The 60,948-nt window shown below is 41.7% G+C and overlaps 1 protein-coding gene across 1 annotated transcript; it reads right to left on the bottom strand.

Moving 5' to 3' along the window:
- Positions 1 to 1,313: 1,313 nt before the first annotated feature.
- Positions 1,314 to 56,756, bottom strand: LOC134381996 (ATP-binding cassette sub-family C member 2-like). The gene is made up of 32 exons (XM_063102017.1): positions 56,724 to 56,756; positions 54,996 to 55,169; positions 43,995 to 44,120; positions 42,068 to 42,202; positions 41,753 to 41,860; positions 41,286 to 41,341; positions 39,902 to 40,130; positions 37,777 to 37,940; positions 36,796 to 36,973; positions 33,783 to 34,037; positions 32,993 to 33,058; positions 30,994 to 31,131; positions 30,313 to 30,459; positions 28,629 to 28,713; positions 27,419 to 27,485; positions 25,641 to 25,767; positions 24,006 to 24,182; positions 22,861 to 23,028; positions 20,147 to 20,327; positions 16,940 to 17,066; positions 16,517 to 16,652; positions 15,657 to 15,876; positions 15,351 to 15,505; positions 12,729 to 12,884; positions 10,929 to 11,128; positions 9,415 to 9,541; positions 7,714 to 7,815; positions 7,131 to 7,274; positions 6,006 to 6,164; positions 4,806 to 4,972; positions 2,115 to 2,309; positions 1,314 to 1,443 (listed from the first exon to the last, which is right to left on the bottom strand). The coding sequence occupies exons 1-32, from the start codon at positions 56,754 to 56,756 to the stop codon at positions 1,314 to 1,316; spliced, it is 4,632 nt and encodes a 1,543-aa protein (XP_062958087.1).
- Positions 56,757 to 60,948: the final 4,192 nt, after the last annotated feature.

The raw sequence follows: 60,948 nt of genomic DNA, 5'->3' as shown, positions 1-60,948 counted from the left end.
TTACATTACCACAAAATCCCTTCCCCAACTCCAGGCAGCATAAAGTGGAGAGAGATACCCTCTGGGTGCAAGGAGAAAGAATTGAGCACTAAATCTTGCCTTGGACCCCATCACTGGCTCCCTTGGACCCAGTAGGGCCCAGGCCAGCCCCCCACAGACTCAGGCTCCAGGCATACCACAGTGCCAGCCATCCCCCATGGATTCAGCCTATCCCAGTACCTGGGCAGACCCCACAGACTCAGGCAAGGCTCATCCCAGTACCAGGCCAGCCCCCTGGTGATCCAGGATTCAGGCCAGCCCCCATAGATATAAGCTCTAGGCCTACCCTTGCAGACACATGCTACTGGCTCACCCCCATGGATCAAACCAACAGGTCCACACCAGTGGACCCAATCAATTGGTCTACGCAAGTGGTTCCAGGCTTCAGGCCCAACCCTGCAGACTCAGGAGCCAGGCCTGCCTGCCTGATGACTCAGGCACCACCCCAGCCTCCTCAGGACTCCAACAGCAAGCTTGCCCAGGGACCACACCAGATGGCCTTCCCAGAATCTCTGGATGGGCTGACTTGGTGAAGAGCTTTCCCAGACAAAACCAGCCTGCAAAGACTAGAATAAATCCCTACTTCTTCAAATGAGATGACACCAACCTATGGCCATAAGGGTCCAGAAATCAGGGAAATATGACACCTCCAAAGGGACAATAAAAAGAACCAGTAACCAACCTGAAAAGGATTCAAAATGTTCAAAGCAGTATTGTTCATAATAGAAAAAAAAATAACACCGGAAATAACCATTAATGCTCACCAATAATAAAATGGGTAAACTGTGGTATTTTCACACAATGCCATACTACAGAGCAGTGAAAATTAACTAACCTCACTATTTGCACCAACATGGATGAATCTCAAATATAGCATTGAACAAAAGAACCAAGTCATAGAAGAATACATGCAGTGTGAGTCAGTCCTTTTATATAAGTTGAAAGGTATGCATTGTTTAAGGATACATACGAAGGTGATAAAACTAAAATGAAAGGCAAGGGAATAATTATCATGAAATCCAGGACAGTGGTTGTATCTGGGATGGGTGTGTAGTAGGAGATATGATCAAGGCGGGAGCAATTGAAGGGTTTCTAAGGTACCTGGTAATATTCATTTTCTTAACCCAGGTAGTGGGAACATGGGTGTTCACTTACCACTCTTCCTTAACATGTACAGTTTATTCATATTGTTGTATGTACGATACATTTCACAAAAAATAAAGTTAAATGAGGAATGATCCTTACAGTCTTTCTTTAACCCATGCGACCTGCTGCTAGAGTGCTGTGGTGTTCACATTCTCAATGCCAGCTTCCTTGGCCATAAAATAAAAGGGGCCATGGTTTTGCAGCAGTTCTTCAGGGCTGCCGTACTCTACAATCTTTCCATTGTCTAGGACCATTATTCTGAAAGAAGGAAGAAAGAAATCACAGTCTTAGAAAGTAGCATCTCAAATCTTGGCATTTATAAGAAGAACCAGGATTAAGTTGTGGTGGAGTCACGTGAAGCTACAAAGCACTGAAAATGAATGAATCATGGCTGTGTGAATCAACATGGATGAACTCCACATGTAATATAGACAAAATGAACCAAGTAATAGAGGAGTCCATTTGTGTGAGGGTTCTTTTTAAAAGTACACATTATTTAAGGATGGATTGGTTTAAATAGGGAGCCTATCCTCTCCAAACACTTTCTAAGATTTCTGATCTTTGAATAGAAGTTGCCATAGTTGGAAGGAACAGAAAGCATCTGGTCATTTTAAAGGGACAAGAAGCTGAGGCCAGTATAACTGAGAAGGTCTATGGTCAATATCTGCCACTTGTGACTTGGGCCTCCACCTCCCTACCCTCCATTAATACTTACACATACAATTTCCTATTTTACCCTTAGCCCTATTAGCTTTCATTAGCTTGATGTGTAATTTTGGCCAAATTACTTGAAATCTTTAAGCCTTAGATTCTTCATCAGTAAAATAATGGTGGTTAAGCCTTCTGCTGTAAAATATCTCATAGTTGACACCACAATGTTGACCAAGGGTTAAGCCATGGCTACCAAGTTCTGCCCCCCCTCCACTCACTTGTCACTGTCCATGATGGTATGCAGCCTGTGGGCAATGGTGATAACTGTGCAGTGGGAGAATTCATTTCGGATGGTCGCCTGAATGAGGTGGTCTGTCTCTAGATCCACTGCAGCAGTGGCTTCATCCAGGACCAGAATCTTGGATTTCCGAAGCAGAGCCCTGCCCAGGCACAGCAGCTGCCTCTGTCCTATGCTGCAGCCAATAGAGGAAACCATGCATTAGCCTCGAAGGACCAAGGAAAACGTGGGATGAGGGATAATTTTCATGTTCGAAATCAGACTTTCAAAAGTCCCCCCCACCCAATTCCCCTAGAATGCTTTTACCCTCTTCAACCAGCCATCATTGTTGTAGGCATCATTTTTCAAATTTTCCCAATTAGAAGACTCATCACAGGTACTTAATAAAATATTCTTATTTCTGAACACAATCAGAATGCAGAGGGGACTAGGAATGTGCATTTTCAAGAAGCACCCCAGGCAATTAACAAGTTTGGAAAACAATGGCCCAGGAACACTGCTTTGAATTTGGCTACAGTGTTATCAACAATTCCAAAACAACATGAATGTCACCAAGTTCACTTCAGCAGTGCTTGACCTGACACCATTAATATAGAGTGACACTATACTACAATGCCCCAGTGGCATTTCTCTGGGGCCTTAGCAAATCCATCTGTGTTATCTTAATGTGTAATTCTAGTCTCAAGGCTATTTGTTTAAGGCCTTCATCTTGACTAGAGAAGATGCCATAGAATGCACATGGTGTCTTGGTGTGAGATGCAATGTATGGAGCGTTTGAATATGCTTGTAAAATGCTAATAGCTTTAATTTGCTAAAAGCCTGTAATGAAGGCTGGACCTCTTACATACATAAAGAAGCTTTGGGACATGATGTGAAAGAAATATTTAGGAATTTTCTAATTGCTCTTTCCTGCTTTGGCCATTACGGAACATATTAAACGGGGTGGCTGGACTAAAGTTCTGTAATTCTCTGTAAGAAAATTTCTGCAGGACATGAGAAGTCACCCAAGATGAACTTCAAATTTTTTTGATAGTGTAAGATCAGAGACACTGCAAAACTATTTATTTAGCTTGTACCAAACTCTTGTCTTGGTCAATTGGACTTTATAGTAACAGGCTGTTGCTGAGGCACCACTTTGGCTTCCAGCTACTCTCTCCTAGCTGATTTCTCCATCGTGCCCCAGAGAAATGTAAGAGGTAATCCCTCAAGCCAGGTGTGAAACTCAGGTCTGGAATCAAGGTCTTGGTAATGCCACTTAAGTGTCTCCCAGCATGTACAAGAGAAGGATGGTGTGATTTTTGTTCTTGCAAACCAGAAGTGTCAAGGCCCACATTACATTCTACCATAGTATCCCATGCTTTCCCTCTGCAACATGGACCACACTGTCCTTTACTCACATGGGTCTGTCTTCTCCATTACATTGTAAATGCTACAAAGGCAGGGCCTGTGTCTGCGGCACTTGTCACTGTGTCTCCAGTGCCTAGCTTATAGTAGGTGCTGATATGTTTGTTGACTGGATGCTGGAATTTGGAATGGTCTTTTACACTGGCCTGAAGAACTACTTAAGTCCTGCCGGTTCCTAGGTATGTTGCTGAGAGAAAACAAAACAATGGTGTTCTCTACCAACACTTGCAAGTGTTCCCTGGCACTACGCCCTGAAATCACTTGGGTCTCTGATCCCACTGGTCTGGGTTCAGCATGGGCTTTGGGATTTTTTAAAGATTCCTGGATGATGCTAGTATGCAGCTTAGTTAAGAATAAGTGCTCTCGGAAGCACTTCTTAAGCTGTAAGGTGCATGCAAATCAGCTGGGTATCTTGCTAAAATGCAGATTTTAATTAGTAGGTTTAGGGCCTGAGATTTTGCATTTATAACAAGCTCCCAGGTGAAGCCAGAGCTGCTAGTCTATTAATTAGCTACTGAGCCCTCCCTTCTTTCCTGAGCTTCAATTGCTAGTTGTTCATTCCTTGCCTATCACTACTGAGGCACCCTAGGTAGGAGCAAGAATTGTCTATGAGATGTGGAGAAAATGCAGGTCAACGTATTAATAGAGAGATGAACACACAGGGAAGTCCAGAATTGAAGTGTCAACACATATGAAAACGCTTTGAAAAGGTAAAAAGAAATGTGAAAACCAAGAGAGTCTTTATGTTGATTTAAATGTTTCAGCTGTGCCTAAGGACTTTGCAGACACTACATCCCCAGTCATGCCATCCACACACCCTTTAGATCAGTGGTTCTCTAACTGGGATGCCTTTAACAGACCCATGGGGATTATTGAAAACTCCCTTTGTCCAGTCTATACTTCATGCCAGTTATGTCAGATTCCAGATTTGGACCGGGCATCAGGACTGTTTTAATCCTGACTGTGCACAGCTAAGTTGATAACCTTTGCCTTCTGTGATTCTCCACAACAGTGGGATCTGTAAGCTCACATCGTGTAATGTCACATGAGGGGTACATTTCATAACAAAGGTTTTCAACAGTTTCAAAACACTCTCACATCTATTTTATCATGTGATCTTCACAACAGGTTCAATTTACACATTAGGGATTAGAACTGGATAGTGAAAATTCCACAACGCCAGACATCCCCTAACCCAAGAAACATGAGATGTGGTCCCCTCACATCTTCTCACTGCCTGTGGGAGAAGTAGGTTCTGATACATTACCTCAGATTGCCACCAGCCTCTGTCACATCATGAGACAACCCAAGTTGCAGGCCAGCCACAAAGGATTTAAGGTGAGCCAGCTCCAGGGCCTTCCAGATCTCCTCATCTGAGTAGCTGCCGAAAGGGTCTAGATTCATCCTCAGGCTTCCAGAGAACAGGATGGGGTCCTGCAAATCAAGGAATGAGAGGGCTATTGGGGCTAAGGTCAGAAAAGGACCTAGTAGATCCTAGTGGCTAGGAGAAAGCAGGTAGGACTGGCCTGGGATGGACTTTACTCCTTTGGTAGGAAGCTGGTTCGTGGTTGAGCTTCTGCAAGGTTTCCTCTTTTAAGGCTTGGACTGGCTGCCAGCCAGGGAGCTAAGCAGAGAACTAAGAGGAATCCTTGATGTTTTTGGTTTTTGCTTTTCCATTCTGAGAAAATTAATTTGGTTTTCCAGATTTGCTACAGCATCGCATAGGTGAGAGGAATGTCGCACACTCCCAAATGAAAACTCATGGTTTAGCAGTAGAGGATTCAGGGGAAGGTAGAGGAAGGACAGTGAAGTCCCATGAGATGAGTTTATTATGTTTTTGAAGAGGCTGGATAAGAGTGTATGGAATTGAGCAAACATCACACCAAAACCACCCCCAGAAAAACCTTGCCAAAGTGAGCTGAGGGGGAATGGTTCTAACAAGGAGCCACATGCCACCAGACAGTGGAGAAGCCTCCACGACAACCTTTATTTGGCAGGGTCCAGAGAGAAAGCCAATGAAAGGGAAGTCTCTCTTGCTGATGCACTAAGTGTTCCACTTACTAGCAGAAACCTGCAGCAAATTCCCTACTCTGTGTTTTATCCGTATCAAATAGACAGTATAAAGCTTAATGGCTTTAAGCTTCAGTGGCAAAACTGCCAATGGTGATTGCAGAGGTCTTGCAAAGCATGATGGGCTATAGAAATGCTAAGTAATCATCTGCTCTGTTTCACTTCTGTTGTGTCACTGCCTCCTACTGGTCACATCCTGACAGTCACAAATGCATATTACAAAAAAAATTCATAACTTATTTTAACTCTGGAAACAATGCATCTTAGGGAACTAGCTCAGGTATTCTGAGTAGACTGTAGAAATGACACTGTTAACTGAAGAAACATCAAGAAGATGCACGTTTTCTGCAGAACAAGCTGCCCGCCCCTACATGCCAAAGTAAATTCTAAAGCTCACCTGGGGGATGATGGTCAGTTTCCCTCGAAGGTCATGGAGCCCAATAGAGGCAATATCTACTCCATCGATGGTGATCTGGCCACCTGCAGCCTCTAAGATTCTGAAGAGGCAGTTTGTGAGGGATGACTTCCCAGCTCCTGTCCTGCCCACCACACCAATCTGTGAATATAGTTCCTATGCACGTTAGTTCAACATATAATTCCTGGGGAAAAAATGACTTAGCCTGGGCATTCACAAGCACAAGTGGTAAAAGGTAGTGTCCGGCTACTTTATCTGTAAGATATTGACTTGATTTTGGTTTGGGAGGGGAAAAAAGTGCCCAGATGTCAGAAAAAGACAGATGTCCCATCCTATCTCCTAAATCGTTCCTTGCTGAAAACTCACTGAGTGTTGGATATGGACACACACTCTCAGCAGTTATTATAATTATTGCTGGAAATTATAAATTAAAAAAAAAATCTTGTCCAGCCAGTGGGCTCACTTGGTAAGAGCACTGTGCTGATAACACCAAGGTGAAGGGTTCAGGTCCCAATAACAGCCAGCCACAAAAAAAAGACCAAAAAAATGTTTAGAAACAAGGAGAAGGGAAATATCAGGTCTGCCACTAGCTGAGAGCCAGACTTTGACCTAGACCTCAGTATCCTTACCTAGATTTTTTAGGTCCAACCTCAGATCCCAAGTCCTCAGAGAACAAGAGCACCATAGGAGAGTGCCTGACATTGCAGACCAGAGGAAAACTAGGCCATTGTCTCTTCGGGGACAATCCTCCACACTGCTTTTCTCAACATTTCCTTCCCAAGACCTGGCACTCCCTTGTTTCCTTCCTGATTTTTTCTCTACATGCTATGGCCCCTACAGGAAATGAGCCCTGCTCAGCTGGCAGGGAGGCAGGGAAGAGCTGAGCACAAAGCCCTGCCAGCTGCAGTGTCTGTTTGATCCCTTGCTCATATCCTGCCCTCTCCTGGTGGTGCTGTGTCCCTACACCTCCCCAGGGCAGAGGAAGTGCCCTGACCCTCTGCCGCCATCCAAACGATGAAGGCGCACTGTCCAGCTACTCTCCACTCTGTGCCCAACTGTCCTCTGATCACAAGGCCTCACATCCAGGCCTTCCTTCAGTCCACCTACCTTCTCTGCGCTCCTGATGTCACAAGTGATCCCTTTCAGTACCAGATCCAGCTCAGGCCGGTACCGTACTTGGTAGTTGCTAAAGCGGATCTCACCTTTATTGGGCCAACTTGCTGGAGGCCTCTTATCGTTCACCCAGGGTGCCTGGCATGAGACAGGATGAGAAGTGCTTTATATGGCGAACTCAGCCAAACAGTCCTCATAGGACTCATGTCACAGAACAGGAAGAGGATAGCTGTGTCCCAGCTACCTGAGAGCATCTGCACCAGATAGACTGAACTGGATTTGTACTTCCAGAGGTTACTACCTTATTCGATTAAAGAATTCCTGTTCCATGAGGTTGCTCTGTAGATCTCCAGAATGAAGTTGCCACTTAACTCGGGGCATTCCAAGCCCTGACTTCTCCCAAACCATTTCCTAGTCTAAGTTTGAAGAAATTAGGTCCTTTGAATGAGAGCAAATGAAACTTTTGGAGAACCATTATGAACCCATGTGAAATATCGAGAAACGGTAAAGATGCGCTCTCAAAAGAGTCACAAGTTTTTTGCCTTGTCCCTGGGTTTCTCTAATTCCTCCTCCTTACCTCGTTTTCCACATTTATATACTCATTGATTCGCTCAACAGCCACAATGTTGGTCTCTATTTCTGACGTCATCCTCACTAGCCAGTTCAGGTTTTGTGTGATCTACAGAAAAACCAAACAAATGGAAATCATCTCAGGCTCTGAAACCAACTCACTAGTCAAACCACAACGTCAGTCAGTGCATACTTTGTACCCAGCACTGTGCTGGACTGTATGAGAGAGTAAGGAAAAGGAAGAAAGACAATCCTCACCTCCATGGGGCAGGAAATAAGACCAGTGCATTGAATGGCTGGAGAATGATTAAGTGTTCAACTGTGTGGTGCTGTCATGAAGGGCAACATGAGCTTGGAGTGGTTTGGGGCTAAAGCTGGGGTTGGGGAGGCAGGCAATTGGTAGAATGGGACAAGAGCTAAGGTCTCCTGCCTATAATCTTAGTGCCCTTTGTGCAAGTGGTCATGGATGGCAGTCTTCAAATGGGAAAGAGCAAGAGAAAAGACACAGGGTAGGAAAAGGCCTTCCAAAAAGCTGCCTCCTTCCTCTCTGCTATCACTAAACATCAGGCCTCAAAATGGGGCCATCACATGGACCCTTGTCCTCCTGTACTCCCATAAACTCCAGGTGCCTCCCTGCCAGTACAAAGATACATCTAACCACCAATAAAAGGGTTGTCATGTCCAGACCAGTCTAGAAGCCAGGTAATCTGTGGATTACTCAGATGCAAGCTTCTTTCAGGCAAAGACTCGAGAGTTCGCACATAGGCACAGGGACTTTTTGTTGAGTGAAGGGTGGTTAGAAAAAGGGAGCCACAGACTGCAGAGGACAGGATCACGGGGACTAAGAGTAACCACTTTGTAAAGATTGAACCACATGTAATTGCTGATATTTGAGTGGTTTTGTATTGGTTCAATCTAACACTTCCCTGAACCTCTGTCTTGTCTGTCCTAGGTTAATTAACCTAGAAATGGGGGGATTAAGGAGCAGTGGCACAAGGAACCAAGTGACTACAGTGAATAACAGAGTCCTTCTGGGTGCCCTGGAATGATCGCATTGGGCTTTATTAACTTCTAATGAAGACAGCAGTATATAAAGCTCGCTTGTGGCTATGCAAATCCCCAAAAATTAGTTCCAAAAGATACCCTGAAAGATGGTGAAATGACCCATTTATTGGACAAATATTTATTGAACAGTTACTGTAATGCTGGCCACTGTCTTAATAGCTTGGAAATAATGTCTGACATTTATCTCCTAGTCGTGCTGGGGCTGCTGCAGTCGGAGATATTATATAGTTTTATCAGACTCTATGTCCTTTATTAGAATTATTCTGTGATCCAAGGAAAACATAGGAGGACTAATTTCTTCAAAAGACTTTCTGATTGCTATATTCCAGAGAAAAAACTTATTTATTCTCTCTTTGGACTAAAGACAAACGAAGAGGCAACGAGACAGGGAACCATTAGATTGAAACATATGAAATTCCCTTCTTGAGCCCTAAGGGCAACTACATGTATGTGCATGTTTCCAGATGACACTGGTCCTGCTTAGAAAGAGTAAGGAGCATGTGCATGGGTAAAAGATGGAGCCAGGGTTTGAAACTCAGTCTCCTCTTAGTCCCTCTGGATCTAGAAAGGAACATTGTATGCACCAGACTCAACTTAAGAATAAGTCCATTAACTTAGCCAAACTCCCAACCTTCAGACTTACACTGAGTGCATTGGACAGAACAAAGCCCACAATGTCCCCACTTAGGGTATCTCTGTAAATAACCATCATCGAGGATGAAAAGAAGATGATCAAGTTCCCAATCAGGTCCAGACGAACTGCAAGCCACCTGTGGAGCAACAGAACCAGAGAGAGAGAGGCGTCATTGATCACTTCCTCACCTTTACCAGCAACCCTGGTGCTCACAGAATATTCTCAGAGGGTTTGAGTTGGTAGGGATTCACTCTTAGGATGTGCTACAATTTGAACTCAGGAATACCCATTACTCCTATAAGTCTATTAAATTGTACTGTTTTGTTTTGTTTTGTTTTGTTTTCCTTTGTTAAGCAAATAAATTGCATTTTAACAGTCCTAGAGGAGTTTGCTAAACTGAGGGAAACCTACAGTGCATGTCTCCCAAACTTGCCAAATGGTGAGGATCACCCAGGGCCATTGTTAAAAATACAATGTTACACATTCATGTGAAGATTTCCTGGTCCCATCCCCAGGAGATTCTGATTCAGGGCACCTAGGATAGGGTTCAAGAATCTGCATTTTTAATGAATGCTCCCAGTGATTTCTCTGGATCAGGTCAGAGCAGCAATGCCATTGTGAATCCATATGTAAGGTTAAAAAGTAAGTACCACAGGGAGGTTCAATGAACCCTGTTAGATTTCAGTGTTTTCAAAATGTAGAGAAGCTGAACGTGCAGGGAATTTAGGTGTGAAGTGATGACAAGGAGATACATTGGGGCTTTGTAGAGAACTGAAGAGTACTCATTCACAGACACAGTTTATAAAAATTGGCTTTCCCAAATATAATGTGCTGAAGTAAGAAGTTCCAAATAATGCTGAACATCATTAGTCTGTTCTTAATACCTCAAGACATTTTGAAAGCCACTCAAAAATTTTCCCTTCCTGGAAAAAAAACTTCCTTCTTTATGGACATGCCACTGCTTGCCAGGGTCTAATGATGCTGGAGAATAATGCTTACCCATTCAGGAATTCATCTTACACAATGTGAGCTTCCACTTCTGTCATCAATGGTTTTACCTAAAAATTCCCAGCTCTCTTCTCTTCAACCTCCACTTCTTTCTCCCCCTAAGGAGAGTATCATGCCTATGGAGAATCTCACGTCCATTCTCAAGGAAGCAAACACAGAATGTCCAGTTCACCTAGCATGTGTTGGGTGGGCTACAAAATGTTCACAATTGTCATCTGACTTCCACTGAACACTTTGAGGTCAGTTGTGTTCTAACCATTGTAAAAACAAAGAAACTGAGATTTTCCTTAGAGAAGTCAAAGCAATTCACCCGGTTGAGTAACTGGCAGAGCTAGCAAGGGGACCCAGTCTCTGACTCCAACGCTCTTCCTTTCTTCTGCCTAAGTTCACAGCACAACAGGTGTGTGTGGCCACAGTGAATCCACCCACTGGCCATGCCTGCACTCCCATGGCTAATCTCAAACATTCTGAACCCCAAAGCACACATTTGGGTAAATATCCAGAGAAAGCCTCACCTGTTAGAGGCAATCCAGGGAAATACACATTTCTGGTTGGTATCGATCCCCGTCTCACCGTGTCTTAGAAATCGCTGCTGGTGCTCAAAGGCGCGAATAACAGGCAAACCTGACACAGTCTCGCTGAAGTGAGAGTAGATTGGGGACCTGGTGACAGAGTCCAGACGCCTCAGCTGGCGGGAAGTAGCCACATAAAATATCTGGACACAAAAAGTACCAAGGTGGAGGGTTTGGATCCCCAAACCAGCCAGCCAGCCACCCGCAAAAAACAAACAAACAAACAAAAAAAAAAACTGTGAAGAGTCAGTGAGTGACACAATTGTGTTGCACATGCTGTACCTCCTCCTTCCTGGCCATTACCAACATTCTTCACCTTGTGACCACAGCTCACATCTCAACAGGACAAAAGCCTGCAGCGTGCTCTCTGGCTAAAAGAGCAGTGAGAGGCCCAGAGGAGGACAACAATGGAAGATTGGGTTGGTGGCAACAGAGGAGGGTGAAAGTGAGGAGACTTTATCACACCTTAGAGGTTTGATTTTCCAAACCGCATGAGGAGTTTTGTCAGCTAATCCATATTTCCTCCCAAATCTGCTTATATTGTCCAAATGACAGTTTCTGTACTGGTTAGAGAAATGGTCTCCAAAAGGAGTTTGTAAGGGCTGCTGTGACCTGAGGGGAGGGTAAAGTGGGGATGGGTAGAAAACGGCCAGACAAAGGTCAGCTGAGGTTTGGGTGAAAACTGAAGAACAGTTAAGTATCCAGAACTGTGCCTCAGTGGTGTGTAAACGTAAAGTCAGTTCTGGAGGTGTGCAGAACACTGAGGATATAAGAACTGGAACTGAATGTAACCGAATGCAGGCAGAGTCTCCACTGGCCTAAAGGACAAGGTATGGTAGAATGGGTAAGTGGTGCTACTAGATTCTGTGAGGATGTATTGAAACCTGGGAAGAACTAGGCATTTTAGAGTCAGAATACGAAATGCTATACATGGAAGTTTCCTCAAATCATCCTGCTTTTCATTTGCTGGTTTGTTATTTAGTCAAAAGGTGTTATGTACCTGAGGAACTGCACACAAACACCAGAGTGCCACCTTACCACAGGCCACAAGGCCACAAGACCCTGACTATAGGGTCTGTGGAACTGTTTTCCCCTAGGTGACAGTCCATCACAAGACAACTGGTGGGACAAGAGTTCTGCCCACAGATGCCCTCTCCTCATCAGTTTTTATTATGGGCATGGGGACCTCCTCTTTGTTCCAGTTTTTCTGTGGGGCTAGGCTCTCAAGCTACCTGTTCTCTCAAAGAATACATTGGAATTGAGCCTAAACCATCCACAGATACCCCAGTGAAACTAGAAATGCCCCTAAATGAAACAAAAAGAGATCTAGCTCCTGCTGAGACACATCTTCAAGTAGATACATCTTTTCAAAGCCAACCAAGGAAGCAGCCATGGCACAACTCTTCTAGAAATGACCTACCCATTGGGTTTTTTTATGGAGCTGCAAGACTGTCCAGAGCCAATCTCTAAGTAGCCTTGGATCCAGACATAACTGTCCCACTTAAGCTTCTGGGGGGCAGTAGTTTGAGTAAGGTTTGCTGTGAATCATACCCGAATTGATGCTGACACTTCAGCTTCAGAGAGTGGCCTGTGGGCCCCTCAGTATATCAATACATGACTAAATGGCAAAGATGCTGGGGACTAGTGAGTGGCTAAGCAATAAACAAAAGAGAAGATTCTCAGGAAGGAGACTGGGCTTTTATAAGTAGAGAGGAAGGAACACCTGGCCATTTCCAAACCTACCTGAACAGCCACATAAATAATGCCAAGAGGAATGATGACTATGGTGAAGACAGGGGTGACCATGCAGATCATGACAAGAATGCTGATTATCCCCAGGAAATACGTCACCCAGTTGCGCAAGGACATAGGAAGGGAGTCATCCACCGTGGAAATATCCTAGGAATACAATTAGGAGAGATGGTGCAATGAAGAATTTCTAAGACTTTTTACATCTTCCTGGTTCCAGCAGGGAATCTGTTAGATTCTCTGTAGTCCTTCATCTAATCATTTCATGATATTCGTTTGCAATAGACTGTACTGCTCACCCGAATAAGCAATTTGATTTCAGTAATTTCTTCATTTTTTTCAAAATTCCTCCACATGTATATGGCAGTCATCCTTTACCTTTTCAATAGATTTGGTTTTCACTCTTCTCAGTGAAATTACTATATGTCAAATTTATTAAACCATTCATAATCATTGTAGGCTAGTAGAGCCTTACAGGTAAATTCTTCTCCCGTATCCAAGCCAGTTCAGTTATTCTAACTTTACACAGGTCCTAATTCCTTTGGGTACATAAAACAGAGCCTGACATATAACAGGCATTCAATAAGCATTTGTTTGGAGACTCCAGTCAATAGGTCCTATTGCCCACCCCGACTGAAGGACCATCCTATACCTGGGAATTGTTTCCTCTGTCAAGCATAGAGCTTCAAGGGGATGGGAGGTGGGATTGAATGTGAGCCCTGCCTGGCCAGTGTTCTAACCAAGGAACCCAGAGGTGATGGATGGGTCTCACCCATGTATTGCCTTCTTACCATGTGGAATAAATGAACAAATGAGGAAATTAATGGATACATGGATAGTTTGGAACACACTGAGGAAGCCTGGCTTATATTTTGGGTTGCCCTTACTTAAATTTCTTAGAGGATTATATTGATTCTACAATGAATAATATGTGAGTTCCAAGGTGAGTCCAAATTATCTCTGAAGTTTCCCAAATTAGGTCAGGGATAATGATACTTCCAAAAGAGTCATGAATCATGGATGACTTCTGAGTCTAATCTACCTTTCCCAAAGTCACAACAGAATTCAGATAATTATGTCCAGAGTTGGCAGAAAAAGAGATCCTCACCAGCTGTCAGTTCTAAGCAGATTACTTTTAACCTTATCTGGCACAAATTATCCATCTTTCTTTCCTCTACTCCATCTCCTTTTAGTGACTCAGCCATTGATTCTAGAGGACCCTAAATCAAACTCCCCTTAACAGGCCTGATCCACATCCCGCACAAAACTTACTATATAATTAATGACAGTTTCCTTTTTCATGTAAGAGCAGTCAGCAAAGTACAACTGTTGCCTAAGTAACTCACAGGAAGACCTCTGTGTTCTCTTTTCCAGAAGATTAATTATACACATTGTAACATGGGAAAAGACTATTCAGTCTTTGCAAAATTCCTGTGAGAAGTTTCCCCATCCAAAATTGTGTGCTCTTTTAGGTTCTATTAAAGAAAAGACAGCCCATTGAAGTTGTCTCCAGTTACTTCATGCCCATCATTTCTGCCCCACAGGAAGTTGACAAAACCAGTTACCTGCCCACGTTTGAAGCAGTTACTACCCATAACCTGGCTGTGGGCTGTGAGCTACCCTTTTTGTGTCTGCCCCAAGACCAAACAAATAAGGGTCCAGAGCTGGATCAGACAGTTTTTAAAATGTGCTTTTTCTTCCACAAGCAGAGGACTAAAAACTGTGTTGAAGATTGTTGAATATCATTCAGAATTTCTTGGTCTCTGCGTCTGTTCCTGAAACTTCCATCTCAGATGCATTAAAAATGATGACTTGGGTCTGGCATTGAAGCAAGCCATCTATGATCTTAACATTTATCAAGTGCCTCAGCGCCTTCTACAGTACTTGGCTCACAGAAGGTGCTCAATGAATGCTGTGGAATGAGTGAATGCCAAGGGTTCCAGGATCTGTAGTAGTGGAAACAATGTTGGATAACCTTTTTTAAATCACAGATGGCTCTATTCCATAATCCAGACCTAACTCACTGATTCTTAAAACATCAAAGATGGAAGTTTCAGGAATGGAGGCAGAGACTAACCAAAGGGTTAAACAACTATCCCTTTTATTTACTATCACTGGTAGTGATAGTGCTTTTACTCATGTTTTTCCATCTGCAGAATAAACCTGCTGCTACTGTCCCTCCCCACCCTGCCCCAACCCTTACCACCTCCTGGGCTTACATGTATGACTTAACTCAAGTCTCATCTTTTCTGACATTTCTTACCCTTAGTCACCAAGGCTGAGCTACTAGTACCTCTTTTCTTTGTCATTTGCTCCCAGAATACTTCTGTAATACTGTTTTAGCTGGTTTTACCATATTCCACCATAATCATTCATTTCCTTGGCTGTCTCCTTCACTCGACAGTGAGCTATTGGAACAGCCAGCGCTGTCCATCCCTACTGTATTCCCAGATCCTTGGGACCTCACAGGAGATACTCAAGAAACATCTGCATGCCAAGGAACAAAAGGACTGGAAGTGCACAGTGTTGTCTGGGGGGACATGAGATTCCTCCCTCTGAGAAAGAGAAAGATCTTCAGTGTACAAGCCACCACCTTATAACCCCTGAGGTACTTACGCCAGCAAACCTGTTCACAATTCGCCCTATGGGTGTTGTGTCAAAAAAGCTCATGGGTGCTCGAAGGATATTGTTCAGCAGTTCCTTGTGCAAGATGTTTGATGCGTGAGTGAAACTGTAGGCACTCCAGAGGTTTGCAACAAGCACACATACACCTGTAAGTGGAACCAGTTTTGTCAATACCATGCACAGAGATCCTGAAGACTTGTGCCCAGGACATAATGGCAAAGGTTTTCCTGAGTCCAGGAATACTACAAGGTCCAGACAGATTCTGTAAGAGATGGTGGTTGTAGCTATCAGATGTACCTTGTGCTAATCCCAGAGCTCCATAGACCCCAAGTCTTAGATTCCTCCGAGAGGCTGGATAGTTGGTGCTGTTGAAGATTTCTGAGTCACTGGTCCAAGCACTGAGCCAGAGATTGGATCCAATATAAGATGCAGAATTCATCACGAAGGCAAAGATGATGAAGGATACTGAATACCATCCTATTGCCTGTAGGTATTGCAGGTAGATGGAGAACTTCACCTGCAAAGCCCCCAACTCAATATTAGTAGAATTCCCTAATGGCTTTTGATGAGAAAGTACATAGAACACCAATCACAAGGAGTAGAGTCCCTTGAAAAGTGGGTAGCAGATAGCAAAATTTGGTACTCTCTGGTCACTGGTTCTGCACCATGCCAAGATAATAGATCAATGCTGAAAAACAATGCAGGGTTGATAGCCATCAGATTGTTATTATGAGCTTCTAGAGGCAAAGGGGAATATTTAAAAACAGAGCGGAGCAGATGTGCTTATATTGAAGATCTTGAAGTCTGTCACTTTAAGTTTTATTGATTTGAACTGCGACCTCTGGGTGGGACATAGTAGTGTTCCCTGGCTCCCAGAATGGCATCTTAAATCAGTTTGTTGGTCTCCACACATCAAGGTCGAATCAAACACTCATGAGTGTGGGATGAGGATATTCATAGGAAACATGTCATTTGTTATGAAAATACAATTTGATAGAAAGCCCGCAGCCCCGACTAACATTTTAATAATGAATTTGAAGATGTGCAATGGACATAGGACATATTGCCCCTGCAGAAATGTATTCAAGTTTCATCTAAATTTTTTAGATTCCAAGCCTCATATCACTTCAAATGGTACTTTTTTGTGTGGTGTTCACCTTTCCGGTTTCCATGAATTCCTTCTTAATTAGTTTTTGTCCTTTCGCTGGTTCTTCCTCCTCCTTCAGGGTATTCACATTCCGAATTTTCAAGGAGTTTTTCAGGGACTTTGGATGCCTGCCTTTGGACCTAGAACTGAGAGATTGAGAGAGAGAAGCTTCCCTGAGCATGTAGAAGCTTCCGAGGGTCTTCTTACAAGCTGATGTCACAATCACTCAGCGGGCATCAAAGTGCCTTTCAAAGCAGATGACCATGGGAAACTGATATAACCCCAACCCTTCCCTCACCCATACAAGAAAGCAAAGGAAGAGCTGGCAGTGTCCATGGTGTCCACTCTCTCAGGAAAAGCCCAAGGAGGAAAGGAGAAAGATCAAGTGGAAATGCGGAAGTGATGAGGGCTGCCAGCTGAACAGGTGACCAACCTGCGGCTAAGTGTTCCACGAAGGCTGTTCTCCCTTTTCATGACCAAGCAGACTGCATCCTCAGGGATTTCCTCCACACTGGGTGCCAGCCCATAGTCTTCATCTTCTTCCTCACTGCCATCATAGACTGGAGATACACATTACAGGTTAGAGGAAAACTGCATGGAGCTCTCACAGCGCTATGGACAAGGCTCTCACAGCCCTATAGACAAGGAGAGTTCACAGGTCTGTGGACAATGGGAGAGAATTCTTCTCTGATCTTGCTGGGTTCAGCAAGGGATCCTAGTTGTACACAGGCTGGAACATTTTGCTCCATAAATACTAGTTATTAGTCCATCTTCTTATTGAGAAATACCAGAGTGAAGGACAAATGGGTTAATATTCCACTTGTAGAGTAAATTGTCAAAAAGGAGAAGAAAATTTTCAAAAATATCTAAGTTCCTTTGGAGCAAGAAAGTACTTTTAAGGATTGTGGTAGACCAATAGAAGAGTCACCATTCCCAGAATTAACTAAAGAGCTGATTGCAAATTGAAAATGCTCATCTTGAAGGTTACAAAATTTAATAATCTTGTATTACTTTAAAGCGTTTTTGAAAGTGAAATCAAATGTAAAACATAGTGTGGGATTCAGAGGGAATGGTAGAATAAGGACCTCCAGAAACCTTCTTTTCTATAAAAGGAATGAGAGCCAAAAATTGTCCAAACCAACTTTTTTTACAACTCTGAAATTAATGAAAGGCTTGCAACAATTCGAGGAGCATCTATTTTTTTTAAAAATGGGTAAATCTTGTTAAGAACAGCATGTTTTGTGGTGGTTTACCTTATCCTATTTTATTCCCCTCTTCTCGGCTGCTGTACCTAGAAAACCTACAGCTGTACAATCATAGTAGTCATGAAAACAGCAGCCTAGCAACCACTGAAAGGGGCAGAATGGGTTCAGAACTCCCCCAAAAGTCCCATTCCTGGAGAACTGTCATTATCTCACCTGTCTGGAATTCCCTGAAAACCCTCATTCACACAGCTTGTCTATATTTGACCTAACGTGGAGCTAGCTCAAAAAATCAGCAGCAATTGCTTAACATCTCAGCATCCTGAGGTGGTGATAACACCTGGAGCATACAAGAAGCAGACCAAAAACTTAAAAGGGAAAGCTGGAGAATAAGATGTCCGCAGGAGGCTCTGATATCTCTGATATAGTCCTGTCAATCTAGAATTCCACACACATGTGTAGGGCTGTGTACATTCCCTGAAAAGACTGTAGGAGGTCCTAATCATTCACTACTGGCTAACCCTGTGGCCTTGTCCAAGCAGGAAGTGATGACTGAAGCAGAGAAGTAAATTGCTGGAATGTTGAAGAAATGTCTAAACACACACACACAAAATCTTTCAGCAAAGGCTGAGAGACTTCCTGGTTTCGGTCATTTAAGGATCTCTGTCTAATCATTAGTTAACCACTACTCAAACCAAACAGAGACTTCAGTGACCACACATGGTAAGGAATACAGGAAACTAAAACTAAACAGAAGAAACAACAGCAACAAACATCAAAAACAAAGATAGCCAGCAAACCACCAGAAACTAGGAGAGAGGCCTCAAACAGATCCCTCCCTAGCATCTTAAGAAGGAACTAATCCTGCTGACACCTTGGTCTTGCCCTTCTAGCCTGCAGAAGTGTGAGACAACAAATTTCTGTAGTTTAAGGCATCCAGTTTGTGGTACTATGTTACAGCAGCTAATGAAGAAACTTAATACATGCAGCCAAAGTTGATGCAGCTCATCTTGCCCTCCTTCCCTTCACTTTGTTCCACCAAGTCCTAAGTCCCATAACCAATACAACAGTATGCTAGGCTCTGGGGTTTACAAAACTGCTCAGAAATAGCCTCTCAATGTTCACCAGAACAAGGGCTTACAGGGCTATTTTGCAAACTGTCCTTTATACATAAAAGGATCTTCATGTGGGCCACCTATCCATGGGGGTTTATAACAGAAACCAGAATCTCAGATTCTAGCAAATCAGAAAAAAGTGTTTAGAATCAGCATAGGGAAACTGCCCAGGTCATGGTGACATGGTTGCAAGCAATAACCTAGGGATTTCCAACATTAGACACTGCCCTTTGCTTGGGACCTTCATTTCCCACTCCAGGCAGGTGCTTTTAGTTTTATCCAGGCCAGTGTCTGGAGCATATAAAGGCTGATGAATAGCTCTAACTTGTATTCTGCTGGTTCCTGGCACTCTTGCCCCACTCTCCTGGCCTAGCTTCTGGTCCCTGTCACCCACACCATCCTGTTCTTAGTTCCTACCCTGTTCTTCCAATGTTTACAGACTTCCTGGTTTAGATCATTTTTTCCCCAGAATCCTCTGCTCCCCAAAGTGGTTTTAAACAATCACATGTCCTGAGGTCACAGTCAGAAAATGCTCCCACTTGTAAGTGCTGTAGCTTCTGCCTCATCTGACTGATTTCTGGAATGCCCCTGCATCCTGTAGATCTTGTTTTCTCAGTCCTGATCTCTTGCTGGTGATCACTACCTGAAGCTCATAACCAGGACGATGCACAGAACTATTGCTGGCAGAAGCTTGGGAATGGGCACAGTAAACAGGGCTCCATTGCTGACTGGAGCTAATCCATGAACCCAGTGTTGGTGATATTGGAGGCTACTCCTATGGTATACTACGAAACTGGCTAGTGATGTAATTTTTGATGGTTCAAACATCCTGTGGATTTTGGTGTAGTAATCAAGATCCCTTTGTTAGGTCTTACCAAGAATTTAGCAGCACACTCTTAGTGCCAGGCTATGAAGCCATCCAGTGACTGGTTTTAATGGATTTGATGTACTTGGGGTGGGATGTGTGTGACTTGAATCAATAGGAGCATGGCATGCCCAAAAGAGGGCCCCTTGTGTCATTGGTATTCCTTCCACAAGGGGTACTCATCCATACCTTCAGTCATACGCTTCTCAAGAGTGTCCCATGATTGTATGTTAGAGACCAGGTGACAAGGGTGAGCCACCGGTTTGGCCATGGCACAGAGGTTCAATTTCTGTGTTCCTTACAGAGACACAGAACACAGAAAGAGCAGAGTTTGAATCTCTGGGTAATTCACTTCCAGATCTAGTTCATTGGACACTGAACAGTTCAGGACGTAGATACTAGTTTACCATTCCCACCCCTGCCCGAGGTACTACCCTGTTTCCATCTTCCTTACATACCTGTGGCCTCCCCTTCAGGACCCGTACGTTTTATGAAAGTTTTCAGGTTCTTGGCAAACACTCCTTTCTTGGCCATCAGAGTGCTGTAGGATCCTTTCTCCAAGATGGTGCCGTTCCCCAGAACCACAATCTCATCCACTTGGGGAAGAAAGTGAATGCTATGTGTAACCAAGAGTCGAGTCTGCAAAGATAACATGCAGTTGTGTTGACTACCTTATGTCCACCATCTTCTCTGGCTGACTCTGAAAGGGGAAACCACGTCCATTCACTCTGGGGCTTTGCTTCAAAATTTAGCCCTGACCACTCAGCCTATTTTACTTCCTCTTTCCTTCACTTCATCTTAAGACTTGACCCTATGTGTGAAATGAGACTCCTGTCATCATGGATCTGCTCAGTTATTTTTCTGTAGTAACAACGAGGTTTGCCCTACACACGTTCTCCTGCACGTTCCCGCGTAGTCAAAGGTTGTGCTTAGGAACCTCATGTCAATGAGTATCAGTATAATTGATGCATCCAAAACTAACTAAATAGCTGACTAACTGCCCCTTTCACTTACCAGGTAACCAACTGAACTAACAAGAACCGCTCAGATTTTTCAGCATGTTAGAGACACTGGACGGCAGAAAACTTTATTTTTAGTCCAGGCCCTCCCTGGTGTTGAAGACTTGGCATCCCTTACACTCCTGTCTATCGACTACTGAGATAATAATGCCACTCAAAGAAAGACAAACACTTATGGGTCAGTAATGAGGCTTAGTTAGAAGGAATGGCGTTGAGATGGGCTGTGGAAGAGAAAACCTAAGCCCACTGCCTCTGCTCTCTACTTCACAGCCCACAGAGATTAGGTCCCTCTCATCTGTAACATCGAGGAGAACCTCATCCCTTAAGTCTCATCTCGCAGCCAGCTCTGTGGTGCTTTACCTGAATCCCCAGGGAAAACTTGAGTATTTCTCCAGTATTTCCACTATAGTTTGTACTGATTACCATCAAAACAACTCATGTATTATAATATTATTGTTTGCTTTTGTGTGTCTTCCCATTAGATTTTAAGTTATTGAGAGAGAGGACCACAGCTTTCCATCTATGCATGCCTAGCCTTTGTAACAAAGTTGGCACAGGATGGGTATTTACTTATGACTGAATAAAACCAAGAAGGCCTTAAGGACGGAAGACAGGACCAGGAATAGGAGGGGGAGTGAGTTCCTACTGTCCTATTGATGCAAAACAGAAGCAAAGGGCCTCAGTGCAATAGCAGCCCAGGTCTCAACAACTCCATCTTCCTCTAATGAGCACCATTCAAGAAATCTCGAAGGGACCAGGCCTAATACACCTGGAGTCTCACTGTCCACTGCTAAAGGAAACACCTCCTTTTCCAATTCATCTCACTGTGTCAGGACAAATGTGCCAACTTGCGCATGATAAGAAAAGCCTAGTCTCCACCTGTGACCAGCTCTAGTGTCTTGCTCTGGCCACTTTTCTAGTACTATCTGACAGGGGCATTGTAAGAATCAAATGAGACCATGCAGTTAACATGCTTAGCACAGGCCCAGGACACTGAATACTCAGCAAGTGTTAGGTGTCATTTGTATGCTCAGGTTGAGTGCAGGCATAGCTTTCTCATACCCTGCAAGGCTCCCAGGGAAAGTGCTTTCTTAGAGCTCTAATACCTGCAGGATAACATGTATCCCACCAGCAAGGTTGGGTCCTCTGGGCTGTTTTCTGACACCAACCAATTCTCTCACACCACTTGAGTGTTCAACAATTCAATTCAATTCTTACACTAATTACCTGCAGTTAGCACAGACCCCACGGTGTTAGGACTCAGTCTCATGAGAGTGCCCCCTATTCAGATGCCAGTAACAAGGCCACCAAATTTCTGACCAACTGGCTATAAATTGGGTGTTCTGTCTTCAGGTTCCATAATTTGCTAGAATGGATCACCAATCTCAGGAAAACACTTTAGTTATGCTTATCAGTTTATTATAAAGGATACAGCTCAGGAATAGCCAAATGGAAGAAATGCCCAGGGCAAACTATGGGGTGGAGATGGGGGGTGAAAACTTGGTGCCCTCTCCGTCCACACCACCCTCCCAGCACCGTGATGTGTTCACTAACCTGGAAGTCTCTAAACTCGTTCAAGAGTTTTTATAACCCAATCTCCAGCCCCCCCACCCCCAACTTCCCTACCTGGAAGTCAGCGAGTAGGGCTGAAATTTCCAACCCTCTGTCACTTGATCTTTCTGGTGATCAGCCCCATCTTAGGCTATCTTGGGGCTCTACCCTAAGTCATCTCATTAGCGTAAACTCAAGTGTGATCAAAAGGGGCTCACTATGGATGACAAAAGACACTCCTATCACTCAGGAAATTCCAAGGGTTTTAGGAGCTCTATGCCAGGAACTGGGGACAAAGATCAAATATATTTATTACAACCACAGAACCAAAGGTACTTTTTATCATAATGAATCATCCTAACAGGTTCAATGTCAGAGCCACAGAACAAGTGTCAAATTATCCAGTTGCAGCATAAGTCATGACCTCACAATGGGAGTCTTCATGTGGGAATCTCCATTGACACCAGTCTGACATATACCTCCTCAGGAGCCCAGGGGACAGATAAATACAATCTGCTTTAGGATAACAGCTGTCCCAGGAGATGTGTGGGGTCCCCCTTGCCCCCGCCCTTATATTTTCATCACTTCAAATGATTTCTTACCTTGCCTCTCAACAGGCCGTTTGGGCCCAAGACCTTATTGAAAATGTGTTTTCCCACATGAGCATCCACTGCAGACAAGGGGTCATCTAGAATATAGATGTCTGAATTTTGATAGACAGCTCTGGCCAGGCTGATCCTCTGCTTCTGACCCCCACTGAGATTTATACCCTGAAGAAGAAAATAATTTCTATGAAGCACTACTTCCTAGTCCTACCTTCACAGTGTCAAATAAGGAAAGAATAAAATAAATAAATAAAGGGAAGAAATTGGCCTCGATAAGGTATCAAGGCTTAAAAATCTTACAAGTTCCTTTAAATAAATAAATAACTTTGATTCATAAATAAGTTTAAGCTCAATAATTAACGGTACACCCAATTTATCATTTTCTATCTTATAAATTATGTATTTAATATTTTTGTTACTTCCTTCTCCATGAGAATGTAGAGCTATATTGGAGCAGAGATTTTCTCTATTTTGTTCATGGAAGTAATACCAGCACTTAAAACAGTGTCTGGCACATAGTAGGTGCTCAATAAATATATACTGAATTAATGGACAAATTCACTATAGAGCTGTATGTACACTAGTCTTTTAACATCTCAAGATCCTTGCCCCCAAAAGATAGATACATTAATTTGTAGTAATGGGGAGGGAGGATAAAAACATCCTAAATATATATTATTCACAGATTCCTAAGTACAGTACACTACATCTATATCATAAATACAATAAAGAGATTATAAATCTATTTTTTAATAAGGTATTTAGTAATATGAAAAAATAATTTACAATAAATTTATAAGTATTCAAAGCAGATTTGTAGAACCCTCCTCTGGCCTCACTATATACAGAAGTAGAATCAGGACAATTTTCTAGTGCCACCTCTGTCCCACCACCTGTGAGGTCAAACTTGGGCACTGTTAACTTAGCCTCTCAGGTCCTTTGCCTCATCATCTTTGATCTAGATTACGTAATTTCTATATTTGCTTCCAGGTACGAAGTTTAACAATTCTAAGTTACTTGCACAAACTGTTTGCTTCAAATGTGACTACCAAGGTTAGTCAACCATGTGCTTCTTCACCATCACCCTCACTTTTTTCTTCATTATTTCTTAACCCTTCAGGGTCCCTTGTTGTCCTAAGTACCTTTTCTCCAATCTCAGCTAGGTCTCTTCCAGGCAACATTTCCAAGTCTGGGAGGAGGGCACAGGCCTCCAGAATTTGCTGGTACCTCTTTTCATTCAACTCTGATCCAAAAAGGATGTTGTCTTTTATGGTGCAATTCTGAATCCAGGACTGCTGTGGAACATAGGCAGTAGTGCCCTAGAGGGAAAAGGGTCAGACCACATGACAGTTGTACCTCTATAAATGCAGTGTTGAAGAATGGGGTGGCGGGAGGGCGAAGGAGCAAATGGAGCTTAGATTTGAAGAACTGTGTGTCAGGCTGACTGAGCATCTGATATTTACAATGCATTGTTATTTACTGCACTGACCAGGGAGAAAGATTCAATGTCCTATTCACCATTTAAAGTCCCCTTCTTTGTACTATCATTTTCTAGCCATGATCCTCAAAATCAGAAGATGAATGCACATGCTGATTCTAGAACAGGGTTTTAGTCAAACCCAATGGGTTTACTAGGATCAAGACAGAACTAACACTGACAGGGGAATGGTACAGATAGCACTCTAGGAAGCAAGAACTACGAGGTTGGAATTAGGATGCCAGAGTGGGACATGAAACAGGTCATGTCCAAAGAGAGGCAGAGACTGGCAAATGCCCATCTTTGAGGACGAATTCAGTTATGATCTAGCAAGAAAAAACTTCCCAAAGGAGTAAGGAGACAGTTAAATCTGTAAAGTCTGCTCTGCTATAATACATGTTTTTAAAAATGCAAATTAGCTCATTAGTGATTGGTAAATCAGGGAATGATGTAAGTATACCATAAAAGAAAAAATGGTACTTAAAATTTTTACAAACAGGTCAATATAAAGCGATCAGTTGTAAGCTTTCTCATATTTAAAAAGATCTTTAAAAAGCTGAATAGCTATAAACATGTCTCTGGTGCAAATAGTGGCTACTTTAAAATTCAAAATCTCTCTAATTTCCTGTAAATTAGGCTCTCTGGGGAAGTTTACAGTGCTGATAAAGATGCCATGACAACATTTTCCTCAATGTTAAAAAAATCATAAATGACAAAAGAAGTCAACACTCTACATCATGTTTTTGTATTGGAAGCCAATACTATGAAAGATCTAGCTCACAAAGGAGGAGATGAGAGATCCAAGAATAATCATGGTGTTGGGTGGAAATGTGCTGTTGATTTTACAGTGATACTGGTCTTATTGTTTTTGTTGTTATTGTTACTGTTGGTATTGTTTTTGTTGGTACTTTACTTACAAAGACATAAATTTTTAGTGATCTGCTACAACTATTTTCCCTTACAGTTTTGCAGAATGTGAGGTTTTCAGAAACACATGCATAGACATAGCAGAAAAGCCTATACTTTGAATGAAGACGTCTCTAGTCAACAGTTTCCACACTTTAGTATGCATATGAGAACTGCTTGAATAGCTCATTAAATATATAGATTCTTAGACCCTTTCCCCAGAGTCTAACTATATAAGCCTGGGATGGGTCAGAGAATCTGCAGTTCACAAATCTACCAGATGTCATCAAGGCCCCACCTACAAGGCCTCAGTGCATTCTCCCAAATGAGGAAACAGCACTAAGTGGCCCATATTTGAGGGTCAGAAGTCTTCTCCAGTGGCATTCCCTCTCACCTTGATGATGATGTGCCCGTGGACATTTTCCATTTCTCCCAGCATGGCTGATATCAAGGAGGATTTCCCAGAGCCCACAGGGCCCACCACAGCCACCAATTGGCCTGGCATAACATCCAGGTTCACACTGAAAAAGAAAAGTGTCTTTTAAGGAAATGGGGGTTGGGGGGTGATATTCAAGAGTAGTTCAAACGATTTCTCTGAATTTCCATGAATTCTGGCATTAGTAGATTTTCTCTCAAAATTGGAAATTTTAGTGATTTTTATTTCAATCTCTAAAAGACTACAGAATGAGCCCTCACTTCTCCAACTCATCTTTAAATTGTTTGTGCCAAATGTGGGTTTCCAATGGAAAAATTCTCCTAGAACCCACGTGGTACCATGGAACAAGACCCTAGTGGGAGCCTGGAGACCTGGCTTGGTTCAAATCCCAACTCTGCCACTGCCAGGCTGTGTTATCTTGGAAGGTCACTTCTTCTGGACTGAAGACCCATGTTTCTAAACCAATGGGGTTGGACTAGATCAGCGTTTCCCAAATTTGCTATTCAATGAGTCACCTGCAGCACTTGGTGAACCAGATGCCCTGGCCCCTCCCCTGAAGGTTGGGCTGTATCTGGCTGAGGAGGGGCCCACATTGGGCTAGATTCCTGGGAACCCTGTGTGCCAGCCCTAGAACATCAGGAACTTCAAGAACTTGTTCAGTCTTTCTGAACCTGCCCACTGAGCTGAACTTCTTCCACACTTATAGCAGTAAAGTGGAAGAATGGAAGCTTTATCCGGTTTCTTCTCTGCACAGGGAAGCTTTAGGGTTGGGAGTGTTCAGAGCAGGGGCTCCCGCCCTGACTCATCACTGGGCTAGCTCCAGAATCAATGTCAAAGGCTGGCGGAATAGGAGAGAAGGATGAGAAGTCATGGGTGTGGCAGTGGGGCAGTAGGTGTGCTCGATTGTAAAGAAAGGAAGACACGACCTGCTCAGGCTCCTGGTGTATTCTGTGTGTGCTGGCTCCGTGGATGAGTTGGGTGTGCAGTTACACACAGTGTTTAAGAGACACACTACCTGCAGCAGCATGGCAAGAAAGGGTTGGCTTAGGGCAGCACACCTGCATGGCAGGGAGGTGGCCTACCGGGTGGGGTGTGAGAATGGGTTATTTTTATGTAAAACTCCAGATCTCAACTTGAATCTTATAGATAAAGCTTCCATTGTCCAGTCTGGGGAAAGTCATATTCCAATGTTCCTGATTACTTTCTTTTTTTTTTTTTTTTTTTGTCTTTTTCGTGACCGGCACTCAGCCAGTGAGTACACTGGCCATTCCTATATAGGATCCGAACCTGCAGCGGGAGCGTTGCTGCGCTCCCAGCACTGCACTCTCCCGAGTGCGCCACGGGCTCGGCCTCTGATTACATTCTTAAATGAATGTATAAACTAAGACTGAGTTCAGGTTCTTGTGTGTAACCCCTACCATACCCAGAGACCTGGGTCATCTGCCCGCTCCATGTTACTTCCTTCCATAATCTGGAGCACAAATGTCTTCACAGGTTCTCAGCTGGACATTCCGAGTCCCACAGTAGGAAAGCAGGTGGCAAATGCAGTTGTGAGGAAAGAGGCTCAGGATCTTTGCTCTCGGCCCATCCTTCCAGGGGTTTAGCCTGCACTAGTATTTAACTGAACACATGCACACACCTCATTTCCCTATGTGTTCTATTACAGGTAATTTTCCAAGAACATGACAAGCAAAGAGAATCCTAAAGAACAACAGGATAGAAAGAAGACAACTCACTCTCGGACTGCGGCTTCCAAGTCTTGTTCCCAGGTAAAGGAGGCCTCAGAAAACTGCACAGCTTTGTCTGTTGAGGAAAACACCCTCCCTTAGTCAGATGTATGTTCTCTCATGTCTTTCTGTCCTTTCTCAGCTCTCATGTGCCTCTCCTTGTGTCTCTCCTTCCGCCATCAGCCCCTGAGATCGCCTCTGTTGGGTGCTGGCTCCTACACTAACAGGAGGAAGTGAAAGTTCCTGGCATGAAACAGAAGTGGTCTGTGTACAAAGTCCTTTTTGATTCAGGAGTTGGAAGCCTGTTTGTAGCCCAGATTCCTGACCTACAGATATTCTGGGTACAATCCCAGGCCCTCTGTTGCCCAATCCCTTTGTATAAATTCTACCTTATATAATTCCTCCCTACACTGGATTCCACATTCATTTCTCACTCTGGCTGTGGATGCCCCCCAATCCTTAACCCTTGTGAACAGGTGTGTTCTTTCACTCCAGGCTACCTTCCCAATTCCATGAGCTTGGCTCCATCTTGAATTCTGCTTTCTGGATCCTTTGCAGGTTTCCCTGCACTATAGGTCAGATATGTCCCACATATTGGAAACTCAATCTACTTTGTAAAGTCTTAAGAGGATAGGAAATCTAATTATGATATTTGAAAGATGGAGCCTTTGAGAGGTGACTGGATCATGTGGACTGTTCCCTCGTAAATATTAATACATTCATGAAGTTATGAGTTAACATGGGTGTGCTTCTGATGGCTTTTAAAGGAGAGCAGTGAGAAGGACAGCTCTCTTCCTCTGCCATTATCTCACCATGTGATACCTTAGGCATCACTGAAGCCTGAAGAGAGGTCCCACCCAGAAGAAGACCCTCACTAGATGTGCCCTATGGACCTTGGATTTCCCAGCCTCTAAAACTGTAAGAAATAAATTCTACTTCTTTATAAATTACCCAGTTTCTTGTATTGTATTACAAGGAACAGAAACAGACTACTACACACCACTATCATCAGAATTACAGGCCCAGCTCCGCTTAGCAATGTGCCCTAAGCGAAACCATAGTTTAAGTAACAACAGTAAGCTTATTATGCAAGCGTGGGTTCAAGGCAAATCCCGTAGGTCTCCCTTTCTATCAGTTTGCTGCTGCTAAGTACTTGTGTATCAAAATATGGTACCAGCACTAAGAATAAGTGTGGGAAGCAACTTTCAAATTCATTTACCAAAATTGCAGTCATGTCGAATGGCAGATGTGTCCAGGTCATCCCCTCCCAAGTACTTCTCTAGACGGTCTATGGAAACACTGGCCTAGAGAAGGACATAAAGGATCTCAAGAATAAAACATTCAATAACAAGAACAAGCAGGGAGGGGATTTTGACTTTGTCATCAGCCCATGATTTGCCATTTGTCACAGCTGGAACCTCCTGTCCCCCAACTCAGACTTAGCCACACCGCAGCCATGGGAGCCATCCCACCCTGGACGGAGAGAAATTAAGATACTCTATTTCAATCTCAAAGAAAACTGAGGGAGTTCAAATGGACTGCTATCTCCTTCCAATCTTTGGCCCTAGTTCCACAACCTGCCTTCTCCTACCTTCCTCGAAGGCAAAACCCTCACTTATATCTGGTTCTAGTAGCTTGGCCCCTGGCCTGTTCTTATTTAACTGACTCTATGCCATGATGACCCATACACTACCCTAACAGAGCTGCTACTGGACCCTCTGTAGAAGAATTAGCCATGGCATAACAGTGACCTTGCACATTTCACATAGACCACACAGAGAAAGCTTAAATTGCAGCTGATGTAACAGTTGGAAGCACACTTTGTGGTCCCCCTGGAACATGAGAACTTGGGAGGATTTGGAGGAGCTTCTACAAGGATGTTTCTCACCTGCCTCCCTATCTTCCAGGGAGGCTGTCATGAGAAAGTTTCTCGTTGCCACTCAGGCTCTGATGAAGTATCAGGCTTCCTGCCCGTCCCCTCCTTAGGGTGCAAATGCAGGCTGTAAAACAGAGTGCCTCACTGCCCAGGTTGCATTATCATCTGACTTCTTTAGGTTCACTCACATTCTGAGGGACAAGGAATGCAGGGAGCTGACACCTTTACCGATCTTGTGTTTGCCATGTAGTAAATTGTATCTGAAAATAGTATGTTGTCTCTTTACTGGCCAAATCTGTCAGCCTTTCTTCACATCCTCCAGGACAGGGAGATCTCCTAAACACCAGTCCTTCCTTTGTCCTGAGGTGTCTAAAGCCAGCCCCTGCTGGGAACAATGCAGATCACCACACCCTACCCCTGTCATTCTGGCTCAGTCATCATTCTGCCACCTGCCCTGTGCACTTCCTCCTGAGGTCTGATACTTGGCCCACCTTAGTGACTCAGTTTTGAGAATCCAGACATTCCCCCTGGCTCATCCAAGGCCTCCTGACTCCAAACTCATTTTCTGACAGCTCCAGGCTCCCAAATTGCGTTCAGGTTGACCACAACATAGGTTCATGCAAAGAAAGGGTCTTTTCTCTGCCTTTGTGCAATATTTGTCTAATGCTATACCAACACCTCAAAGCCTTGGTAAAATATGGCAGAAACTGGGCTGAGAAAATGGTTTAGGAGTGTTCCCAGTACCAGGAGTAATAATAATAATCTCACCAAATGCTTTCACAAGATCATCTCCCTGTGAGTTAGATGAGATTGGTATGATTATCCTCATTTTATATTCAGATAAAGGGCGACTCCGAGAGCTCATGATTTTATTAGGATCAAGCCACTCATCTCTAAAAACCAAACAGATCTCTGTGTATGAAATTTCACTAATAGAAGCAAGATGTGAGATATGATAGGCCAGTCATTCTGGACTCTAAGGCTTTTAACCAGAGATAAGCAGTTAGCAATGAGAGTTGCTACCTACCTGGAGCATGGTGGAGATCACCATGGGAAGCATGCCCATGGGAAAGCGCAGGATATTGAAGAGGGAGATGGAAGTGAAGGCCTTTTCTGCATCCAAAATATTATTGCTGTCCACCAGGACGTAAACAGAAAATGTGACTACACACACCTAGAGAGAGCAAGGTCATGAGAAATTTATTCCTAGGAGGACCCAAGGAGGCTTGTGCTGAGCTTCAGGACCACAGCATATGAGAGTTGAAGCAGCCTTAGGTTATAGATGAGAAAACTGAGCCCAGGAGAGGAGAAAATATCTTGCCCAAGGTCACAAAGTCAGTTAATTGATTTCCAGGACTAGAGCCTGAGTCTCCTGTCTCCTCTGTCACTCTTCCTTCCATCATAGATCCACACCACTTCCCCCAAGAAGATAAGAAGCCCTCTTATGCAAATCATTCCTGGATACCACATTCATGCCAAAAATCCTGAAAACTTTCTCTGGACTGCTGGACCACCAAACAATATACAAGGGTTGAGTTGGGGGGCACAAAGTAGGAACAGCATGGGGAGTTGAAGAGGGGGACTAGTTCACTTCATTTCAGGGTTAGCCCTAGAAATGCTAGATAGTATATGAAAAAAAGACCTTCCTCTTCAGGAAGCTGACCCAGGATCAAAACATACCCAGCCCACTGACCCCTCCACTACTCACCAGGACTGGAGTTAAGTATAAGAGGAATGTCATTATAGCCTGCATCACACTAAAGGTCAGCAGGTTCTTGAGCTCTTTCTTCCGAAGGTTGTGAACTTGGTCTTTGAATGAAGGTTCCCAGGCAAAATATTTCAGGATCTAGTAGGTTAGAAAAGAGCACAGCTCACAGAGTTGCCAGAAAAGGGCAACAGGTGCATCTGATCGACTCATATTTTAGGATATGAACCCCAAAATTTCAGGAGCAGAAGGCCAGATTATAAAGTGTGATTACAGAAATGTAGCTGTATTTGTTGAAATTTACTACATACAAAGCATTTCACATACATTTTCTCACTTAATCCTTATAACAACCTTAGTGTGACCAACTGTCTCTGTTTGCCTGGGACTACGGGGTTGCACAGAACACAGGCCTTTCAGTGCTAGAGCCTGAGAGGTCTGGGCAAACCGAGGCAAGTTACGTCACCCTACTTCTGTAGAATTACTGTCTCCATTTAAATGATAAGAAAACAGGCCGAGAGAGGCTAAAAATCTTGCCGCAAATCACCAACCTAGGAAGTAGTAGAGCTGAGATTCAAAACCAGATCTTTCTTTTAATTTTGCCACATTAGCAGAAAGACATATCAGAGCTCTGCATGGAGAAATATCAGGGAGTAAAAGGAGCCTCTGTTTCATTTTCAAGAAGTTTAAGATAATTTTAAAATCCATGAATTCAAAACAATACATTTTTTAAAAAGAAGATATTGGTAAAAAAAAAAAAAAAAAAAAAAAAGGAAAGTGTTGATTGGTCACCATTGGAGAATAAAATGCATTATTTTGAAATCTGGTAAACAGAGAAAAAGAAGCAAGTGTTTATACTTCCTATCCTGAACCAACTTCATTTTAGGATAACCCCCAGAGTGTCCAATGTAAATGGTTTGGAGTAAAACTCCAGCCTCAGTGTGTCTTACGAACTTCCCAGGTGACCTTAATGTGCGACCAGGGTCACAAACCACTGCTCTAGGTGAAAGAATGGCAGGAAACTTTATAACAGATGAATCAGCTTGGCAATGCCTAGACCCACAGTCACAGCATTGCCATTTGGAAGCACATAGGACCACTTGAGAGTAACCTTGCTCCCTCTCCCAATCAAACCTAAATCTAAAGAAGCCTATAAATCTAATTATTAACTTACAGGAAATAAAGGAAACAAGATAATCTCCTTTCTCAAATATGACAACAAAAGAGATAGAGATAGAGAAAAAGGAACTGCTGCAGATTAAAAGCACTATCAACCAAATGCAATGCATGGACATTTGGGGGATCCTTATCCAAACTAAACAACAGTTTTTAAAAGAAGACATGTATGAGGTTTTGGGGAAATTTGAAGATATCAAAGAATAATAGTTAATATTTTTTAGGTGTGATGATGGTATCGTGGTTATGTTAAGAAAAGGAAGTCCCAGGCTGACCAGTTTCTCAGTTCCTAAGCAAGTGTTATAACACCAGGGTCGAGGGTTTGGATCCCCATTCTTGCCAGCCACCAAAAAAAAAGGATGTCCTTCTTTTACAGGTACATAGAAGAGATTACCAAAGAAATGACATGACATCTGAGAATTTCTTTAAGATAATCTAGCAGGTATGAAGTGGGATTGGTTGTGGTAAAATAGATGAAACTAGTTAGGTCATTCTGATAATTGCTGGAGCTGGGTGACAAGTTCATGAGTTCATTATTTCATTCTCACTTTTTCTGGGTACATTAAAAAAATTTAACAGTAAAATGTAAAGGCAAAACAACACAAACCATTTAGGGTAAATAAATAGAGATCAAGCTTCAAAAGAGGGCCTGGGCAGGATAGTAGGAGATGAAACAGGAGACTTGTAGGCAGATGAGTCAGGAGTCAGGTGACGCACAACAGGCCCAGAAGCAGGAAGCCACAACCTCTACCAGGGTTTGTTAAAGGCAATAAGCCCACTGTTTCTGTCATTGCACACAGAGGGACACCAACGCTTGGCTTCTCACCTTGATTCCACTGAGAATCTCATTCATGATCTTTAAACGTTTGTCCTTATTCTTCATATTTATGGCCTGCCAGGAAAAAGCAAAACAAAAACAAAACACACTTCCATGGAAGAGGGTCCAGGTTTGCTGCAGGTGTTAGGCATTGGGGGCACTTGTGTTTGTCACTTAGTGAAAACGTGAGGTGCCTGGTGATGGGATTCATCTTTCTCCACTCCTATCTTAGCCCACTCTGCACCTGACATGCCCACCTTCTTTCTGATCCTTGAACTTGACGAGCTTGTTACTGCCCCACAGCCTTTGCCTGACTGTATTCTCTTCCCAGGTTGTTCCTCCTCTGCCCTGCCCAACCTGGGATTCCTGGAAGAGCTAAGGACCGTCTGTATGTGGCCTATCCACCTGGTGGATAGCAGCATGATTGCCAGGACTTAGGCTTAAAGTTTATATCACTTATGTGATGGCTCTGCATGGTTGGTTTTGTACTGCTATGATGGAGAAACAAGGTCAAGAATCAATGTGCTGAGGGCGGCCCAGCAGAGCAGAATGGAAGGGTTATATGTGGTGTCTCTGGACAGTCCTTCCCTCTGACATGAATGAAGGTAGAGTATGTAAACCCTAAGAGTGGTAAGAAGATGAAAAAGGAAGATAGAGAAATCTGGGTACATTTGGGATGGTGGAAAATCTCCCAGCAACTTTGCCTTACTCAAACTCCCACCAAGAATTAGAGTGGAGTAAGCAAAAGAGTTTAGACTTTAAAGAAGGCATATATCTCCAATTGACTCTGTACTGTTACCTGAATAGCCTTATTCTTGGCGGCCAATATCCCATTAACTGGGATAAGGAGCACCATCACCCCGACACCTGATAACACCGAAGGTCCCAACTCTCTCCACAGGAAGTAGATGGATAGGACAATCTGCAGAACACTTGACCACAGCATGTGCATGAAGCTGGCCACATCCATGAGTTTCTGGGCATCCACGGACATCAGGTTCACTGTTTCTCCAACAGTGTACTGCTTCCTGGCTGAGTTGGATAGAGTCAGTGCCTATAGAGAAAGATTGGGATTGGGATCCACGGATAAGGCCAAGGACACTGGGGAGTAGAAGGGGAAACCCAGAAAGTGAGAGCACAATGGAAGGATGGGCTCCATATGGAAACAACTTCTCCAAGGGACTGTGACTTCTTGCCTCCAAACTTCGCACACAAACAGTGTCCTCTCATTTTTGATCATTCTTTCCTCCTATTTCCACCTTCCTCCAACCCCATCCATCCACACACTTCTTTGCCCAGAAAACTCCTATTTATCCTTTGTGTCAGCTGAGTTGCAACTTCTTCTGAGAAGACTCAGACTCCCAAGTTTGTGTTAGATACTCCTTCTGTGTAGTTCCATAACATCCTGTGCTTACCTCTGTCATTACATTCATCAGAAGGAACTGTAATTATTGCGTTCTTCTATTTCCCCGCCAGATGTAAACTCTGTGAGGGCAAGGGCTACATCCGTCCATGTCACTACAGTATTATATTGTACACAGTAGGGAGTCAAATACTGAAGGATGGAAGAGAAGGAGGAATGTATGTGTGGAGGAATGTATGGAGGGAGGAAAGGAGGCAGGGGTGGAAGAAATGAGCGTGTATTGATTCTGGCCTTGGAGACTTCTGATGTGACAATGTTATTTAGAACCATACTCTTATAAGGAGGTTACAACGATTCCCAAGAAGGACAGAAATTTTATAACAAAGAGGAAAGCTGCAGAGTTCACACATGTGAAGTAAAATCACTTGTCTATTCTCAGGAATTTGCAGGTAATATCTAGATGCCTGAATCTTGCAGTGTGGGCTTTCTGTTCTCATGTTAGAGCGATACTTAAAATAATCCCTTGTACAAATGCAGCAGAGCACTGAAACCAGCTTGCACTATGTTCACCAAGACATCTTCTGGTGTGGCCTGCATCTTCCTCATAGCAGAGGACCCTTCTTCCAATTCCCACAAAGATGGTCCTAGATTCGTACATCCATCCTCATCCCAGAAGCTCTACTGTCATCATAATTCACCAATGCATTCTTTGGAACATACCAGGATTATTGGTTGTGCAGTAAAAAGAGGGAAACTTCCTAAAATGTAAGACCACCAAGGCCCAAAAGGAAACAGCCCACTGCTGTGCCTCCCCTTTGGTATGAAAAAGCAAACAGACAGACAGACAGACAGCATATAATTATCCTTTAAGGTAATCACTACACATTTCTTTTCTTAATAAATCTCAATAACGTAGAAAGGTCATTAATTTAATCGCAATACCCTTGTCTGGGGTCAAGAACTGGCTATGAGATTGCAGATAGTGAAATTATCTTAGCCCTAGTTCTCTGTAAAATAGGAATAATGCTCTTCCTTCACAGGGCTATGAATTGAGGATAGACGTGAAAAATGTTTCATAAAGAGTGAGCCATTGTCTAAACATATGAAATTAGTAATTTTCTTTCAATCTTTTAATAATGATATTTATGTGAATGAAGGTCTCATTAAGGGCTCTATTTTACAAACCTTTTTATTGATTGTAACATTTGCAAAACCTGGAATATATTAAGAATCAAAAATGATGGGAATGAATAACACTTGTAAAAGTGCACATTCATAGAAATGCTTGAGATAGTCTAGTTAGTGACCTCAATACCTGGAAACTAACAGAAATTCAATATCTCCAGAAGGAATAAGGAGATTAAAAGATCCATTTTAGGGAAGACAAATTCTAGTGCGGGGGTATCTGGGAGTTTAAAAGACTTGACCAGACTTCTGATCTAAAGACATTTGGATTACATGCCAGTGTTTCTCAATGAGTCAATATCTACTCAAGGAAGACAAAGACATATTGGTGTTCCAAGAGAGGAAAGCAAGGGAGGAAAGCAGGAACTGTACTAGAAAAGTCACTTTGATGGTAGAAGAAAAAAAAGAAAAGGTAACTGATGTTCTGACCTAAAGAGAGCCCTATCTCCTCATGTATGAATTTGCCCCTCAAGCTCGTAGTCACTGATCACAACTACTATATTTTTATTTGTTAGGGGATAAAATGAGACTTCACCTTGAGGACATAAGGGAAAAACAGTTGCCCTGAGAAAGTTAAACCTTAAAAAATATATGTGAGAGTGAAAATGAGCAAAATCATCTTAAGGAAATAGAAAAGCTCCCAAGTCTACAGAACTCAGAAAACACATTGCACGTATTTACAAATGAAAAAAAGAGTTAGGCAAAGCAAGGTTTGATTAGTGCATAAAGATTACAAAAAGGAGTTGCTAGGCAAATGTTAGTCTGGGAGATGGAGCCCTGGCTCATGGAGCATTCTTCTCTCCCTGCAAAATTGTTTGTAATTTGAGATGAATTTACCAGGTCTCTGAGTCAGGTTTCACTAAGGATTGGGGCTAAACGCTGGTGGTTTCATGAGTCTGTCTCTTGTTCAGCTTATTTTCTGACTTTATATTCTTTCCCAAGGCATTCTTAGCTTGTCTAGAGGGAGGCAGAGAAGAATGGATATCTGGCCCTTCAAAGCCGAGAGGCAGATCCTGGGCAGCAAAACAGCCTGCTAGCTTCTCCCTGGGGTGCACCTGCATTGCCCCTGCCCCATGCCTTATGACTGTGAACTCATTCTTTGTATTCTAATTTCCAAATGAATATCTAAAGGAGGCTGTATGGCTAGTCAAAGTCAACCTTTGAGATCAGTTATAACTTCCACCAAGTTTTCCTCAATCTTGGAATAAATGCTCATGTTTACTAAGGGGATTTTCTTTGGTGATACCTGGCATATTCTGCTTACCTTCTTATATACTGAAGCCATGATGATGGTTCGTACACTCATGCCCAGCACAAAGGACAAATATAAATAATATTGTTGGCAGAGAGACTGGAGGAGAGCCACAGCAGATAAGAGGATCACATAGATATATCCAGTCCACACGTATGCATCACGGTCATTTGCAAAGGAGATCATCCACCTGCCAGAGCAAACCAAGTAAGTGATCCCCTTCAGGCCTTCAAGGGCCCCTCACTTTCTTCGTGCAGAGCCAGCTACCCTACCCTTAAACAGTAGGTAACAAAAGTGACCAGATTAGTCCAATGCTTTTGGAAGACCTAAGCTCCACAGTCTTCCCAGTGTTCTTTCTTTCTCTTGGAGATGAACAGCAAGAGCTTATGGTTGATTTCCATGGCCGCAAAAATGAATAATGAAGGAAACACCCTATAGAGCTGCCACTGCAATGTTCTGGCCCTGTCGCCCCCAACCTCCTGGTAAAAGTGGTTGTGTGGAACAAGTTGATTCATTTCTGGACTATGGAAGCCTGAAAAAGAATTAGGACATGCATCCAGCATGAGTTAGAAGGGCTTCTCTTGAGGTGGTTCATTCCATAGATGGTGGCAGATTGCAAAGTCTTGTCATAATTAACCTGAACCTCCCATGGAAGACTGTGACTGTGGAGAGATGAAGTTAGTTACCCTCCTGGGGTATACGCCCACCTCTTGGACATGGTCAGCCCATAGCACTCTGTTTAACAGGAAAGAGCCCTAACAAGTACCTGGCCTTCTATGAGGGAAGGGACACGTAAAAGAGAGAGGCTAAAGTATTCATCATCTTAGATCTTGAAAACTGTCTTGCATGCTTCATGAACACAATGTCATAAAAGGAAAGAAAATTATGAGCATTTAAAAAATGGGAATTTAATAATAAGCTCCTGCCTGCATACACAAGAGGGAAAAAGGAGGGTGGCAGGTGAGGCCCTGAAAGGACAACCCAAGAACTCACTTCAGCAGCTGAGGACTCAGGAATGAGGAGACATCACACACTAGCTTCAGTAGGACTGCTTTCAGGAGCACCATATAGAAAGTTTTGAAGAAAACCTTGACCAACCAGGACTTGGGAAAGTCTTTTGTGGGCCCAGACTTCCTTTTTTTCTTTTTAGCTTCTTCCTAGATACAAAACCAAATGACAACAGTGTCCACAGAGTTGTGTAGTGTAAGACCTCGTTCCTACTCTGAGCAGCTCCAGAGTGTTAAGACTGTGAGCTCTGTTGTCCTCTCTGTACAGGTTTTGATCTTCTCTTTATTGTCTAACTGCTGTCCACCCTTCAAGCTGTCATTGCTGTTCCTCTCTCTCTCTTCTAATGGATACTTGCAAATCTATTTTGGGTAAGAAAACCAGGCAACTATACCAGTTAAAATACCACGTAAAATGAAGAACAGACTCTGAGTGGAGACCAGAGGGACAATTCTGAGAGTGAAGGGCATGGACATGGTAATATATATTTTGGATGTTTAGAAGACTTTTTTGTTCTTTTCTTGCTTGTGGTGGTTGTGAGATATTATGGGTTGAATTGCATGTTCCCAAAAGACATGTTGAAATCCTAAACCCCATAAACTTCAAACATGCCTTTATTTGAAAATACGGCCTTTGCAGACGTAATCAAGTTAAGATGAGGTCATTAGGGTGGGCCCTAATCCAATATGACTGGTGTCCTTATAAGAAGACAAGAGACAGACACAGACAAAAAATAGCCATGTAATGACATAGGCAGAGACTAGAGTGACACTGCTGTAAGCCAAGGAATGCTAAGGACTGCTGGCAAGAACCAGAAGGTAGAGGAGGAAAGGAAGAATCCTCCCCTGCAGGTTTCAAGGGAGCATGGCCCTGCCGGTATCTTTGTTTCACTCTTCTAGGCTCCTGAGCTGTGAGACAATAAATTTCTGTTGTTTTAAGTTATCCAGTTTGTGGTACTTCATTATGGGAGCCCTAGGAAACAAATAATTGAGGCATTATGATTCATTTATCAGTCTCTTTTTCCTATGTTTGGCCTCCTCATTAAATACTTCACAGTCTCAGTATGCCCCAGATTCCAGCTTCTCAGCCTGTTTCAAGGGTTTTCTACCAATGACATCCTCCCATAATTTCTCCCACTTAGGTCCTGTCTGCTCACTCTCTCTTGCCTGGACAACTGGCCCAGCCTTCCACCCAGCTCCCACTCATGCTCCACAATGATCCATTCTCCAGGCAGCAGACCAAGTAAGCTTTTATGAATATAAATCCACTCATATTACTCCTCGTCATAACCTTCCACTGGTTTTAAATCAGACTTGAAATAAAATCCAGACTCCTTACTATGGCTCACAAGGTCCACACAGCTTAGTCCCTATCCACGTCCCTGAGCTCATCTCACTTTATGCTCAGCCTTTCTCTCAATGCGCCTTAATCTTCTTCCAGTTCCCTGAACAAGCTACGCATGTTCCCCTCTCAGCCTTGGTCTCCTGCTCCTTCTAACTGGAGTACACTTCGCTCTGACTGTCCCTCAGACTCACGGTTCTCATCATGTGGGTTTTTGTTCAGATATCACCTCCTCTGAGAAAACCTCCCCTGTTACCCTGTCTAAATAGCAGCCCTCCACTCTGAATACGTGAAAATGTTTTATTTTCTTAATATCACTTAATTACTCTCAAAGAGTAACATATTCATTGGTTTATTGTTTATTTTCTAGCTCTCTAAAGATGGGTGCTCTTTCAGGCAAGTTCCTTGTACCCAGTGCCCAGAACAGTCTCTGATATACAGTTGTGCTCAATCAGTATTTTTGAGTGAATAAATTAATAAATTACCTCCTAGCGTTCACTCCTACCCAAGGAATACATTCTAGTAATGCTAAGGTATTATTTAAAAAAGAGAAAAACATTTTATTATGGAAGATTTCCTATATACCAATAGGAGAGAGAATAGTGCATTATATCACTAAGTTATGATTAGTATTGTGAATACTGCTAATAATACAAAATGCACTGAAAAGCATAAAGTGCTGTAAAAATGTAAGCATGGTATCACTATGATACTGATGTCCTCTTGCCTGAGGCATACAACACACTCACACAGACACTCGTGCAAAAGTTACCAGGACAAGGACATCTTGGCTTTGACTCCTGTTCAAGCCATGCAGACTGGCTCCAGAGTTCTGCTGGGAATTCTTCTGCTGCCGTCTCTGGAATGCCCTCCTGGCTTTCTGCAGCTCTCTTGTCATGTGTGTTTCAAACTTGCTCACTACCGTCTTGGTTTTAAGCTCTTCACCAATATCCCAGACATCTTCGAGTGTCAGAGGGTGCTTGTAACCTTTCAGAATCATGCTGGAACAAGAGTGACCGACAGGCTGTGATCTCCTCACCACCTCTATCAAAACCTGCCTCCCACTCCTGGAATGGAGTGATGGAAAGAGCAGTTTCTCCCTTGCTTCAATATCCCAAATCTCCTAGCACTTTGAACTTGACAGAGGAGTGGGGGAGGGTAGAAAGGGGAACAGGTGGGGGCAATGGAATGTGTTAGAGACAACAAGAGAAGGGAAAGGGGAGGGACACTACTGAATTAAGAGCCCAAAGAGCATCACCTCCCCCTGCTCCTGCTCCTTCCTCCTCAAGCACTGGCTGCTTCTTTGCTGCTCTGACATCTCCTTGAGGGGCCTCCATGACAGTCTTATGAAATGGAGCAGACCCCATGGCTGCCTCTCTACTATCCCTCTATTAAGGGCTGCTCAACCTAGGGTTTAAAAATATGAATGGAAAATAAGTTACATCTTCATTTGTAATAGGTTCTACCTGAAATCTAGCCTTTCCTTCTAATATGAGTGTAGGCAACCAAACATAGTTGTAAAAGGAGTACCTGGTGCGTTTGTTACCAGGAAAAATTAGAGATGTTTTCATGGCTCAGTTATGCTCATCACCACTTTGAAATTATGATCATTATTAGATCTATCACTAAATCTGGTTATTTAATGCATTAATAAAGAATAACATGTATCATAAATTTGTTTTTAAAATATTTGGATAACTATATTTCAATATATTTAGTTTCCTTTATAATCCCATGTCTTTTATTCTATGCATTTAAAACATTATCTGAGAAGGGAGTCACGGGTTTCACCAGCCTGCCAAAGGGGTCCACGGAATTATAAAGGCCAAGGATGCCTGCTCCAGATGCTTTGGCAGCCAAGGCTGCCTCACTGCCTGCCTCCAAGTTTTCCCTGTTCTGCCCTACAGCCTCCTTCCTCTTCTCCTGTGCAACTCTCAGGATACCAAGAGCAAATCCCCCTATATCCTCCCCTCAGCATCCCAATCCGCCAATGAAGGGGCCAAATTAAGTTGACCTGTAAGTTTTAACACTCTCTGTTTCTAAGTAGAAGAGAAATGGAGACCACAGGAGGTATTTTTAACAATTAAGCTTTCTGTCACTTTCAGAAGAGTGAAGGAGTAGGGATATAGACAATTCACACTCCAGGCATTTCCTACCTGTCAAACCAACTAAAGGTGATGCTACTCAGAAATGAAGCTGTGGATGATGGATTCTGAAAGACACAAAAAATTAAAAAGAAAATCAATTGGAAACGCGAACTCCATGGGATTCTAAAATCAGAAACTAATTTTTCTAGTTATGATGTGCTAGAAACTGGATACGATGCTGAAGTCATTTGGTCAACATGTTTATTTGGGTACCCTAAGGTCAATAGTAGAATGATCATCATATTTTCTGGCATAGATTTATGGACTAATAGCCCATGTTAAAGATTTGTGTATGAAAGTAAAAGTCAATATTTCAATACTCTCATCACTGTCTGTTTTCTTATGTCATAAAATGGTCTGTACTACCTTATTCCGGACTTGAGAGACCTCTGCAAGACATAAACATCTCTAAGTTACATTTGTGAAGATATTATCCAATTAAGTAATACATGAGATGGGCACATTTAGAGTCTTACGTTTGATGAGTCATTTTTTTCTGACAATGCTGAAAGGATCAGGATGAGTATCTGGAATCCATAGGAGATGAAGAACAGGCAGGAGTAAGCCAGATTGGAATTGCTGCCCTATCCGGAAAAAAACAAACACAGAAAATGAACTTTTTATCCAGACTCAGTCTAAATGACCCATTTGTATCAATGCCTGTGATTAAAGCCTAGTGTCAAATCCCCCCTATACAATTCTATCCTGGAGCTCAACATATTTGATGCCATTGACTCTGACTTAGAAGCTGCCCAGCACTACCTCCTCATGTCACTCTCTTTTCTCTTTACCTGTAGGAGTGTCCGGATCAGAGTCTGAAACTGGAAAGTCCCACAGAGTATTGAAAGGATCCAGAATACGGACAGGAACCAAGAGTTTTTCTGTACACACCATCGCCTGCTGTGTTGGATCAGCAAAACCAGGAGCTAGAGAGAAATTCACATAAAGTTCTGAAGAATATTGTCACTAACCAAGGACAGGAGGGGAGAAAGACATCAGAGAACATGGGAAGAGAGGAGAGTGGAAGGAGGAGATTGTTGTAACTAATCTGGCCGGGCAGAGCCCACAAATGCCAAACTGTACATTTCCTCCATGACACCATCCAACTGTCTTTTCCAGGGCCTCATCTCTAATCACCACACTCTGGGGGGACATTAGCTAAGAAAGCAGAAGGTCACTTTCTGCATTTTAGTGGAGTTACTTTGGCACTACAAGTAGTCAGGTCAGGGAGGCAGATTCTGATGAATAGGTGCAAGGTGTCTGTATCTTGATTTTCTAATATCAGACTAAGTAATTAATTAAAAAACAAACCTTGCCTTGCATCATCTCACTTTGATATAATAAATTAAATGTTGGTTTCCAAGACCTAGTACTGTGCTAGCACATCAGCATTCTGGTAAAAAAAAAAAAAAAAAAAAAAAGCACCATGATTTGTAGCATTTGCCAAATCATGGTGTAAGTACTCTTGCCATGGTATGTTTCAAACTCCAACATGATATCACTAATCGCAGGGTTTGGAAGAGATACACATAATCAGCTCTGTGTGAGCCAGCTCTGATACATCACTGCCTAGACCCTTCTTTGCTTATTCTGTAATGGTGGTAGCAAACACAAATGACTACAGAGGCCAGCAGATGTTACTGACTGAAGGCTGGGCAAGGGGATAGTGGGCTGTGCTGAACACATGGTCTAAAGGAGACAACTGCTACTCAGTCCTAGCTGATCATTGCCCTGTGTGAATGTAGGTCCATGGTTGCCAGACATTCTGATTTTTCAAGAAAGTTTGGAAATCCAAATAAATACACATTATTTTCTCCTTTTAAATTGATGAAAACTAATTCAATTGTTTTCTTTTTTTTCAAATTTTTTCGGGGTTTTTTTGTGTGTGTGTTTGTGTGGCTAGCCAGTATGGGGATCAGAATCACTGAGCTTGACCTTGGCGTTACGAACACCATGCTCTAACCAACTGAGCTAGCCAGGAAGCCCAAGACATCAGTTTTTGTTATTGAGTTTATACAAACAACTCTTAGATCACTGACCTCTGATCAGAGTCACAAATCAATCAAAAAATAATATTTCCAGCTTTAAAAAGTTATTTTACATCAATAAACTTAGATCTCATCTGTGATCCTTAGATGGCAAGCTATCAGGTCATAAGTCAGACGTCTTAGTCATTAAAGTTAATACAGTTGGCCCTCAATATCCATGGGTTCCAAATCCATGAATTCAATCAACTGGGGATTGAAAATATTTTTTAAAATTGCAACTGAACTGAACATGTATAGACTTTTTTTCTCATCATTATTCCCTAGACAATATACTGTAACAACTATTTACATAGCATTTACATTGTATTAGGTATTATATGTAATCTAAAGATGATTTAAAATATAGAGAAGGATATGCATAGGTTATATGAAAACACTACACCATTTTATATCAGGGACTTGAGGATCCAAGGATTTCATTATTCATGGGAGGTCCTGGAACCAATCCCCTGTGGATACCAAGGAAGGACTATACTTAACCTAGGGAGAAAGCCCTATAATTTAGAGTTCAAAGAAAATAAAAAGTTGAAATTTGTTCCCCCATTACAACCATAGGTCCCTTGAGAAAGACAGATGAAATTGAACATAATTTCATCCCCAGTAATCAATTTCAGGAAGATGTCTACGGGTAAAGAGAAAATAAACTGTCCAGAGGGGTGATGAGCCTTACCCATGTGCCTAGGTAGAGGCTTGGGTTGGTATATCTAATAGCAGGGACTGTGGCTTGTCCAGAGTCTTCTGTGAGTACAAGGGCCAGCTCTATGGCTGCTAGAACAAGAAGAAACCCAACGAGGACCTGAGAGGGAAAAAGAGCACTGTTAGGAGAATATCATTCTTGATAAGGCTCTTAGAACAGAATGGTTTCCTGTTAGTGGCACATGATAAAAAGTGGTATAGAGTGATTCAGATAATACAAGAAGTATTTCTGGAATGAATGGATCCTTATAGTTCAAGTAATAGAATAAAGTTCAAAGTATGCCATGATAAGCATTTTTGAAGTATGTTGAATGTGATGGTTACAACATTTGTCCACAAATTTTTTGATACTCCTCCTTTCAAAAAGTAGAGCTTACTTCCCCTTCCCATGAGTGTGGTCTGGACTTAACGACTTGAAATCAAGAAATGGAAAATGGCAGAAATGACAATGTGTGATTTCCAAGATTAGGTCATAAAAAGCAATGTGGCTTCCTTCTACTTGTTCTCTTTCTTGGATCACTCCCTCTGGGGAAAGCTACCAGCCCTGTCATAAGGACACTCAACTAGCTCTAGGAAGAGGTCCACATGGTAAGGAGCTGAGACCTCCTGCAAAAAGCCACACGAGTGAGTCATCTTAGAAGCAGATCTATCTAGCCCCAGTCAAGCCTTCAGATGACTGTAGTCCCAGCAAGTACATATTAACTGCAACCTCATGAGAGACCTTGAAGCAGAATCCAGGTAAGCTTCTCCCAAAATTCTGACCCATAGAAACTGTAAGATAAAAAAATGTTTATGTTATAAGCTGCTAAATTTTGGAGTAATTTGTTACACAGCAATAGAAAGTTTAAAAAGTGAATTCCCCACCCCAGTTGGATGGCACTATTCTCTTTCTTTGGCCATTGGTGCTAGCCTTGATTCCATATAAACTCTGAAGTTAACGTTGCAAATAGTTGAGACTATTTCACCCCATGATGACCCCAAGCTAATTTATATTTGTTCTATGAATTTATAAGACATGATACACATTGTACTGTTCTATAGGTCCACCACTCATCCATCAGGAGGGAAAATTACTGCCTCTGTTGAGGAGGTGCACCAGTATCTTGGCCGCCAAAATGAAGATTTTGTCTAGGACCATCTCCTCTACTCTCATCCCTTTCTACTGCCATTCACCTACCCCTACTCATTCTCATAAGTCTCATTCTTCCAGAATGGCTCAGGCAGAGATATTGGGCCCTTTGTAATGAAAAGTAGCCAAAGAAGGAGATAAATGCACCTTTAACTAATAAGTGCCACTGCTATAATTTAGCAAAGAGTAGAGTCAAAGACATGATAATAATGGGGTGCATTTTTCTCAAGTATGTAATACACCATATTGTGCTATCCTCACAAGAGACTATGAGGTTTTGGGGAAAAAGTGATAACTTTTGAAGTGGTAAGTTATGTTTGCCTTTAGGTAAATTAGGAGGTAAACTAGATCAAGCTGGAGCTAAAGCACGCACTCTTGAGGATGACTAGGTAGAGAGAATAAAAACCAGCAGACCACTCCCAGGCCAAGGAAAAGGAGACAGCCTTGCCACAGGCTTACATACATTAAACTCATACAATTGATTAGAAATACACTGAGAAATTTATATTAAAAATACCCAATGTACTTTATACAAAACTTCTACAAAGCAATTTTAAAAAATATTAAAAACCCAATGCAAAAAAAAGTGTAGAATATAAATAGATAATTTAAAGAAAAAAATCCATACAAATGGCTTTTAAACATACGAAAATATGCTTAACCTCACTAATAATGGGTACAATTTGAAATCATGACATACCAGTTTCGATTAGCAAACATGAAAAAGTTTGATAAAAAAAGTTGGTGAGACTGAGGAAAAACCTCTTGAGGGCAATTTGCATTATCTATCAACCTTTAACTCAGTTATTTCCTTTTTATGCATTTATCCTACAGACACACTCATATGTACAAAGCTAGTTACTGCAGAATTGCTTATGATGGCAGAAGATTAGAAACCACCTAAATTCTTATCGTACAGGGCACATAAATTATGATACATCCCAATAACAGCATCTTAAGTAGTCATTAAAAAGAAAAAAGTAGATCTTTATGTGCTAAAATGGGAGGATCTCCAAGACACCAGACAGCATACATGGAACACTAACATTTGTGTGAAGAAATATATGCATATAGGTGTTTGTAAAAGCACAGGTTACCTCCGAAAGGATATGCAAGGAACTGGTATCAATGGCTGCCAACTAAGACAGGAATGACTGACTGGAGTATTGTGAACCTGTTTGTAGCTTTTGAATTTTGTAACTCTCTGAGAATTATCTCTTCAAAAGATAAAAAGTTAAATACACTAATCCCTGTATTTTGAAAAATGAACAAGTGAAAGAATTCACAAATGAAAAAATATTCTTAAAAAAATCAAGTTGCATTAGTACTCATAGAAAGGCAAAGTAAATGAAATGCCATTTTTGCATATAAATTTACGAAGATGGAAATATTATACTCAGTGCTGACAAGGCTGCATAGACATGTACTGTAACTCACTTTTTGTGAGAATCTAAATTGGCAAAAACCTTCCTAGGTTATAGGAAGTTTCCATTATGTTTCAAAGTCTTAAACTGCTCATATACTTTGATATAGTGATTCTACTTCTAGGAATCAATTCCGAGGAAATAATCTGAATATCAGGCAAATATCTATGCACAAGAATGTTAGCTGGAGTCTCATTTTTAATAGTAAGAATTTAAAAACTTGGGTTATTTTAAACCCAAAACAGTCAAGGAGGGGTTTGTTGGGTGGAGTTAATGTTGCAAGAGTTGTTAAAGCAAGTTATGGTATACTCACATGATGAAAATTATGTAGTCATCAAAATTATGTTTAAAGAATCATATTAATAACACTGAGAAATGATTTTTATATCATCTTAAATGAAGAAACTAGCCTACAAAATTGCATATAATGAGTTCAATTATATTTTTTACTTTTGTATAGAAAAACTTGGCAAGGGCCAGTACATGGCTTACTTGGGAGAGTGGGGTGCTGACAACACCAAGTCAAGGGTTATGATCCCCTTACCAGTCACCTTTTTTTTAAAAAAAGAAAAAGAAAAACATGGCAGTTTCCAGTCCAAAATGCCAGATTTAGTACATTTCTTTATCTCCCATCCCTCCCCGTTCTATTGAAATGATAGTAAAATAAGCACCTAAGCAATAAATCTATAACAGCACTGAGAATATGAATGCAGAAGGATGAGCTCAGTAGACCAGGTAAGTTTTAGAAGATTAAAAGCAAACTTATCGATAGTGACAGGTAAAGAGCAGAAAAGCCATGGCCCAAAACACACACAGTAAAAGGCAGCAGTGAAAGGGGCGCCTGAGGTAGATAAGTAGCACTGGCTGCCGAGCTGGTATCTTCCGTCTGCCACACCAGATTCCCTCCCCATCCTTGTTCCTTCAAGCCTAGAGTGTTAACAGCTTAGTGCTACTAAGCCCCAGGTCTCTTTGTAAATAAGTCCCCTCAAATTATCCTATTTTGCCTCAACCATCTGTTTCCTTTTGGGACCCTGACTGGTAGAGTTACCCACCCCAAACCACGCTCTTCTTCCCAACAGAGCCCCCCTTTTGTAAAATATTCACTCTACTCAGCTCAGTGATATGCCTGAGAGGAAGCTGGACCCATTTCCAATCCCATGGGGTGAATCAAAACCAATCAGGAGGGTTCCATTCCTCTGGCCTGTTACTGCTTTAGCCATGGGCATGAGACATAATTCTGGCCAAAGATAAGTTGGAGACAGCTTGTGGGGGCTTCTGGGAAAGGTTTTCCTCACTGATCAAAGTGATACATAGATCCAGAATATATAAAGAATTCTTACAACTCAACAATAAAAAGACACAAGCAACCCACTTAAAAAATGGACAAAGGGTTTGAACAGGTATTTCTTCAAAGAAGGTATGCAAATGGCCATAAGCATTAAAAAGCTGCTCAACTTTATTAGTCATTAGTGAAATGCAAATCAAAACCACAATGAGATACACTTCACACCTATGAGGACAGCTATAGTGAAAAGATGGACAGTAACAAGTATTGCTGAGGATGAGTATTACAGCCTCATATACTTCTGGTGGGAATGTGAAAGGGCACAGGCACTGTGAAATACAGTTTGTCAGTTCCTCAAAATATTAAACGTAGAATTACCGTATAACCCAGCAATTCTACTAGTAAGTATATACCCAAGAGAACCGAAAACCTATGTCCAGCCAAAAAATTGTACACGAATGTTCCTAACAGCATTATTCCAAAAAGGCAAAATATGGAAACAACCAAATGTCTATCCACTGATGAATGGATAACAGAAAGTGGTATATCCATACAGTGGAATAAAGTAAATGAAATATTGATATAAGCTACAACACTAATGAACCTTAAAAACATTATGCTAAGTGAAAGAAGCCAGACACAAAGGGCCATATTCTGCAGGCCATCTAAATACATAATTGCATTTATATCTACAATGTCCAGACTAGGCACATGAAGAGACATAAAGCAGATGTGTGGTTGAGAGGGGCCTAAGTGGAGAAGGGAATGGGAATTGACTGCTTAATGGGTACAAAGTTTCCATTTGGGCTGCTGAAAAATTCTAGAACTAGATAGTGTTGGTGATTGTACCACATTGTGAAGGAATGTACTTAATGCCACTGAATTGCACACTGACAAATGGCTAAAATGGTAAATTTCATGTTATGTATTTCACTACAATAAAAGTAAACTTCCGAAAAAAAAAAAAAAAAAGAAATGAATGACTGATTTATGCTACAACATGGATAGACCTTGAAAACACTATACTAAGTGAAATAAATCAGACACTGAAGTCCACATATTGTATAATTTTATTTATATAAATGTCCATATTTCATATTTATAGAGACAGAAAGTGGATTAGTGATTTCCAGGGACTATGAGGAGAGAAGGGGGAAAAATGGAGTTACTACTTAATGATACAGTTTCTTCTGGAGTGATAAAAATATTCTGAAATGAGACAGTGGTGATGGTCACACAATTCCTTTAATATACTAAAAACCACTGAATTGTACACTTTAAACAGTAAGTTTTATAGTACATGAATTGTAATCTCAATAAAGCTGATGTGTTTTTTTTTTTTAAATGATACATAAATAACTCCTGGCCCCTTTATCTCCCTTTGGACACTGGAGCTGTTGTAGCCATCCTACAATCATGTGCCAGCCTGATTACTGGCTTAATATGCTGAGATTATCAGAAAGATAACAATAATCAGCTACATGCTGATGCTGAGTTGCTGACAAACAAATCCTGGAGCTGTACTACCCCTGGACATCTTGTTATATACAATAATAAATTCCTTACAGTTTAAACCAAAAGGAATGACTTGAAGGTGAAAGAGCCGTAACTGATATAAATCTATTCCTTCTAGTCAGCCCTGACAGAGAGTAGGGGTGAGAAACAGGACAGAAATCAGAGGCTCACTTGAAGTTCCATGTACAGAACTGTACCATTATTCCAGTCACTTCCTTGTCCCCTCCACCCTTGCTGCACATCCACTGACAAATATATTTACCGTCACCACCCCCAGGCCCAGGCTAAAACAAGAACAGTGCTCTCTGAAGAATGTGAATGCTTTCCCTGAGGAGGGCTGGAGGGGTCATGTGGACATCGGTGCCCCAGAGGAAATTCATCCTCATGTCAGCTTAGGGGTGGAGAGGTACAGCCCAGGCTTCTTCTCTTGGGGGAAGCCAGGAAGTCCACAAAGATGGTTGTCCAGGACCCAGAGCTCACAGTCAGGCCTCACATCAGGGACAGGCCAGCTGGGGAAGCTGACGAATAAAGGCAGAGAGACCTACACCAGCCACCTATGTTAATTTATTTAAATGTTTATTTATAAACGTGAACAGAACAGTAATCATCACTAGGAAGTGGAGAAAAAACAATACTAGCAAAGAAGATACCCAAAATAATTAAACAAAATAATTAATTCTGGAATGAAACAAACAGAAATTATTAAGTGAACAGGAAAGAATTTTAAATTATTTTAAAATTAATCTCCTTAAGAGATTTGAGAATAGGTTGGCCTTTTTAAAAAAGGCATATTCAGAAATTAAGAAGAGTTCTTGCAAATCAAACCCATGATTGATAAAATAATGGTAATTTAGGATGCCTAGGGGAAAACATAAAGGAAATCTAAAACACAGGGGAAAAGAGAATGAGAGAGGGAGAAAAAGAGAGCAAGAGAGAAGCTGAGAAGGAAGATCAGTTCAGAGTCCAACATTCATCTAAAAGAAGTTCCAGAGAGACAGAATTTCAAAATTGGAGGACAGGAAATGAAAGGACTAATATACAGGAATTTCTCAGAGATAAGAAAGACATGAGTCTTTAGGTCGAAAGTACAGAACTAACTGAGTGAAAAAAAGACTCATGAAGACAGACTCTGAAGAAATTTGAGGAAATTAAGAATAAAGAGCACAAAAGCTTCTAGAGAGGATACCAAGGAATGAGAAGAACACGATGCTGGAGAACAACGTAGTGACATCTCCAGAGTAAAAAAAATTTTCGAACTTAGCATTCCATGTGTAAATGAACATTTTCAGAAAGCAAGGACTTAGAGACTACTTGCTGTCACTCTTTCTGAAAACTCAGAGGATGTTCTCCACTAGAAGGGATGGAGAAATTTGGGGGCACTAATTCTCTCATCTTACACAAAAGCCATCAGCATGTACAATGATGGCAGATTATCTTTAGATATAAAGGTAGCAAATAGAAGAACTGAAAATAATAGTGCAAAATAGAGACAGAAAAAGAGAAGAAAAGAAAGCTAAATTCCTTTTCCCTCCTAGAGAGCAGAAATATCTTTTTTGAAGTTGACAGAACACAAAAATGTAGTTATAAACACATTAATTGAAGATACAGAGGTAACCATTAGAATAATTTTAAATGGAGGCCTCTGGAGAATGGGACTGAGATTTAGGGACGTGAGGAAAATACTTTTTGCTTTTTTTTTTTATAAGTTTTATTTTGTTTTTAACTGACACATAATAATTGCATATGTTTATGAGGTATAATTTGATGTTTTGAATGTATCCTATACGTTGTTTAATGATCATATCAGGATAAGTAGCATATTCATCACCTCAAACACTTGTCATTTCTTTGTGAGAACCTTCAAAATCCTCTCTTCTAGCTATTTTTACATATAATACTTTTGCTTTTGATTTGTACCTTTTTATTTAGTTTTTTATCAAAATATTTTAATGTTTACTTGTACACATTTGTGGGGTACGGTGTGTTGTTTCAATACATGCATGCACTGCACAATGATTCACTTAGGGTCCATAGCATAGGTTCGTACCCATTAGTCCACCCCTTCTCCTCCTGCCCTCCCCACCCTTCCTCAGGTAACCATTATTCTACTCTCTACTTCTATGAGAATCTTTTTTTTACTGGATTCCACATATGAGTGATATGAGGCAGTATTTGACTTTTTGTGCCTGACTTAGTTCATTTAACACAAAGGTTTTCAGTTCCATCCATGTTGCTGCAAATGATAGGATATCATTTTTTGTTTTAAAGATAGCTGAGTAGTATTCCACTGTGTATATATGCCACAGTGTTTTGGTCCATTCATCTGCTGATGGACATTTAGGTTGATTCCGTCTATTGGCTATTGTAAATAGTGCTGCGATGAACATGGGTGTGCAGGTGTCTTTTCGATTATGTTGATTTCATTTCAGAAGACATGCACATGGCCAACAGGCACAGGAAAAAATACTCAACATCACTAACCATCAGGTAAATGCAAATTAAAACCATAGGGAGATATCACCTCACTCCAGTAAGAATGGGCTATTATCAACAAAACAAAAAATAACAAATGTTGGTGAGGATGCAGAGAAAAAGAATACTACATTGCAGGTGGGAGTGTAAATTGGTATAGCGATTGTGGAATACAGCATGGAAGTTCCTCAGAGAACTAAAAATAGATCTACCCTATGACCCAGCTATATCACTAGTGGGTATATACCCAAAGGAAATGAAATCCATAGTATGATTTTTTAAAAAGAGTAGAAGGAAACACACCAAAATGTTAGTAGAAGCAGATCAGAGTGATACAATTATCAATGGATTTCATTTCCTTCCTATGTCCCTAAAGCCTCCAAACTTTCTACAATAACCACATTATTTTTATAATCAGAAATGTACACATGCTTATATCAGTTAGGATCAGGGAAATATTGTGGTCGTTTAATGATTACCAAGTCCTTGGTGCTCTTTGCCCTGATCTCTGATTTATTGGAAGAGCTCCAACCACACAAGGGGTTTACTAAACTCAACTTCCTAAGGAGATACAATCTCATTGGTATTAAAAAAGAAAGGAGTGTGGTTTGCCCAAATTTAATACCTCTCCACCTCTGCAAGGTGCCCCTTTTCTCAGCACTTTGTGAATGACAAGGCACTCTGGTTGAATCTACCCACGATAGAGGGTGTCTACTTCCACCAGTCCCTAGCAGACGAACGTCTAACTTCATCTTCAGTGTTTTCAGGGACTATATCCCCCAGCAATTCATTCTATTATTGGGCAGTTATTTTTATCAGAAAATTCTTCTGTTTATTTAGCCAAAATCCGCTTTCCTGGAACAAGCTCCAGCCACTTGGTCCTGCTCTCTGAAACTTTTCCAAACAGCTTAGGCAATCTTCTATATAACACTTCTTCAGATACTCGAAGATGATCCCTGTGTCTCACAGGCTCAACCTCAAATTCATTTTTGCTACACATCTTCTAATCTCAGTACATCCACAGCCTCCAGCACACAAAATTCCTCTTTTGTTCCCCTGGGATTCATTCATTAATTCAGTCATTTTAGATTTCAATTCATTAAATTACCGAGTCTGTTCTGGGTTCTTCACTAAGGATGTATCCTTAAGCAAACAAACAAACCTGTGGAGTCACTTACCAGCTTGGACAAGTAATTTGACAAAGTTCAGATGAGGTAAGCACTGCACTAATGACCAAACGACAATACCAATAACAACTCAGGGGAGTCAGAGAGAAAAAGACAGCCCAAAGACATGGGAAGAGGAGGCTGAGAAACAAAATGAAGTTGGGGATTGAGAGGAGAAGAAAGTTCTCAGAGAAGTGGAGTTTTACTCTGAGGAATTATACTTCCTACCATTTCAGAGAAGAAACCAATTATTTTGAAATTTTTAGGAAGAAGCTAATTTGTGCTTGTCACCCTCAGAACAGAGGACAAAAAAGTAAAACAAATTCTAAGTGGAACTCCTGAGATTGTAAATAAAGGTAGATAGATGGTTAACTACAGGGGGAAGAAAGCTAATACATTGCGTTTTTTGTTTTCTTCTCTAAAGTGATTTCCGTCTATAAAATTTAACAGAATGTGCAATCCATCCATACAATGAAATAATATTCTGCCATAAAAAGGAATGAAATACTGATACATGCTACAGCATGGATGAACCCTGAAACATTATGCTAAGTGCACAAAGCCAGTCATAAAGGACCAATTACTGTATGATTCCATTCATATGAAATGTCTAGAATAGGGAAATCTATAGTGACAGGAAGCAGGTTAGTGGTCACTTAGGGTTACGTGGGATGAGGAAATAGGGGATAAAGGGTTTCTTTTGGAGGAAATGAAAATGTTCTCAAATTGACTAGCTCATTTCCAAGGATACTGAAGCATGTTGTTCGTGTTCAGAATATTCAGAGTCTGCCACATTCCTGATTCAACCCCTATGCCTTGAGTACCTTTAACACCAACATTCAACAAACCCTGAATTCAAACTGAGTGCTCACTACATGCTAGGTCCTATGCTGGGCACTTGGGTCAACAAGGGAGACAGTGACCCTGCCCTGGGCTCTCAAAGATTCTTCTTTTCCTGTGCAGAGTCTGACAAAACCCACTACCAGCCCCACTTCAGAGTGTCAAAGTGAATCCCACTGGCTTTGGCCAAGCCCTTTCCCTCCTTTCAGGCTGAGGTAAACTGAGGTTGTTGGTATGTATGTTCACAGAACAATGAGATCTAATTTGCCTCCTAAATACCTGTTTAAAGATAAGGACAGACAGAAAAAAACGTACTGAAAGGAAGCAGACGTGGATTTTATGAGGTTACTTTACAACCTCAACTGAGGGTCTTGGGTTCCCACAAGTGCCCTCCCTGAGTGAGTCAGTGCAGCTGGCTGAGGTCCTCCCTTCGCTCCTCCTGGGCTCTCTCCCCAGCCCCTGTCCTTTCCATTATTTACTACTCAGCTTGTCACTGTGCACACTCACTTCTCCCTACACTGTGAGTGATTATCCTGATTCATGGGACACTTTGGGAAAATTTCAGATCCAAGTGTTGGGAACTGAGTGATGGTTGGATTGCCTCAAAGATGCAGAAGATACATTAAATAGTTCATTTTCACCTTGAGGCTGGTGCCAACTGAATTAGTCTCCTGACTTCTGAGAACAGCTTAAAGACAAGTGGTGCAGTGTTCACTTCTCAAATACTGAAAAGATAGTAGCAATTTGATTACTTATCATTTGTGTTTAGGGAGCCCAATATCTGTAAGAATTAAGGCTCACTGTTCTTATGCAAAAATCAAAGCTACTTTCACCAAGAAATGTGCCAAAGAGCCAGTGAGGCACAGAGTAGGTGAAGAGAGTAACACCTAGAGCATGACTCTACGTGAGACAGCAGCACCTGGAAAATCTGGTTAAAGACAAGGTAAGAGGACACCAATCACCAAGAAAATGTCTCTATTGTAAACGAAGGTGTCAGAATGTGAAAATACTGGTGTTGGGCTGGCCAGTTAGCTCTGCTGGTCAGAGCATAGCCTTGTATTACCAAGGTCAAGGGTTCAGATCCCTGTACTGGCCAGACACCAAAAAGAAAAGAAACGAAAAGAAAACAGTGGCGTTACCATACCTGCTTAGCAAGGTAGAGTTTGTTTACAGAAGATCTCTTACTCCTGAATCTATACACATGGAGAAGCTGCCAAGGCGCCAGGAGCCAAAGGAAGCCCAAGGGAATCCACACGAGAACAGTTTGCTCAAAACAAAGGGGCAGGTCTGCCTCCGGACTATCCAGGAATGATGAATTCTGGGGGACCAAAAGGGAAGGATTGTTGGATACACACATTTTGGAAGACAGAAAACCATCCCCCAGCACACCCCACCCATTTCCAAACAATTTTAACTCAACTCCATATCCATGTCCAGCCTTCCCCTTTAACTGCCTGTATTTTCATATTCATTTGCATTGATACAAATTCACCAGTTAATGACATTTACTGACTTTTCTGGCCAACCCAACCTCTGAAAACCTATCTTCTTACTAAATTTCTTTACCAGCTATTCTGAGTAAACCTCATCACTGCATTTGTCAAGTTGTAGGCCAGCAGTACCACCAACAGGGTTCCCATGGATCCACATATGACCGAGGACCCACAACAGCTGAAAAAAAGGAGCCACTCAGAGGCCAGTGAGTCATCGCAAGGGACTGGAGCATAGTCTGTTCCATGGAAAGTGTTTGCAGCATGGGCGGTTGGGGAGACAGGTCCACCAGGGGAACACTGGCTGATCTGCCCCCAATCAGTGCAGGACCACTCAGAGGAGACTGGTCAGGAATATAGCATTGCATGGGGTGCAGTTTGATGAAAAGACTCAGGCCCAGACCAGTGTTTCTATACAACCCAGGTGTGCCAGATTTCACCAGATCCAGAAGTACCTATAAGGTCAACCATTAAAACCTGGGCTGCACAAAGATCCTTCCCTAGGGAATCAGCAGCAAAGCAGCAATTTAGCTCAACCATACAGCTCAAGTACTGGTCCCCACAGGAAGTTCCCCATTTTAGAAGTAAGCAAAGGACAATGAATTAGTTCCAGTGCAGAGTTTAAGTGGTGGAAACAGCAAATAATCTAACACAGAACTGAAAGAAAAAATAAAGTACCCACAGCCAGAGACAAAGTTTGATATTAACTTGTAAAGATCTCATTTCACCAAAGAACACCTATAACACCTAGAAGGACCTTAAGCCCCTGGGCTACCAAGCCAGAAAGTGGAGAGGGCCGGGGTCCTCAGCCATGTCCCCTGACACCCACAACCAGTCCCGAGGATGGGGGCCAGGGCCTCGGCCACACACCCCTAATAAGTGCAACCACCCCAGCGACAACCACTGAGCCACCACAGGAAATGCCTCGGGCTCTCCTGAACTGGGGCGACAGGACAGGGGTGCAGGGGTAGCCAAGGGCCTTGTCCACACCCCACCCTGCATGAGCAACCAGCCCAGCAATGACCACCAAGCCGCCACAGGAGGCGCCTCAGGCTCTCAGTAAGCCTCAGTAAGAAGGGCCCCAGGTTCCTGAGCTGGGGTGGTGGGGGGTGAGGGCTATTGCCACACCCCCTTGACATCTGCACCTAGCCCTGCAATAACCAAGCCACCACTGGAAGCCTACCGGTCTCCCCTGTGGGAATGTAGGGGGTGCAACAGGCCTCTATCCCACCCCTCCTCCTTCCTCCTTCTTCCATCCCATTTCCTTCCCCTTTCCCCTCTGCCTCCCAACTGCTCTACAACAACATTGTAGAATGTAAAAAATAATATTAATAACATTTAAAAAAAAAAACAAAATGGTGAGGGTAAATGTAATTTCTCACCCAAAAAGTAGAGTTGCAGAACTTTTCCAGCATGATTACTGGAGCACTTCTGGAAGGAAGACTCTCTTCGATGACTGTGTTCTTTCTTTATCCTTTTCCTCAGAGAAGGTAGAAGGTGAGAAGCAGTGTGTTATCTCCCATCCTGATGTTCTGATGTTACAACTAAAGGCAAACCTCCTGACCTTTCCTCCCAACAATTTAATGGTTAATCTTTCCTGGATGCATTTTTACATCATCCCAGTAGATAGACATGTGACTGAAAAGCCCCAGGACAGGTAGACTCGCCTGTTCCCAAAGAACCAGAAGTCTCTGTAGGCATGGCCATACATAAAAGGAACCCCTGAAAGATGTCAGCAGACCTGGCAGACAAATCAGGAGGAGCCTTTCATTCTCCTGAAGACACATGACCTCCAAAGGGCAGCATCAATGGAGGGGCATGCACCCCTAAACATGCAGTTTCACTTCTGTTTTAAGGCCTTACAGTTTACAGAAATGTGAAATATCCTACTCCTCTGGATTTTGAATGAAGAATTTAGAACTTAAAACATGGTTAAAATAATGTAAACTTTATTTGAAAAAGTCAGGTTATAAAATAGCATACCCATTGTGAATATAGTGAACTTCGAAAAGCTCATGGAAAAATGGAATTAAAAGATGAAAATAAAAAATATTAACTTTATTTCTCAATGTAAGCTCCACCTATTTATTTATTTATTTGTTTGTTTGTTTGTTTGTTTATTTATACACATAAGCTCAAGACACATTTGTAAGCAATGGTACCATCCATTTAGTCCATCCTTAAAGAACCATGGGAATTTAACCATGTCAATGCAGTGTTATTGTTGGTTTTTTTTAAATTTTAATAATGTATCTGTACACATTTGTGAGGTACTGTGTGCTTTTTCAATATGCACATATACTTTACATTGATTCGCTTAGGGTGGAGAGCATAGCTTTGTTACTTCTTCCCCTCCCCACTTCCCTCCCTCCCCTTCCGACCTCTGGTAACCATCACTCTATTGGATATTTCTGTGAGAACCACTTTTTTTTAGCTTCCACATATGCGTGAGATCATGTGGTATTTGTCTTTCCATGCCAGGCTTACTTCACTTAACATGATGTCTCCAGTTCCATCCATGTTGCTGCAAATGATGGGACTTCTTTTTTTATATACAGCTAAATAGTATTCCATTGTGTATATACACCACAGTTTTTTTATTCATCTTCAGGTGATGGGCATTTAGGTTGATTCCATCTCTTGGCTATTGTGAATAGTGTTGCAATGAACATGGGAGTGCAGGTGTCTCTTTGATATTCATTTCCTTTGGGTATATGCCCAGTAGTGGGATTGCTGGGTCATAGGGTAGTTCAATTTTTAGTTCTCTGAGGAAACTTCAAACTGTTTTCCACAATGTGTACCAATTTATATTCCCACCAACAATGTAGGAGAGTTCCCTTTTCTCCACATCCTCGCCAGCATTTATTATTTCTTGTCTTTCTGATAGTAGCCATTCTAACTGGGGTACGATGATATCTCATTGTGGTTTTGATTTGCATTTCCCTGATGATTACTGACATTGAACAGTTTTTCATGTACTTGTTGTCCACTGGTATATCTTCTTTTGAGAAATGTCTGCTCAGGTCCCTTGCCCATTTTTTAACTGGGTTATTTGGTTGTTTTCTGTTTTTTGTTTTGCTGTTGAGTCGTTTGTATTCCTTGCATATTCTGGATATTCGCCCCTTGTCTCATATATAGTTTGCAAGCACTTTCTCCCATTCTATAGGTTGTCTCTTCGCTTTGTTGATTGTGTCCTTTGTTGTAAGAAAAGTTTTTTAGTGAGAAAAGTTTTTAGTTTGATGTAGTACCATTTGTCTATTTTTCCTTCTCCACTGAGACAATGCTCCTGCTCATCAGACAAGGGCAATTTTCAAGAGTTCCTGTGGGAAATCATGAGGCATCCACCTTGCAGTCTTGACTTGGCTCCTTCTGACTTCTCTTTATTTCCTAATCTTAAAAAGTCTTTAAAGGTCACCCATTTTTCTTCAGTTAATAATGTAGAAAAGTCTGCATTGACATGGTTAAATTCCCAGGACCCTCAGTTCTTAAAGGATGGACTAAATGGCTGATGTCATCACTTACCAAAGTGTTTTGAACTTGATGGAGCTTCTGTTGAGAAAGTTCGTATTTTTTATTTTTATTTTTTAATTCCCCTTTTCCATGAACTTTCTGAAGTCCATTAAATTCATGGACTTATATATATTTGTATATATTTTATGCATTTATGCAACAAAATATTAACTTTAGCTGGTGGAATTATGGGTGATTTTTATTTTCCTTTTTCTTTCTCTGTATTTTCTAATTTTTCCATAATTATCAGGTATTACTTACATAATAATATTTTAAAGCAAATTTTCATGGTAGTAAAACACACATAACATAAAAATTACCATCTTAACCATTTTTAAGTATATAATTCAGTAGTGTTAAGTGTATTCATATTGTTATGCAACCAGTCCAGAACTTTTTCATCTCGCAAAACTAAAACACTACGCCTATTGAACCACAAATCCCCATTCCCCCTCCCTCCAGTGAAGCAAATGTTATTTTAATACAGGGCATCCTAAATTAACAGCAGACAGACATGCCTGCCAACATTAATGTGTGAACACCATCATTTGGAGTATCATGCAGAACTATTTTGGTCATCAACACAAATGCAAATATACCTCTGAAATTCTATGGCAGAATTCATTTATAAGGCCTTATTTAGGTGAGCTAGAATATATTAATTTTGTTAATATTCTCATCAAAATGCCCTCCCTCCCCCAAAAATAATTCCTGTAAGAAACTCAAGGGCATCAGAGAATACAGGAAAAAACTTATTTAACACAGTACTTCTTTTCAAGGCTCTCCTAATAATATTAATTAGAACAATGTCTGGGAAATGCTAAATTAGAGTCCAGATAAACGAAGTGTAATTGAATGTTAAGAAGTGATTTACAGTTGGCCGGTTAGCTCAGTTGGTTAGAGTGCAGTGTCATAACACCAAAGTCAAGATTTTGGATCAACTTACTGGCCAGCCACCAAAATAAATAAATAAATAAAATAACAAAACCAGAAGCCCCCTCAAAAAAGAAGTGATCTAGAAGGACAGAGCTTAAGTAATTTTGGAAAATGTCAGGAAATAGAGTATTCTGGCCAACCCTAACAAACCACACTTATAGAAAACATTACCCTAATACACACTCATATTCAGTACCATATTAGAAGGATAGAATGGGAGTATCTGTAGAAACAAGACTTGTTAATTTTTAGTTTTCATTCCTCATATCAAGATGTGAAAAACACCAAACCCAATATAGGAAATCCAACTTTGGGTTTCAGGTGGGTGAAACGCATCTGTAAATTAATTACTTCTTTGTTCTGCAGGTATATACAGGCTGTATCTACACAGATTAATTAACAAGAAAGTAACATATACTTTAATGTATACACACGTACATATTTTAATGTATCCTTTAATGTTAAGTCTAAGGTTAACCAACATGTGTTTTGGTTACTTTAAAATCATAAATGATAAAAATGTTTGCCACTATCACCAGTGCATCTGTTCTAGATTATTAACATCTGAAAGGTTTACACATTTATTAGGACAGTTACTCAGTTATTTTCATATGAGATAATTTTCTTTTTGTGTGTGTTTGTGTGGACATAAGTTTTTTTTCACTGGGGGTATTTTCCAAGGAGTAGAATGACAGTTTATAAGATTTAAACTTTTGAGAAAATGCCAAACTCTTCCAAAATGGCTACACTATGTTACAGCAACACATTTAGTGTACAAGGGCTCAAACTTCTCCACATCTTCACCACATTTTTTATTGTCTCTTGGTTTTTGGTGTTTTTGTTTTTGTTTTAGCTATCTTAGTGGATGTGAGGTGGCCTCTCATGGTTTTCGTTTGCATTTCCTTAATGAATAATGACGTTGAGCATCTTTTCATGTGCTCATTGACCATTTGTACATCTTCTTTGAAGAAAGGTCTGTATCAATCTTTTTATAAACACGGTTCATTTCTGAACTCTCAATTTTATTCATTAATCTATACATCTATTTATAGAGTTTGGATGTGTTGTCTCCCCAAAACTCATGTGGAAATCTGATCCCCAATGTGGCAGTGTTGGGAGCTGTTTGAGTCATTGGGGTGTGTATTAGTCAGTGTTCTCTAG

Source organism: Cynocephalus volans, chromosome 7 (genome assembly GCF_027409185.1).
Source record: "Cynocephalus volans isolate mCynVol1 chromosome 7, mCynVol1.pri, whole genome shotgun sequence".
In the NCBI taxonomy this organism is placed as follows: domain Eukaryota; kingdom Metazoa; phylum Chordata; class Mammalia; order Dermoptera; family Cynocephalidae; genus Cynocephalus; species Cynocephalus volans.
The sequence above is the reverse complement of the archived record's forward strand: the minus strand, read 5'-3'. Positions and strand labels throughout refer to the sequence as shown.

Coding starts and splice junctions, on each gene's coding strand:
- LOC134381996 (XM_063102017.1), bottom strand. CDS start 56,756: ATGCTGGAAAAGTTCTGCAACTCTACTTTTTGG. Junction 20,328..22,860: donor ACGGCCTGTTGAGAGGCAAG/GTAAGAAATCAT, acceptor TTATCTTTGCAG/ACTCGACTCTTGGTTACACA. Junction 16,653..16,939: donor CGTGGAACACTTAGCCGCAG/GTTGGTCACCTG, acceptor TCAATCTCTCAG/TTCTAGGTCCAAAGGCAGGC.